The sequence below is a fragment of the Hydra viridissima genome, unplaced genomic scaffold (genome assembly GCF_058129835.1).
Source record: "Hydra viridissima isolate aposymbiotic clone 2 unplaced genomic scaffold, HvirCarnegie_v1 scaffold_8, whole genome shotgun sequence".
Taxonomy (NCBI): Eukaryota; Metazoa; Cnidaria; class Hydrozoa; order Anthoathecata; family Hydridae; genus Hydra; species Hydra viridissima.
Genome location: NW_028324307.1, coordinates 7195867 through 7251430, shown reverse-complemented (window position 1 = coordinate 7251430; position 55564 = coordinate 7195867). Strand labels below are relative to the sequence as shown.

The 55564-nt window shown below is 28.9% G+C and overlaps 4 protein-coding genes across 10 annotated transcripts; 2 read left to right on the top strand and 2 right to left on the bottom strand.

Annotated features, from left to right (window-relative positions):
• Positions 1–17159: 17159 nt before the first annotated feature.
• Positions 17160–19732, top strand: LOC149884804 (uncharacterized). The gene is made up of 2 exons (XM_090096310.1): positions 17160–17273; positions 17527–19732. The coding sequence occupies exons 1-2, from the start codon at positions 17255–17257 to the stop codon at positions 19608–19610; spliced, it is 2103 nt and encodes a 700-aa protein (XP_089952436.1). The 5' UTR covers positions 17160–17254; the 3' UTR covers positions 19611–19732.
• A 10189-nt stretch (positions 19733–29921) lies between these two features.
• On the top strand, positions 29922–32854 carry LOC149884803 (uncharacterized). Of its 4 annotated transcripts, XM_090096332.1 has the most exons (10): positions 29922–30284; positions 30663–30827; positions 30926–30994; positions 31087–31164; positions 31318–31440; positions 31544–31696; positions 31778–31950; positions 32146–32246; positions 32408–32520; positions 32609–32854. In XM_090096332.1, exons 2-10 carry the CDS (start codon positions 30761–30763, stop codon positions 32713–32715), a joined length of 984 nt encoding a protein of 327 aa, XP_089952458.1. In that variant the 5' UTR covers positions 29922–30284; positions 30663–30760; the 3' UTR covers positions 32716–32854. The 4 variants fall into 4 exon arrangements, 2 of the variants coding, with proteins under 2 accessions (XP_089952458.1, XP_089952460.1); XR_016455091.1 differs by lacking the exon at positions 32146–32246 and having other exon boundaries at positions 32609–32741; XR_016455090.1 differs by lacking the exon at positions 32609–32854 and having other exon boundaries at positions 32126–32246; positions 32408–32455.
• Positions 32855–35932: 3078 nt separating this feature from the next.
• LOC145187077 (putative tubulin polyglutamylase ttll-15) lies at positions 35933–42411 on the bottom strand. Of its 4 annotated transcripts, XM_090096316.1 has the most exons (17): positions 41672–41919; positions 41232–41368; positions 40948–41109; positions 39530–39649; positions 39123–39198; positions 38960–39029; positions 38604–38687; positions 38445–38529; positions 38219–38297; positions 37928–37977; positions 37792–37850; positions 37571–37637; positions 37154–37216; positions 36994–37052; positions 36815–36905; positions 36358–36468; positions 35933–36245 (listed from the first exon to the last, which is right to left on the bottom strand). In XM_090096316.1, the coding sequence occupies exons 2-17, from the start codon at positions 41286–41288 to the stop codon at positions 36138–36140; spliced, it is 1341 nt and encodes a 446-aa protein (XP_089952442.1). In that variant the 5' UTR covers positions 41289–41368; positions 41672–41919; the 3' UTR covers positions 35933–36137. The 4 variants fall into 4 exon arrangements, with proteins under 4 accessions (XP_089952442.1, XP_089952440.1, XP_089952441.1 ...); XM_090096314.1 differs by lacking the exon at positions 41232–41368 and having other exon boundaries at positions 41672–42411; XM_090096315.1 differs by having other exon boundaries at positions 41232–41921.
• A 114-nt stretch (positions 42412–42525) lies between these two features.
• On the bottom strand, positions 42526–52652 carry LOC149884802 (uncharacterized). Its single transcript, XM_090096338.1, has 9 exons — positions 52194–52652; positions 51637–51726; positions 50623–50677; positions 50368–50513; positions 46078–46114; positions 45842–45934; positions 45187–45276; positions 44177–44293; positions 42526–43778 (listed from the first exon to the last, which is right to left on the bottom strand). Exons 1-9 carry the CDS (start codon positions 52230–52232, stop codon positions 43711–43713), a joined length of 735 nt encoding a protein of 244 aa, XP_089952464.1. The 5' UTR covers positions 52233–52652; the 3' UTR covers positions 42526–43710.
• Between the last annotated feature and the right edge of the window lie 2912 nt (positions 52653–55564).

Below are 55564 nucleotides of genomic sequence, written 5' to 3'. Positions count from 1 at the left end.
TTTTAAGGTGACATGATTACTCAATGCATCCAAAATATTAATCTGCATCCAGGGTATTAAATTTAGTTCATTTTTGATATTGAAGTTATAGTAAACTTAATTAAAAGTAGATTAAAATTAAATTAAATTTGAGTTATCTTTATCTTGAATTTTATAAAAAGCTGAATTGAATCAGTTGGTGATTAACTCTCTAATCCATAACAGATATTTTAAAAAAACATTTTAAGATGAAAAGAGGTATTAAAAGAAGATTTAATTAAACATTATAGATACTATATACTTCTAAGAGATACTTACAACTCGCAACTTTGTAATCAGTCATCAAGATCATCCGCATCAATTTAAAAAATTGTTATTGGAAAATACTAAGAGCTCCATGGCTTCTGACTTCTGCTTCCCACCAAGAACCACCTTATTTTGAAGTTTTTTTAGGTTGGTTTTCAAATGCCTAAAAAATTCAGAATGAGAAAAAATCTTAATTTGAAAAATTTGTATCTTCCACTGAATCATCATCATCGCTAAAAGATTTTAATACAAGAAATGGCAATGATAAAAAGCCATAAAACATCTTTTAAAAATCTCTAAAGTAGAAATTTCTTAAAGTAGTACTTATTCTAAAAAACAAATCTTTGGCTTTTTTAGCATGATTTTTTTTTTTTTTAATGCTGATTTTTTTTTTGAGAATTCAAAAAAAGTCTATAATTTAAATAATGAATGCAACAGCCATAATACTTAAAGAAAAACCTTACCACCACACCTACTGCTATGTTAACTTAATAAATTTATAAACCCAGTTGCTTTGTTTTGGTTTAAGATCCTAAAAGACCCCAAATAAATGATGTGTATTATAAACTGGTCATTAAATTTGTGATTAGGAAACTTTAAAACAATTCTTTTCATTTTTTTTAAATTTTGTTACCAAATAGTTTTTTCTGAGGAGATTAAAACAGATTTTTCAGATTCTTTACATCTATTCAATTGTTTATCTCACTCAACAAATTCTCGAAGAGCTATTAACAAGGTGTGCTGCTTCTCAACACTTGAGTTACACTTACTCTTTTCAGAATATTCCTTCTTTTAAAGTAATATCGCTGCTAACCATATCTACTGAAGAAATCTTTTAGCTATTTCACATAAAACTCAAAAATCTGGATCTTAGAAAAGTTATTTAACTGAACAGAAAGATTTTATTACTATTCCCGAGCCACAATGCTTCTATATTTCAAAAAGATTTTGCTTATGACAAAAATTTAAAACTTTTATTTTGAAAAGGTGGGTCTCATTTATTGCAACATCGAAAATATTTGGACTGCGCTTATGATGGATATTTAACATCACAATGTTTGAATATGCTCATAAATGGTCATTTATTTCTGCAAACTATTGAGAATCTACGTATCACTTTTTTGATAACTAATTTTTGAAAACTAATGACAAAAACAAGTTTTTATATAAATATGATATGCAAAAATATATATAATCTGATTAGTAAAATGTCATACCTTGGCGTTAAAATATTTTTTCATAGTTCAAAGCAACGACCAGTTTACACCGTTTTTTTTTTATAGATATGCATGCGGTGTTAATTTTTAAGTTTATGAAAAATAATATAACGTTTTCTTTGTCACCTTTTATCTGCTAATAGCTGATTTTAATACTTTTTTTCTGAAAAAAGACTAGCATTATAAATACGAAAAGCCTAGGAAACATTGGTGCATAGTAGGTCCACATTCTAGTATAAAAGACCTCAGCTAAAAAATTTCCTTACAGAAATGGCTCATGTTTTTGAAAACCTAAGAACATCTAATCTCAGAACCTCAGAAGTAGAAACCGTTCTGATTCAAAAATTGTATTTGAAATATTTGATAACTAAACGATCGAAGTTACGTAATTTAAAAAAAAAGGTATTTAAGCTTAAAACTTTTTCTAAAATTAACCAAACTTCATTTTCTACTCTGTTTTTATTTAGACAACGTGGTTTACTCATAAATATTAGGCATTTTTTTAACAAAAGATGCTTAGTCAATCTTCTGTAATATCAAGACAACTAAATTCTATGTTTGCTGTATATTTTCTCATAATGTCCATACGCTTTTACAATTTAAATATCATTTCTAAATTCATTGTGCACAATGAATTATGCACAACGAGCCATATATAGTCATTGAACTACATATTCATTGTGCACAATGAATTACACAATGACGCAACTACAACACCCCTTGATCTCTAGATCACAAAGTCTGCATATCTATTCGGAAACTTCCGCATTCGCGTCGATTTTCGGTGATTCAGGTTGTCCGCAATGGGTTCTTCCGATCCTCTGGTAGGCAAATCGGCTGCGATGGGAACAGGACGGACGTCCGATATGTGTCTCGGCAATCCATTGATCTCTACCGAAACTCCTCGTCCTTCATTTGTAACTTTTCCTCTGTTCCATTCGTTCGTACATTTCGAGTCAGGTGGTTTTACAAATACTTCTTGTCCTTGAAAATAATTGTGGAGAACTTCTTCGTTGGTTTTGGCAGAAATTGTGTGTGGTTTCCACTCATAAGAAAATATAGCTTTGTAGGGGAGCGATGTTTCCTCGCCATTTTTCCTGGGAGCCCGGTTATACCAATATACCATTTTTAGCGGATCTTTGCCACTGGCTGCCATTCGCTTGATAGTGCGGTGATGACGTTCAACAATTCCGTTCCCTGATGGCCTGTAAGCGCAACGAAACAGGAATGACACTCCCCATTCTGCGCATAATTCACTAACGAGTTTTGAGCGAAAGGTCTTGCTGTTGTCAAATAGAACTTGCCATGGTGGTCCTCTTTCTCGAAATATTTCTTCCAAATGGAAACACACTGTTGTTTCTTTCTCGTTCTGTAGCTTTCTCCAAATTGCAAACTTGCTTCTTTTTCCACAGTCAATAATAGACAAATAATTCTCTGATTTATAGTGGGTTACATCGATAGCTAAACGGTGCCAACTCTTTCCAACTTCAAGATTTCCTTCTTCCCACTTTATTGGCGCAGGATCCACCGATAAACATCTTTCGCAACTTTTCACGACTGATTCAACGTCTTTTCTACTAACCTTCTCCTTCGGATATGTCTGTTTCATCAGATAAAGGGTTCGATTGACTCCAAAGTGATGAAGATTATGAAATGACTTCACATCAGGCGGTACAACATTTGCTGTCATTGCAGAATGGTTTAAATGCAGCCAGTTCTGCGGTACTCTCGTAATAGCATCGGCTTTATTTTCTGCCGACTTTACCAGAAAAAGTTTTAATTTTATACCGCACTCCTTCACAAGGTCTTCAATTAACGACAACCGGCGACGGACAAGTGGTTCTCCAAGACCGTGTACTCGAACGGGTTTGTCACCGATAATTAAGGAGTTCAACCAGCCGGCAACAGTAACCGAATCACACTTTATGGTAATACATTCGAATCCCCATTTTGTTGCTAGATTTATTCCTTTTATCACGGCTTCTAACTCTGCAAGGTTATTGTGAGCCGTATCATCTTGTTTCCTCAACCACGAACAGTCTTCTACTATTTCCCCAGCCACTTCCAACACTATGCCAACGGCTAAGCTGCTTGCACCACACCACACTGTTGCTTCGGAAGTGTTTTTGACGTTCCATGACCCATGAACGGGATCTTCTTTTGTAAGTCTTTCATTTAAACTGTTTACTAATTTGACAATACGTTTGTCCACAAAAGAGTCCCATCCACAACTACTCGAAACCCTTTTTAGATAGCTGCACGAAGGGCGCAACCAATTTGCTATTGGAAAATGTCCGGTCAGCTGTCCGCACCTAGAAAAGATTTGCCGACGTGTCATTTTTCCTTCAGGAACTTTAGGTATGTTGTCACATTTCCAACGGACTTGGTTGCATTGTTTGTACACTCGCAATCCAAGCACACGACCGCCGACAAGTTTTTCTGGCAACTTAGAATCCAAGCCATATTTTTTCAAGAGTTCTCGAACTCTGCAACTTGACACTATGTTATTATTGACAATGATATCATCAATAAATGAGTCCGTCCCAGCCTCGACAACTTTGTCTACGGATAATATCTTTTTAAAAATTTTAGTCATTATTCTGGGCGCCACATTCAAACCAAAACCCAATCTTGTTAGACAGTAACGCTGCCCTTCATATTCCACGACTTGATATTTCCACAGTGCTTCGTCGACACGAATCTGCAGATACGCTTTCTTTAAATCGATTATTTCAAGATTTTCTCCCAACTTTCTCCAGTTGCGAAGTTTGGTACTGCTAACGTCGCCATCTGCAGTATGACTGGACACAAATTGATTCAGCTCCCGGTAGTCCATCACCGGACGTACTTTTAATTTGTTTCGTTGAATTACTGCCATCAACGGAATGATGCCATTACATCTCCCTTCAAATGGTTTCAGCCATCCCTGTGCTATCCATTCACTTATTTCCTTTGCATAATCACTTTTAACGTCATCAGAGATATGATAGTTTGGAATTTTGTTTGTCAAAGTTGGTGGTTCTATCAGCCACTTCCAAGACACGCTCCAGCTACCATTTTTGAATTCTGCTTCGAAGTCTTTATCAATCAGCTTTTGAATAGTAGGCGAGGATACTTCATTCGTTTTTTCTTGAGAGACTGCAGTAGCACTGATAGATAGTTTTTCCACATTGAAGTTTATGGTTTCGCCGTCTCTCCCAACTTGGACACCTCCAAGCCGTCGTATTGCGTCCATACCAAGTAGCATTTGATATTCGGGGACAATGTTGGCAACCAGGCATTCCAAATCGATGGTAGTGTTATTTATAGAAAGATTAACAACAATCTGGTGTTTTACTTCAATTGACTTTCCATTCATCATCACGACCTTTTGTCTTGCGTGTTTGACATTTTTTGCGTTTACGATATCCCGACTTAAAATTGATTTCGAGCATCCAGTATCCAACAATGCTTTTATTTTTCTTCCATTGACATAAACACAGAGAGTTGGTGGTTTTATATTTCGTAGGAAGCCGCTCGCGCATAGACGGGTGGCTTCCCTTCCATGTTTTTTGAGTTCGTACACTTTTTGTAACAGTTCAGGGCCAGGTGGTTGTCCATTCCATACACAAAACACTTCTTCTTCTCAATTCCTTCGCTGCAATTTCGACTGATATGTCCCTCCTCACCGCATCGGTAGCAAGTCATGGTCTTTTTTCCGTTTCCTTGAGGAACCTTTCTTGGACCAATAGCACCAAGATTCACGCGACTAACAAAACACGATTCTTTACAACGCAAGATTACCAAACTTCTTGCTTTTTCAGCGATCTGGTGCAGCGACATTGTTGATATCGAGAGTGCTGTTTGGAGTTGTTTTCTTGCTTCGTCAGTTAATCCGAGAATAAATGCGCACCTTATCCACTCTTCGCTTACGTGAGACGATATTAGCTTGCTCAGCCTTGTTAATTCTGCGAGATATACGTCAACGGACTCGTTTTCCTTAAGACGACGATTTACGAACTCTTCGTATGCTGTTAGCGGAGAAGCAGAGAAGGCAGTAGTCAGTGCATTTTTCACTTCATTGTAGTCTTCTTTTATCTCATCACTGAGTCCTTGATAAACGGCAAACGCCCCGCCAGAAAGAAATAAGGGGAGCACCACATTCAGCTCCTCAACTTTTTGAAGTTTTGCTACCAGTTCCAACTTCTGTATCCATTCTGAAAATTCACCCGAACCATCGTACTGCGACACCAAATCCGCGAACTTTATAACAATACTCATTGCCGAAATAGCTTGTAATATCAAGACAACTAAATTCTATGTTTGCTGTATATTTTCTCATAATGTTCATCCGCTTTTACAATTTAAATATCATTTCTAAATTCATTGTGCACAATGAATTATGCACAACGAGCCATATATAGTCATTGAACTACATATTCATTGTGCACAATGAATTACACAATGACGCAACTACATCTTCCTTAAAAAAGTATCCCTTAAGTTGTAAGTCATTATGGGCCTCAGTAGATTTCTGGAGTAATCTGTCATTCAATTTCAGTTCACTTTAGAAATCCAATCCCTTATTCCAGAATTTTTCTGAAATTAGTTTTAGGAAATGAATTGGTATGTTCGAATAGAGCATATACTGTTGATGAGATTCTCTAACCCAGTTTGCTTTAGACTTCCTGAATAGTTTTGAATAAGATGGAAACTTTTCATCTCTTCCTGAAAAGCTGTACACCAAGAGCAAATATGTAAAAGGAAACAGCAAATTTCCTGTTCCAAAACATATATTTTCTAACTTCAGATCTAATTCACAATTACTATTCATACCTAGAAATTCTTTTTTAATCAAGTGCAGCTTAAATTTGTTTATTTCCTCCATCATCCTTGTTTTGAACAGTGGACGAACTTTTGATCAGATTCTATAAAACTTTTATTTAAAAAGATTTTTTTCTTTTTTTATTATTTTGATTAAACTTTTATCTTTTTATCTATTTCATCAAACTTTTACCCAAATTTTATTTTAGGTTTTTCATTAGGAATTTCAAATTGAGATCAGTTGAGCTTTTTTTTTTATATTTTACATTTATATTTTAGCCATTAAATTAGGTTTTAAAAAGTCAAAGATATTATACGTAAGAGCGAACAAGTAAATTCAAACATTTACAAGGTTTGAATTAGCCAACTACATTTAAAGGGCTTTATACAGTGATTTAAAAAAAAAAGCCATATGATGATAGCTTGTTTTTTTTTCTTTCAAAAACTACAAAGAAGTAAGCATATTTGAAAAACATTTTTGTTTGCATAACCGGAAAAATATTTCACTTCAACTGTCACTAACAAGTTCACTAGTTCATAACTTTTTTATTAGCTCAGTTTTATCAACTGAAGTTTAAAAAAGAAAAAGGCCTACAAAGTTTAAAATTGATCTATTTTCTTTTCAAACCCACTGTTTTATTCACAACCTGTTTATTTACTAATTTTGGTTCGATCATTTTCTATGAAAGCTTTTTTAAAATTGCTAATAGCGATCTGTTTAGTCACATGTTGTGAACTTGACAAATCCTTCTTCAAAAACCGTGAAAAAAGTCTTTCTGTATAAAATGGTGTATAAGTCGAGATTTTAAACCGCTTAGAATGGATAAAAAATGAAAAGGTACCATAAGTAGTTTAAAACAAGAAATTTTGGAGAAGACTTTTAACTAAAACTTGTAACATCAATGTAAATCTTGTGAAATCAATGCAAAAGAGATACATAACTTGCAAAAAAAGCACGTTGAGGATAATTTAAATACTAATTTTTATGTTTATCGTTGTTTTGCTAACTTTGATGTATTGCAGCTGTTTTGTTTTTTTTTATCATTTTATTAATTTGTTCAATAATATTTTAAAGTATAAGTGTATGTTTTATTATGACACCCTGGAGCAAGATTTATTTAAGAAAAATTTTTCTTGGAAAAAAAAGAAAAAAAATTATGTTAATACCTTTTTCAGTTTTATGGTTCTCTAAGTTTTAAACAAATATATATATATATATATATATATATATATATATATATATATATATATATATATATATATATATATATATATATATATATATATATATATATATATATATATATATATATATATATGCGCCTTTTGTTTTTTTTGAAATATGTTGAAAAGTAAAGTTGTTAGGAGATTATATCTTAGACTATCTTTAAGATATTTTATATTTATATATTTTGGAATTTAATAATCATTTGAAGAAAGTTTTGAAGCAGCAAATTAACAAAATTATTTTAAATGTTGTAAAATTCAAATATTTAAAAGTTTTATTTATATTTGATTAAGAAGAAGAACCCATAAAAGTAAGAAAAGTTTCGTTCTAAAAAAAACGAAAATGAATCGGATGATGCTAAAATAATGACGATATTTTAGATTTACATTTACTTTAATCTTGGATTTATTTTGCTGGTATCTTTGTGTTGTTGGGGATCTTTTTGTGTGATCTTTCTACTTGTATTTTTAATCGTTCATTTTTCTTGTGATTGAGATTTTGGACAGTAAAGCTTCTGGCAATAAATTTTCAGACAATTACGCTTTATCAACCCTGTCAATTTGGTACAATTTTGTTGAAAGATGCTTATTTTTTAAAGCAAAATATATTAAACATAAAGAAAAACGCTGGATAGAAAAGCAAGAATAACAAAACGGTTACCTTTAAGCAATTACTTTGTTTGGGTGGGTGGGTGTTTAGCATACTTTTATCTGCTACTTGATATCGAGCTGAAGCATAGTAAAATCTTACCATAAATGCAAACTTCTGGATTTACTAAGAAATAATGAATTAAAAAGTTAACGAGACAATGACGAGTAGAATTAAGAACTAATTGCTAATTCAAAATCCCTTCTGTTTTTTGTACTTGTCAGCCTTTTAGAAGAAAAAATATTTTTTTAGAGTACTGAACAGGTGTTTCATGCGATCAGATGTTAGATGGAGAATGAACATACGTTAGATGGAATGTTGAACAATTATTATATGAAGTATTGAACAGGTGTTAGATGGAATGTTGAACAGTCAATCTTTACATTTTACTTAACCTGGGAGGAGTTAAAGAATATATAAAATGTCTCAAATAAAAGTGCCTTATTTCTCTCTCCATACTCGGTTTTGTAAAAGAACTGCAAAATAAACAAAAAAAAACATATGGTTTAAACCAGTTATTTAAATCAATTTATTTATGGTCTCCCAGTAACCACACAACGTTGAAACAACGTTGTTTCAACGTTGTGCGCTTGCTGGACTGGAAAGACAAAGCTATCAGAATAAAGAACACAGAAATTTTTTAGAGATTAGATACTCACCGTTTAGGATGGATACATCTTGTGGGGGATAGTTGGACAACTACATAAGTAAATTATAAAATGTTGCATTTGTATAAATTTCATCAATTTCCAACATAAGTAGAAACTTAAATTAGTAAAACTGATGTTCGCAAGAAAGTTTTACTTAATTACAATAGTTTATTTTTTTTCTCGCCTATGATTGGTTATTATTTGTCAACAAAAATTTTCTCGTTTTAACTTCGAAGAAATCTGCATTTCAGACTTCGCTGTTTAACAGAGAGACATTATGGGGCAATACACTCCTTAAAAAGCAATATCAGTTTTGGACAAATATTTCAAATAAAACATGCTAAAAAGAAGCCAGGAATACAGAAACTGGATCACAAGCTGCTGGATTAGAAAAGTATTTCACTGATTTAGTCCAGTTAGACAAGAATAAAAATATTTCAATCTTTATATGTTTTTATCCCTTTATTACAAATTTTGTTAAAAACATTTTTCTTTACAAAATTTTTTCAGGGTTTGTTTAAGGGTTTTATCAAGAACAACCAATTTCTTTGTTTTTGTCATATTTATGTGGCTAATAATAAGTTAAATAAAAAGTTATGTTTAACATAGCACATTTTTGTGCACTACAAAAAATTTTATGATTTTCTTTGTAAGGCTGGTGGTATGGTTTTAAGCAGATGCATGACATCGAACCTTGTTTGTGCAAGCTGTGGGGCTCTAATAAAAATTTCTTTTTGTACTTTAGGTTGACTTTTATGAACATATGAACCTGCCAAAAACGTATGCAACCGTTCGAGTAAGAAAAAAGAAAGTTTTCACATTGAGGACTTTTTGATATTTTGAGAAAGTTCATAGCGTAATGCAGTGAAAATAGAAATAATAGAAAACCTTCTTTGCATTATTGTACCTTAGAGTAGCTTTCACTATGACTGAAGCCTCACCATACCTTAGAGTACCTTTTACTATGACTGAAGCCTCACAATCCATAATTGCAACCCTCCTGGTCATGACCTCAGAAATTTAAAAGAAAATTTAATTAAGGAGTAAATTAGTTTCATAAATCATTTAAAGCTAAAATCAAAAGGTATAATACGTCATCAAAGTATTTACTTCAAATGTAAAACAGTTTTTAGCAGGCTATGTTTAATAAACACAAAAGATACACAACATTTAATAGAGGGAAAAAAACTGTGAAATTGCCCACAATTATTTAAGCTTTCAACAATTATTTTACATTTATTAATTATATCTGAGCGTATAAATGAACTTGGTTTTTCGTATTCTCGTTTCGGAAACAAATCATTTTAGATTAAAACCTTGGGAATTTTTGATGAAGAGTTTTAGTTTAAGAAGTAATCCAAAAACAACTCAACGAATTTAAATACAGTTTAATGACCACGTATATCTGATGATGACATCACAAAACAAATATAAGAGCTATAAAAACAATTTATGGTTTCAACAAAATTGCATCATGTCTAAAGACATCAATGCAGAAACGAAACCAATTTTAAGTAAATAACTAAATCTCTGTTTTAGATTTCATTTTTTATTTATTACTAATATAAACCATAAAATGGACATATTTACTTACCACCCAGCTGGCACATCTAGTTTCACTTTCGCAATTAAAACCCTTAGAGACACGTGTTCGTCACGATCCTGGCGTTTGATTTCAAAAACACTTTGATTTCACGGGAAGATTTACTGGAGCACACTTCGTTTTTTATGAAGTTTCAAACACGTGTTTGAGGTTTTAAATACGTGTCTTACAATGTTTCAAGCACGAATTAAATGAGGTTTCAGTAATGGATCTTAAATCATTAAACAAACACAAGTACGAGACGGTCCAAGCGTAAACCAAAAAAACGTAGATTTTACGAATGTTTTGTTAAATTCTGACACGTGTTTATACTTAAGTTTCAACACGCATTAAAGTCGAATACTTAAAAAACTGTAATTATTTAACATATAAATATATTTCTTTGACAAATATTTTGCTTAATGTACTCTAAGTATACTGTTGAACCTTTGAGAAAATATAAAATGAAGCAGCTGTAGCTTTCTCGCAGAGAACACAACTTTGCAATTTTAAATTTTCTTTACTCATTAAAAACTCTGCACTAAAAAAATTTCGCCTTCCATTTATACTTTTAAAAAAATGCCCTAAATATGTTCATAAAAAAAAACCGCTCAAACTATATTTACAAGATTTTAAGGAACCGACGTCAATTTCCATTTATGTAGGTTTTAATTTTTAAAGTTGAATTGCCGCAGTGGCTACGTGCGTAATTGCTTACGCACTAGCCACTGCGGCAATTCAACTTTAAAAATTCGCTTGTTTTAATAAGTGGTTTCACAACCGTTACGAAAACCTATTATAATGTTGTACAACGATTCTGCAATGTTGTTACCATCCATAAAAACCGAATATTCTGTAAAATATATATCACAAGTTTTTAATTGGTGTTTTAGTAAATAATGTTAGTTAATTTCTCGGATTGAATACCGGTTCTTGAAACGTGATATTCTTTTTGTTTTAGCGGATTTTAAACACGTAATAGAAACCGCGTATAACATGTCACGGTGTTGTGCCGCACAGTGAGTCAAAATCCAAAAAAATTGTCAAAAAAAAAAAAAAAAATTACTAGGAACTAATAAATTGAGTTATGATGTAACTAATGCCGCCAGAAAACTGGGATTAGTTGTTTTTGAGCTAATTTTTAAGGATTCCAACTTTTGGTTTTTGAGGTTTGAAATTTAGCATGATTTGTTTGATCATGAGTTTTTGAATGTTGGCGTTTGTGTTATTACATCTTACCTCTGTAGTGATAATGTAGTGTGAAAAATAATTAACATGAAATTTTACATTTGACGTTTTTTAAAAGATTGTATATTGAATTGGGGCAAGTTCGGACAACTGACTTTTTTTTTCTGCTTTGGTATCTTCCTATCAATGGAAAATTGTTAAAATTACCATGGGATCTAGTGGAATCTCTTAGTTTTTCAACCTAACTCATGATTAACCCTTTTTTGGCCGAATTAAAAAAAAAAACACTTTTTAAAAAAAAATTGTTGATATTTTCAGAAAACTGAAGGGTCTAAGAAAAAAAGTTCAAACTTGAAAAAAAGTTCAAACTCCTGAAATCAAGTATTTCCTGAAAATAATTGTTGTCATGGCAGCGTTGATCTTACACGGGAAATTATTAAAAACCAGGTTTTGAGGTACACTTTCATCTCTCTGTTATTGTCATATGGTAGCAAGGGCCCATAAAGGGTTAAACAAATAAAAAAATCTAAAATCAAAATGTAGTGTCAAAAATATTATTTATAGTTAAAAAATATCTTAAACATATGAATTCAAATTAAATTTAAACTGTTTTTACCCGTATCAACCTTAAAAGAGTGACACTAAAGCAAGCATTTTGTACGAGAGTTTCGCAATATAAAGTAAAATAATATTTCAAGAAAATGTGCAAAAATTGGTGATGATTTGACTGCCTACTGCCTAAATTAAACGTTTAAAAATAAAAATTTCATACAAAATAACGAATAATATTTTATTGCTTACATTCATCATGAAAATAATTTTAGTTTCTATCACTCAAGAGTTTGGAATTAATCAATAATTTACTTGAGTTTCGTAGATTGGAGGGATTTTCAGACAGCTATTGTTCCACTTAATTAACCACCACGAAGGAGACAGTTGAACAAGAAGCCCTAAATACCCATCATCGTAGATCCCTCCATCTCCGATATCAGAAGGAAACGAAAGATCAGAAATGAAGATGAACATCTAAAAGCTGAAATGAACTGACTGGTCAAGTTTGAGGTAAAATTGGAAGTAGTAGAAGGTAACCCCTGAAAATATTAGTTTCATTAACCGCATCAAAAACCACAAATCTGAAAATGGAAACTACTTCCTGATGTTTCGTCTTTTTTTAATGACGTAATAACAAAATAATGCTGTTTTTGCTAATAATAGTTTCTTCTTTATTGTTTTGGTCAAAGAATTGTAAAATAAGATAATGCGATGATTTGATTTTTTGAATCCAAATTTTTTATTTTAATTTAGTATACATACGCGTTTTGGTTTGAGGAACCCAATTTTTTCTATTTAAATTATTCTTTGTGCGCGTAAATGACTCTAACAAGCATAAGTGTGTAGTGCACTTAGATACACGTAAAATTTACTTAAAAAATATGTAGTATATATTTTATACGTGGTATTATATGATATTTGGGATCGAGGATTCCAAATTTTTTTATTTAATCATAACTTGCGCATACAAATGATACTGAGACACGTACGCGCGCGTTATACGCGTCTGACTTTACAATTATAATTTACGAACAAGCTTTAACAACTGTTAATAACTATTATAAGTACTATTATAAGTAACTATTATAAGTAAATATAAGTTAGTTAAAATTCTTATGAAATTCAATAAAATAATTTTCTCTGATTAGCTTGTCTATCTCTACCTCAATACTCTTAAAAATTATTGGTTCAAAATAAGTTACAGTATTATTTTTACTTCTAAAGATATGAAGGTCTCGATGGATTATGAGGCCTTTTAGCTGTATTTGAACTGTTGTCTTCTTTAATGACGAAATACATGAACAAACAAACCATATAAAATATTAAATCGTGTAACTTGGTGGGAATCAAAAATTGTACTTTGGACATTTCATTTATAAAATATTTTTCATAAGACTTCAAAATTCTTTTGAAGAGCAACTGAAAGGTTAGCTATATATATATATATATATATATATATATATATATATATATATATATATATATATATATATATATATGTACATACATACATACATACATACATACATACATACATACATACATACATACATACATACATACATACATACATACATACATACATACATACATACATACATACATACATACATACATACATACATAAATGCACATACACATATGTATATATGCACAAACACACATGCATTTACACACACACACACACACTCACACACACACACAAACACACACAATTTTTTATTTTTTACTTCTCTTATTGTGTTAAAAAGATATATAAAAACGATATTTGTATCGGACATCTTTATTTATCACGAATTCCTAATAAAATCTGATAACGAAAAAACAAACTTACATTTTGACGTTTGGAAATCTCAGAGATTGTTGGACGTTCAAAAATCAATGTGATTTCTGTAAAAAATATTTATTTCTATTTAATGTCACAATGTATGTTTGATATTTCTACTAAACGTGAAAAATCTTTGTTCGAGAAAAGTTTGCAATAAGTAAAGTTGACCAAAAAGGTGTTTAAAAAAAATATCTATAAAATATTTTAAAAAGTAATGATAATAGCAAAAACAATTTGACTAAATTTTATTTTCGCTTTTGGAGATTTACAAATTTCAATTTTTTAATTTGATTTTTTTAACGATCTGCTTTCATTTTTTACTCTAAAAGTTTTTTTTACATCCTGACTTTTACCATACTTTTTTAAAAAAGAAATCAAAATAAAAAAGAAGTTTGCAAAAAGTTGAATTAAAAGAATAAACACAACGAAGAGTGGACAGATGATACACATTTATTGACAAAAAATTTATTTAATGTTGATTTTTAGATACGTTTACTTGAACGTTTGATTAAAAGACGATGGTAAAATAATATTGATAACATTAGATGATGAAATGGCAGAATAATTTCTAAATAAACAGTAGCATTCAATGAATAAATAGCAATTATAATAATTTAAAAACCAACATTTTTTTAATTAAAAATTATGAATACTCACAAAATGTGTTATTTTTTTACTTGAGTTCAAATATTTTATTCGCTTATTTTTTATTTTTACTGAAAATTAGGATCTTGAAAGATTGAATATTAAGGAAATCAACAAATAATGATGAAACAAACGTTTTATATGTTTGAAACGTTGCAACGTTGTTGACATTGTCACACATTTCTAATGGAATGTTGTTTGCAACGAAGTGCCGAATCCAATAAAAGAAATAAATGACCATTAAAGAGCTGTCAGAAGTTAATATATTTGTAAAGTATAAATAAAACAAATTTCATCTGGAAAGATTTTTTAAGAATCATTTGACTATCTTTTAAGGTCTCATTTTATCTCTCAAATCTCAAACCAAAGTAAAAGAGTTTCATTTTGAATTCTTCAACAACTATAGAAATGAGGCTTATCTTCAGTTTAAACTCAATCTCAGTTAAAGAGAAGGAAACTCTGTTGACAAAAATAGTTGTGTTAACATCAACTTGGGTTTAACACCAATTTGGGTCTTTGTATCAAGTTGGGCCTAACAGTTTTTCAAACCACTGGCTTTAATTACAGTTTATGAGCGTTTCCAGAGCTCATTGTGGCACCTGGATGGATCTTATATGAAAAATTTCATTAGGGATTAAAACGCACTTGTAGAAACACTAAGTTCTTCGAAAACACTAAACATAGTTATGCTAATATAATTCAAAATTTGACACAGATTTTCTAGGTTGTTATGGTCACACATCACCAGAGACGCTGGAATAAAGATTTTTGTTGGTGATTGAAAAGTAATTTTCTGTTCTTTACAAAAGAAAGCTTATGGAACGAAATTAAGATTTTGCTACATCTTTTCTGTTGGACCACCTTTTTTTCACCCAGTATTTTTGCTTTTACCATGATTTTTTTTAAATGGTCTTTTATCGGGTTCTTTAACTTCCCAGGGTCGCACATGTTTTAAACTTTCTTCGATCGGAAGCCCTAAGGGCTTGTTTAAACTTTCTTCGATCGAAAGCATGATGGGCTTGTTTAGCAGGATTTGCAGCCTCCTGTAAAGAGTTGAACACTGTAGAAATCGCTTATGGAGCAATTGATGAGGTATACTATCATATAAAGTGCTTAAAAATTTTTTACGCTATTGGATTTTTTTACTTATAGGGTAGGGCGGGGCTAGTTGAGCAAATTTTTACTAAATCTAATAGATCTCTTGAACGATGCGTCGGATTTACATTATTTTTTCATTACTAGAAAGAAAATTTTATCTGCTAAAAATTGCTTAAGAAAAAAAAACGTTTTTAGATTTGTTTGAGAAAATATTCCCTAAAATTTACCAAGCTGCTCAACCTGCCCCAGTGGGTCAACCTACCCTAGCGGGGGGGGGGGGGGGGGGTAAGTTGAGCAGCTGTGTGGGGTAACTTAAAAGTAAAGTTAGTTAAAATTTTTATTTCTTAACTTTTAACTTATATATTTTATTGACTAAGTAATATTTAAGTAAAAATATTTTTAAAAGAAGCAAAAATTAAATAGTTTTAAACCATATTAACATATTTAAAAAAAAAAGAATTTCAGATTTTATTTTTTAAACTTTTATGTATTTAATAATGATTAATTAATGCCGTTTTATTTTATTTTATTTTTCAAACCTGCTCAATTTATCCCGACTAGACTAGGTGACACAAAAAGCCAGTTTATAAAAAGAGCTGTAATACTTAGGGAAAAATGGCTAAGTATAATCGAAAGTCAAATAAATGGATAAAATATCAACACTTAAGTGATGCCAGATGTTTGTTTTTAAGAATCTAAAACAAAAGTAGCAAAAAAATTTTTTTTTACTTTTTTGGTCCGAAATTGAAAAAATGCCCGTGCATCTCACTTGACCGCATTCTAACAAATGCGCATTGTATTACCAATATATATACCCATCTTTCATCCATTAGATGTTTTGTCATTTAATGAGTTTTTGATATATTTTAGTTGTCCAACTTGCCCCTATGCTCAACTAGCCCTGCCTTACTAGCCCTAGATATATTTTCATAAATACGAAAATATATTTAATTTTTACTGTAAGTTTTTACGGTTAACGGTTCTTTGATGCTAATGTTGCGAAAATCTCAATAATTTTTATCATGAGCAACAAATCATCTCAACAAATTGTTCATGATAAACGTTTGTTGAGATTTTCTTTTATTTAAGTTTTCGCAACCTTAGAAAGTCTTTTGCAAAATCTTTCATAGAAAAAAAATCATAAACCTTGAGTTCTAAGTCCTCGAAAGATTAAAAGATCCTGAATCCAAATGATGGAAGAAATCCAACCAACGAGTAATAATATAAAGTGTAATTTTCGTAAATATTTAACGTTGGTCACATCGCCGCACAGTGTATCGCTTCATTCAAGCTAGGTGGACAAAAGTCATATCAAGAAATCAACTAATTGATAATATTTTCACAATAACAGTCCTATATTAGTAATAACTTGCGATGTTAATTATGAAAAACATTACAGAGCAATGAGTCATAAGCAATTAAAGAGGCGTTAAAATGTAATTTCATTTTTGAAAAAAATTAAATAAAAATTTACAATCGTTGCATTAACATTTAGCAAGAATTAAAGAAAGCAATCATTTTAATGCAGCGATGGATTTTACTTTTGAGGGTAAGTACTATTTACTTACATTAAATATTTTATTTAAAAGTTAAGCAATATGTGTTAAAGTATGGTTTAAAAAACTGGGTTAAAATTGTAAAATATTTTTTGGTTTTTAATTTTTAAACTTATACAACTTTTTGTATCCACATGTATCCAAGCTAATTTATTAACAGTGTATAGCTAAAGTCCTAAGGTGTACAACAAAGAAAAAATTTTCACCACATAAATCCACAATTTTTTGTTATTAAATTTCATTTAGATCATGTGCGCTCTTTTTCAAAAATGGAGTTATTTGAAGAATGGCGAAGACATAATCAAGAAGAAAGAAATTCTCGTTTAATGGATTTTATTTTGCAAAGATTTTGTGTTACTGATGTAACTGATGTGACTAAAGATTCTGAGAGGTCTTTGCAGTTAAAAATTTCATGTATGGCTTCAAAATTCGCAAAAAAATGGTCTGCAGCACATATGATGATGGACCGTTTTTTAAACAAAAATAAAATTTGGTTAGAGGGGGCAAATGTAGAATTTAAAATAAGTATATACCAGCAATGTACTTTTTCATCATCTGGAGAAATTCAAGGACGACCAAAAAAGAACTTTGAAGACTCGTCCTTTAAAACCAAAAAACGAAGAGTTGAAAACTTAGTAAAATTGCAAAGTGCAACTGAGTTGACCACAGCTGCTGAAGTAGCATGCCGTGCGTTGGGGCACAGAAACCAAGCTACTTTAATCAGAAAAAGTCTGGAATCATCAGAAAAAATTAAATCAAAAGACTTTATTTGTGGGGGCAGGCAGTTAAATCGTGACGAGGCATTAGCTTATTATATTGACTCTAAATGTACAAGTCATTCTTATAAACAGACGAGAAAGTGGTCTTTAAAGGCAGGGCATATATTATTTCCATCTTATTATAGTCTATGCAAGTCGAAAAAGTTATGTTATCCATTAGATGAACATATTTCTGTTACAGAAACACGTGCCGAAATTAGCCTACAAGCTATACTTGATAAAACTACTGAACGCTTAATTGAAGCCCAATGCGAAGTTCTTAAAAGTATTACTTTTACTACGCCATTCACACTAATTAGCAAATGGGGATGTGATGGGAGCTCCGGTCACAGCACATACAAACAGAAATTTAAAAACTCTGATGCTACTGATGAGTTTCTGTTTGTATTTTCATTTGTTCCGTTGAGACTGAGTGACGGTCAAAATATTATTTGGCAAAATCCACGACCTTCATCCACGCTTTATTGCCGACCAATTAAATTTATTTTTTCAAAAGAAACAAATCTTTTAACTACAACAGAAACTAACCAAGTTTTAACAGAAGTTTCTCAACTTGTTCCAACATCTATAAGACTCAACGAATCTCAAATTACTGTTAAACACGACCTAATACTATCAATGGTAGATGGAAAAGTTTGCAATGCCTTGACTGACACAAGTTCCCAACAAAAATGTTACATATGTGGTGCGACTCTTAAAATGATGAACGGTGAACTAAAAGACTTAGTTGTTAAAAAAGAACATTATGGTTTTGGTCTGTCTACTTTGCATGCGTGGATTCGTTTTTTTGAGTGCATGCTACACATTAGCTATCGTTTAGATATAAAAAAGTGGCAAGTTAGAAGCGATGAAGATAAATCTAGTGTCCAAAAACGTTCAGAAGATATCAAACAAAAATTTAAAAAGCATATGGGTCTTATTGTAGATAAACCAAAACCTGGCTTTGGGAATACAAATGATGGGAACACTGCTCGCAGGTTTTTTATGAAGCCAGAGTTAAGCGGCGAGATTACGGGTTTAGACATCAATCTCATTAAAAATTTTAGTATTTTATTAAGAACACTTTCCTCTGGCTATGATATTAACTATTATGAATTTGAAAAGTTTTGTTCTGAAACCAAAACTCTTTATATTAATCTGTATCCGTGGTACTATATGCCTGTTACTGTGCACAAAATACTTGTACATAGCACGGAAGTTATAAAAACATGCCTTCTTCCAATAGGACAACTGTCGGAAGAGTCTCAAGAAGTCCGCAATAAAGATTTTCGTCGATTCCGCGAACACCATACAAGAAAAAATTCACGTATTTGCACAAATATAGATTTGCTCAATATGCTTTTGGTAACATCAGATCCTGTCATCAACTCACACAGAGAAGTGTCAAGTAAGAAAACTGGCAAACTACCGTTAGAAGTTTTGAATTTAATTATCCCACCTATTATACCACCACAGCTTGTTGAAAATAGAATTATGTGTGACGATGAAGATTATTTAGAGTCCGATTCATCGGCTACTGAAGATAACAATGATTCATCCGATAATGATTAATTATTAATAAAATATTTTTTTATTTTACGTAGTGTAGTGAGTTTATTATTATATTTTGTATATTTGTAGTGAGTATATTTTTATTTTAGGCAAAATTTTATTACATTATTAATGTGTTGAAATTTAGTATTTATTTTTATTACTTTTTTAAAGTTATTTTTATAACTTTTTCAAGATAAAAACTTTTAAAATCTTAAAAGTAATTAAAATATCTCCTTTTTTACAATAAAATTAAAAAAAAAAAAAACTTTTTATAGTAAAATTGACTTTTAGGCGCCCCCTAAAGCTTAAACGCGCGGGGTAATTGCCCCCCTGCCTCCCCCAGGCTACCCTACTGCATAACTAATCAATAAAACACCAAAATATTGTTAACTACATTCTTAGGAATGAAATTACTAAACAAAATATTTTTGTCCACCTAGCTTGTATGAAGCGATACACTGTGCGCCGTCAAATAAAAAATAAAACTAAAACGGATTTTATTAACAGCGCTAACAATTCTTGTTAAAAGGAAATAGTGAAGAGAGAAAATTTGTAAAATGAGGAAAATTCTGTTACCTGTTATAGAAAGATGAAAATAATCTAGTTGGATTTGCTCCAATTTCTTTGTATTTGTTTGTATCATTTCGGATTCTCAATAATTAATACCCATTGCATTTATGATCACGAAAAAAAAAGATACTATATATAATTTGATTGCTTTCTGATAATATTTCGTAGATTCTACAAATATCACATGAGAAAGTAATTGCCTGAAAAAACATCGTAAATCGTGAGGGCCATTCATTTACTTGATCACGTGAGGTTGATCGGTTTAAATTTTGTGCACGTGTCATTACGTACTTGTTTACTCTTTTTACTTTAAGTTACTTTATTTACTTTTAGCGGTTTCCACTAAAGCTTTAAGCTGCAGATTATTTTAGCACACCTTAAACACGTCCTTTAAAATAAGTTTATAAAGCTCTTTGTTCATTAAAACATTGTTGACAAAACTTAAATAATTCTTAGTAACACCCGGCAAAATCAAACGCAATAAAAGAGCTTTTTTTAAATTGAAAGTGATTTAAAACTTCGAAGAGGTGGTGGTGGTGGTGGTGGAGGGAGGGGAATGGAAAAAGGGAGTGGGAGTGAAACACTCGACAAGGTCCTATAACATTTACTCTGTATTAAATGAAAGTAGTCATTTAATACAGAGTAAATGTTGTTGTTTTTTTGTTAAAAGTAAGTTAAGCAGTTAAAAGTAATGAAGATTAAAATGCGACAAGAAAAAAAAAAAAAAAAAAGTAAAAAAAATACCTGCTCATTAAAACTTGATTTCGTTTTGTTGAGCGAACGTTTGTACTTTACGAACTTATTTTACGAACAGGTTTGTTTTATTATGAGCATCCTGTTTCTTTCCCATAATTTAATATTCAACATTCTTCAGAGCTCTATTAAGACGACTCGCATGGCTTATAATTATGCTTTATATTCACGCGTTTCGGACGAAGACGGAATTTCATAAAACGTGTCACTTTTTAGTACCGCTTCATACAGTTTACGTTATATAACACATACTAAAAAAACAAATTAAGTAATTTAAACGACCATTATACCAATCGAAGCTAAGGCGTCTTGATTTCTTCCTTTTTGTGTTGCAATTGTGAACTCATAGGCGCAAATCTTATAAATTGTAATTGTGAAAAGCCAGAATTTTAACAGTGATTTTCAAAGTTGCAATCTTCGATTTGTAATATTTGAATGTAGACAACAATAAATGTGTAAATCCATAATAATTTTTAAAATCCATTGAAATATCTTACGAACTTAAACTTTAATATTCATGAATAAAAAGTTAAACAGCGTTTTCATAATTTGCTTCAAATGTTCAACGTTTTTTAGCCTCGATTAAATTAAAAACTGTAAACCTCGATTAAATTAAAAACTGTACGTTTTTTTATTCGAAAAATTTTATTCCAATATTTGCCATAGATTTTTTTAGTTTTTTTTAGAGAGTACCAAATAAGGAATGGCGTAGTTTTCTTGTACATTTCTAAGACGCGTGTGATCTTACAGTTGTCTTTCTAAAAAAAACTTATTACATAACTTTCCATCTAAGAAGCGTTCGTTGACTTGGTTACTTAGATATTCTTTTATTTAGATTAGTGTTCTTTTATTTAGATTAGTGTTCTTTTCAGTCTTATCAAAAAATTGTCTACAAATGAAAGCAATAGCTTATAATTAAAAAAAATAAGTTTTACTTTCATGAAAACCTAACGACATCAGATCATATAGGATGCATATATTGCTGATTGACAACTTATTCCAATTATCTTTTAGTCTGATTTCTATTAATCCAATTACCTAGTAATAAAAATATCTATTGATCCAATTATCGATTAGTTCAACTATCTGTTAATTTTATTTTCAATTAATTCAGTTATCTATCAGTGCAGTAATCTACAAATCCAATTACCTAGTAATCAAATTATCTATTGGTCCAATTATCTATATCCAAATTAAACTATTTTCTTTACAGTCCTAATTACAACAAAGTTGACGTTATTGAAGAGCACTGGGCCTAGAGATATGCTCTATGGATACAGTTAGCAATATTTAGACATGAAACATGAAGTCGGAAAATTCTTTGTTACACGTTTTTTTTTAACAAGAAACTTGTACAAGAAGCCCCCAAAAAAGTTACTTTTCGATAAGAAATTTATTTCATGAAGATTTCAAGGAATATTTCATAATTTGTGTTCTGTTCAGAGACAAATTGAGGATTATATTACATTGAATGATGTTGATGGAGTTCAAATAATTTTACTCAGGGACTGTAAGCAATGAATATAGTGAAAAATTTCACCAGGAATTCATTACTGTAGGAGCACTCTGGAGGAGAGATATGGAGAGAGATACGAAGGAGTGATACCAGGAGCGTTTTAGGGTGGAATGCAAGAACCGAACTTGAGTCAAGTTCGACTTGAAATCTCAAGTTCGACTTTGTCAAGTCAGACTTGAAAAATTGACTTGAGCGAATGCGTAAACGACTCTTGAAAATTTCAAGTTCGTGCTTGAGAAAGTCGAACTTAAAAAATAGTCGAGGCGTTGAATTTAGGGCGTTTATCGGAAAATGCACTTCGCAACCAATAGCGGTAATGGATTTTTTTTACGGGAAAAACCTTTTACTGAAACAAATTCCGTGTAATGATATTTGTATAGTATACGATTAAATAAAAAGTTAATTACAGTAAAAAAAAAAAAAGTTCTTGCTATGTATTTTTCATCAGAAAAACAAATTCATCTTGGCACTTTCAGTTCCAAATCCTAAGTTGTTGGTAAACAACGGTTGGTCATATGTACCACTTAAGTGATCAAGACAATTTCTCTTGATTTCTCCATTTTAACAGATTCCATTTGAATTAAAATACATGGAAATGTTCTAGAAAATGCAGAATCTTATTTTGACGCTTTTTGGGGATGATACTATACTACAATGTATTTTTATTTATCTATTTACTAATACTTTAATGAAAATAATGGTTTTTTTTTTAAAAATACTGAGAAAATTACTTTAAACAAAATTAGTTTTCTCAATACTAATACTACATAATACTATGTGTGTGTGTGTGTGTGTGTGTATATATATATATATATATATATATATATATATATATATATATATATATATATATATATATATATATATATATATATATATATATATATATATATATACCTACACATATATATACCATTAACATATGTAAGTATACCATTTACATATGTAAGTCAATAGAGATCACATATGGAGACAGGTCTTCTGAAATTATTGGGCCACTTATAGAAACAGAAAAGAAAACTTTTAAAAACCATTGATAGCATCTTGCTCATTAACACATGAAAAAGAACAAAGTTTAACGTTAAACAAAAATCTCTTAATAAAAAAAAATACAAAAAAGCAATATAATGAATCATGATCTTGATAAAGAACTAATGCAAAAACAAATAGAAATAGATGATATAAAAAAAAAACTCTCTCCAGAAAAAGCAACAATACAAACAAAACTTTGTGAAAATTTTCACAGTTAAAATTTTCACAAAGTTTTAAAAAAGCAATACAACAGAATTATTCTATGTGAGGATTATTTTTTTCTAACAATATCAGATCCAAATTGCTTTTGGAATGTTTTAATTTATCACTTTATTTTTTAGTGAAATTGTTTTTTTCATATATAATACTATTTTGAAATATAAAATGTAATTCTTTTGAAATAATATGTAGTATAAATATTTGAAAATAATGTTTTTGTTATTACACCCTTTATCCATTATCAGACACAAATTTTTTTTTAAAAAAATAAGTCTGAAATTTGACTTTTGCTTTGTTTCTGCAAAAATATCTTTAGTGAATGCTTTAGCACCACATTCTTCATTGCTATTTTGTATTTCATTGCCTCCACAATAATCATTTTGTAGAAGGGCAATGTTGTGAAGCACAAAACAGGATATTATTATAGCTATGGAATTTTGCAGTTTTGTTCCTAAGGGAATGTTAAGACAAGGGTATTGTTTTTTTTTGATATACCAAAACAATATTCAACAACAACATTCAACATGTGTGTACTTCTCAAGTTGTAATTGTATCTGATTTCATTTTCATTTTTGGGTTAGAAAAAGGTGTCATTAAATATTGTTTATAAGGATAGCCAGAATCACCTGAAACATGAACAACATTCAAAAAAAAATCCCTTTTTGTTTCGGTAAAAAAAGGGATTTTTTGAATTTGGTAAAATCTAAATAATGGTTGATAAATATAAATATTTTCTTTATCTAAGAAAAGTTTGAAGTTTGTATGAAATAGGAAAATCAGATATCCATGAAAACTTATAATCACTTTTGCTGAATTATCAAAGAATCAGCTTCTGTTGGAAACTTTATGTACTGATATCTTTTGTTAGCCATTTGAATTGAAATGTTCTAAACCACTGGACAAACAGTTGAGTTTCAGCTCTTCCAAATCTCCTGTTATTCTCTAAGAGAGTTTATTTATTGTTACTTAAGTATATTATCATTTGTTGGTATAAAATGTTGTTATTTAAAAACGTAATGTAAAATCTACAATAAGAAGGTGCCATTTTCTGATACCATTTCTTGAATATCTACTCACTTGGAATGAACCAGTAGCATAAAACCGAAATGCAATAGCCAGTTGTTGTACAGTTGAAAGAGGGCACCCTCGATTGTTAACATTGTTGTTAATAATGTCATTAGCTAATATTAAAAAGGTTTTTATTGGAAAATCTGTAGCACCTTTTAAATTCTATACCGTGGTAAACTTCTAAAGGATTAGCTCTGTCAATAATAAACCTTGGTATGTGACTTGGCTTATTTTTTCTTCTTCTTCTTCTAAAATTCAGCTCATACCGATTCATTTTTGAACATTTAAAAAAAAGTTTTTTTTAATACTTCATGTAATTGTAACTACTTCTCATGAACTCTCTTTTACTCCTTTTACACGTATCACCTCTTTGTATAACTGCAACTATTTATTACTAAATGGAATTTACTTTTATACTGTATCACAAAAATGTGCCTTAATCAACAGCCTTTTATAATGCTAGGATGTTCGACATTTCAAAAAGCTAATAAACATTTCTAATGGCATCAAAATATGACATGTTGAATCATTACATACGAGTTACAGGATGTTTTAAAAGACACACGTTTTCGCAATGTTAATATTTAGTTTTCTGTAATGAATTCATTTAAAAATATACTTTCACAATGTAACCTTCTAAATTAATTAGGTGAATATGCCCAAGTAACTACTTTTGCTTGTTAAAAACTCATTTTCATACTTGCAAAGGTTGTAATAAGTTATATAGTAATAGTAAAGTTTTGTTACGCATCAGCAAAATGATAATGGCGGTCTGTTTTTTTTTTCAAGTTTGGTTTCAAGATTGGTCTGGAGCAGACTTGAAAAAATGACTTGAAAATTCAAAAATTCTCGTTTTTCAAGTCTGACTTCAGTTCAAGTTCGCTTCTTGCATTCCGTTCAAGTCAGACTTGAGATTTGAAGTCTGACTTGAAATTTCAAGTCGGGTTCTTGCATTCGGAAGGAATTTTTGCTCTCTCAAGTCTGGTTTGAAGTCAGACTTGAAAACGGTCTATTTTTAGCGGTTTTCAAGTCTGACTTGAGTTGAAGTTCGCTTTGTGCATTCGCTCAAGTCGCACTTTAGGTTTGAAGTTCGACTTCAAATTTGAAGTTCGGTTCTTGCATTCCACCCTTAATCCTATTATGATGGGTAATTGTTGTTGTTTTTAACCCTTTATTGTTCACTATGTGAAGACATTGAGTAAAAAAATACTCTTTTGGCAAAAAACATAGTTTTATATCATTAGTTGCAAATCAGAAAATTTTTTTTGCTACCATTAGCAGTTTTCAAATGGCAAATGACCGCCGTTTGGCGTTTATGAACCTTTAAGGAAAAATTACAAAAATATTATGTTTGAATAAACAAACCTTAAACAAATCAATATATTTTTTTAGATGAAAAGAATAAAAACAATTCTATTTTTTATTTAAACATAAACAAATGTTGCATTTTTTGCAAAAAATTCTGCTATTTCCAACCTTACAAAAGCGACAATTAAGTTTTTTCTCACGATGTTGAGGCTAATGGTTTAAACAATCAAGCTCTTTATTTGGTAAAGGAATTGATATCTTTCGCTTTTGTGGTGTCACATCTATACACAATTTTCTTTTAGATTGCTTGCCAACTGCAACTACCCAGCAGGCACAATACGTAAAAAAGACGTTTTATTTCTATCTTCAACATGTCTTGTCTAGCGCAGATGCGAAAAAAACATATTTTTAACGTCTTTCGAAGTCGGTATATTATGTCATCTTTACATTACGTATAAAATACGTTTTATTCCTAGCTGAGCTAGACAGGACGTTTTTTGCAAGGAGGTTTTAATACAAAGGAGACGGTGTTACGTTAAAAAAGTTAGTCGTTAAAAAAGTCAAAGGAGCGTTCGTTAGGGAATGAAATTAGACGTTAAAAAAGTTGCATCGTTTCATTAGGGTATGTAAAATAATAAAAATTAGTGTATACTTTATATTAAAAATGGCTGTCCATGTTTACTCAGTTGATGAAATTATTTTATACTTTATGTTAAAAATGGCTGTCCATGTTTACTCAGTTGCTGAATTTATAAGCTTTACTGCTGATATATGGACCAGTAGTTCAAATGAAAGCTTCATGAGTCTGACAGGTCACTGTTTAGACAATACATTTAATCAGAAAACTGTTGTACTTAGAGTAGCTCCATTTCCTGAGCGGCATACAGCAGCAAATATTGCTGAATTGATTGAAGATATGGCTGAATTTAAAATATCACCTTCAAAAATTCATTTAATAGCTAGAGATAATGGTAGAAATATCGTCAAGGCTATTAAAGATAGCCCATATGATAGTATGGCTTGTTTTTACACACACTGCAACTAGTAATTAATGAGTGTATTTTTGAACAAACAGTTGTCAAGAATGTCATTGCAAACTGTCATTAAATTGTTGGGCATTTCAGCCATTCTCCCCAAGTCTGCCCTAAACTTAAAGCTCTTCAAGAAGCAAACAATGTTCCTAAGCACAAACATATTCAAAATGTTCCAAAAAGGTGGAATAGTACCTGTCATATGTTAGAACTAATTTATGATCAAAGGAAACCTCTAACCATATATGCACTTGAAAATGGTAAGCTTCCTTTATTAAATGCAAACAAATGGATGATTATTGGACAGTTTTGTGTTTTGCTAAAAGATTTCCACAAAACAAGAGTTCGCTTGAGTGAAAGAAATTCTATTGTCTCAGATATTATACCACAGATACAGTTTTTGAAACATTTCATTAATAAACCTTTAATTGATGACAGCTACTTCAATGGAGAATAGTTTCAAACAATATACTGATAACTATAACATCATCTTGTCAATATTTCTTGATCCCAGATTCAAATTAAAAATGTTCAAAAATGAAAACACCTTTTCAGCTGCTAAAACAAGTACTGAGAACATAACCATTCAGCTTATTAAAACCCATAAAAATATAAAAAACATCAAAGTTACTGAAAATGATCGGTCTGCAGCTTGTGACATTGAAAATATTGACTCAGAATATGAAAATAATGGTACAGTACTAAATGAATAGAAAGATATAGTAGAAATGAGTTTTGACAATTGCTTCAAAGAACTTGTAGGATTTAATTCTAAATAAATTGGTCAACCACAAACTTTAATTTCAAATGAAACTTTATTAAACAAAATTCAACACTACTCAAATGAAGACCTTATTGACAAAGAAAGCAATCATTTGTTGTGGTGGAAATCACAGAAAACCAAAATGCGACTATTAGCAAAGCTTGCTTTAAAGTATTAAAGCTGCCCACCGTCTTCTGTGAAGAGTGAAAGACTTTTTAGTATAGGTGGAAATGTATATACTGCAAAGAGATATAGCTTAACAGGAGCTCATGGTGAAATGTTAATATTTCTGAACTATAATATGAGAATTTAAAAATATTTGATTTTGTATATATTAATATAATTAGTATAGTATAATTCTTTTAGAAGTGAGTATCTATGTTCTATTTTTTCATGAAATATAATTTATTTAGGAGTTTAAAAGCTTTGATACTATGAGGAGGTCAAATGAAAAAGAAAATGTCATGAGAATTGTATAACTTTGTAGAATTAGAAAATTACAGGGAAAAAAAATTTGGAAAAAATAATTGAAACTCTCTTTGAGAGCTTTTGCTCAAAAACAAAAAAAGAATGCTTCCCAATGCCTTAATCAAATATCAAAGCATATTCTGTTGTGGATTTGAGGGTTGCGCAAATTAAAGAGTATCGTTAGCCAGGGTAACTTTGGTCAGTTTTGGCAGTTTTTCTTAAACATCTCTGAATCTTATTAACTTTTTACAGTTTTCTCTTGTGGTAATAACATTATAGGTCTTGGCTATAGGCCTCTATATTTATTTTTTTAATTTTTTTATTACAAATATTTATTTTTAAACGCCGAAAAGTGACCAATGTTACCCCAGGTTTTTATCATGTTTGATCAATAATTCCCCTGCTATGGGGTAACATTGGTCACTTTTTGGAGTTTTAAAAAATCATCAGCCCTTAAACATTTAGAGAAACATGAAAAGAACATTTAAATGGACAAAAAATTTTGCAACTAGCTCCCTGTTATTGTGCAAAAGTCATTAACAGTCATTTTCTAGTAGGTCATTATCGTCATCTGAGGATGATGACACTTGTTCAACTCTTGCCCTTTTCTTGTTATTCTTGGTGTTACTGTTATTCTTGGTGTTATTGTTATTCTTTGATGTGGTAGGAGTTGTGTTATTCACCAGATCTTGCGGTGTTATCGCTTTGCCAGGTGTGATCTTTTTCCCTCTGGTGCGATTTGTTTTCCCATCCTGTCCACAATGTTTCACTAATAGACCTTCTATATCTTCATTGAATGCTTCCTTAACAGTACTACCGGTACCTCCTCCAATGTCTTTGTTAACCTGTGGCAAACGCTTCATGACCATTTCTTTATCGAAGGGAAATATTCCACTAGCCTTGAAGTCAGATCTCAAATTATCGCTTTTCAATTGACGTTGCAGTAGAGCAAGAAGACCGAGGAACTGATTTTTTGGTATTGATTCTTTGATGCGCGTTTCTATTTTTAGCGGACGGAAAACAGCAACGTCCAGCGGTTAAAGCAAATGGGAAGCGTACATTCCGAACTTTCGACTAGCCTTTCTCACGCTTACTCTTCCAGTTAAACATTCTTTTATAGCATTGGACGTTTCTTGACTGTATGAAGTTGCATATGCTTTTGAACCACGCTTTTGCTTATATTTCCTCGGCATTTTCACCGGCTAAGAATTCAAATGGTTCAATAAATGTATCAGAAGTGTCAAAACATGCCAAAATAAACTCAATGTAGTCTACGAAGTAACTGTGCTATATTCACAAAAACTGTTGATATACCAAATTTGTTGATATAATAGTCGATATATATTGTTGGTATCTCTAACAAAATTAAAACATGTTATCTTTGTTAAATTTTAGGAATTTAAAAAAAAATCAACAATTGACCCCGGTCAACAAAGTCACCCCGGCGACCAAAGTTACCCCGGTTGACGGTACCATTTTGAATACTTTTTTAACGGGCAAACTTTTATAACGACGTAAGGCGTTAAAAAAGTTGTAATTATTTTGCGCATGCGCAGATTTCACATTTAACAAACTTTTTTAACGACTAACTTTTTTAACGCAACAACGGCACAACGTGACTTTCTTGAAGCCAGTTTTGAAATTTGGCCGCCATCTTGGTTAACCCAAAAGAATTTCGCGGAACTTAGGATTTTATTTAAAACTTTGTTAAACCAAATCAAAAAATTGCAATGATTGCAATCAAATGATTGAATAATTGGTCAGTTTATGCTTGGTAACTTATGCTATTATGTAAAGAATTATTTGCTAACTGAAAGTCTTCTTCAGTTCATTTCAATAACATTCGGAATACTGAAAAAGACATTCAGATAGCTGTATTTCAACATGCTACCAACAGAGACTGTATTTCAGATACACGAAAGATTCTTGTGAAAAGAAAACCATATGTTTGTGAGTTGAAACAAGTATGTATTTACATGTGTATAAGATAATAAGCTATAACTTAAGTGTATGTATATAGATGCATATATATATACATGACACTATCATAACATATACAAACATATATATATATATATAAATATATTATATATATATATTATATATATAAATATATTATATATATATATATATATAAATATATATATATATATATGTGTGTGTATATATATATATATATATATATATATATATATATATATATGATATATATATATATATATATATATATATATTCACAGTTTACCCAACTTCTGGGGATAACATCTTCAAAAATCCACGGACCTATCTCTTTCCAGATAACACGTGCCCACAACATTATAATATTTAAACTGTATACGTAGGTCCATGGATCTTTGAAGATGTTATCCCCAGAAGTTGGGTAAACTGTGAAAAAAGTATAATTTATTGGCCTGTTGGAATAAAAGATGAGAGGAAAGCAATGGAAGGCAAATTGGAGATAAAAATGTGGAAAGAATTTACTATGATCAAGTTTATAATTGAAAGCGGTAATACTTTTTCTATTCAAACATATTTTTCATTTGAAAGGTATATATGAAATACTTTGTAAATTTAAAAATTTCATCGTTTTTTTGTATCTAATAAGATGATGAGCAATTGTGTAAAGATTATGCATTTTCATCAGAAAGTGAAAGTGAAAAGATCACTATAAGTGGTGAGTGACCAAGTGGAAATATTGTTACTATATTTAATAAATTGCTATACTTTAAATGCTGTACATAAGTTTGTAATATGATATTTTTGTAGATAATGTATCAAATAAAATTATTGACTTGAATGTTGTACCAAATTTGCCGGCTCCCCCTTCACCACTTAGAGGAAGAGGTTATGTTTAAAATAAGAAATTGTTTAAATTATATTTAAGAAATATATGATGATTGTAAGAGATTTATCTTGAAAAACAATGAATATTAATTGAAATTTTAAATGGTATGTTAGATTGAAAATCTTATTTTATAGGCATTTTGTTTTTTGTAGGCATTTATTCGTCAAGCTCATCATCATGTCAGGTAGATCCACTAACTCAACTTCTTCAATCAAATTCTTCTTGTCAATCAAAACCCTCACTAGATTTGTTTACAATGTTTTCTCCTGAATCAGGTGCACTGAAATTCTATTTTTATTGAAATTGAATGAGAAATAGTATAAATTAATGAGTTAATGAACTTAAAAAATGAATAATTGATTATATAATTATATTAAGGGTTGCATATTCCAAATCAAGGAATTATAAATAAAAGTATTAAATCACAGAAATTTGAAAATCTGGAAAATACCTCATCTAAGCGATGTCTACAATCAGATGCTGAATCAGGTGGGAGTACTCACTTAGAAGAGTGTCTCATGTCAACAGCTAGTATGTTTTATATTTTATTGAGTGTATTTTATATCTAAATATATTGTTTTCAATTATATTTGGCTATAAGATTTATTTTAGAATATCAAAAAAAAAGCCTTTCATTATTAATTGAGATTCGAGATGGAATAAATACATTATTAAAAGTTAATAACAACAATGGGACTCCAAATGAAATAAATATGATAATGGATGTTGAAACATTGGAAAAAGAAAATAAATCACTAAAGGACATGGATCAAAAGAAGATTTTGGTATTTTACATGATTTTATCATCTATAAATATACTTTTAAATTTTAAATCAATGGCGCACTGATTTAAGTTTGCACACACAAAAATGAGGAGCATTTAGCAACATGCTATTTTTATATATATGCTTTTAAATCATGTTGCAGATTTTTCTAGAACTAAAATGGAAATTTATTTAGGTTTACTCTGGGTCATGAAGTTTATATTTAAGTATTTTTTTAAAAAATACTTGCAATTGGAAAAGCTAAAAGGTATTGGTGGCGATAATTTTGAACAACTTACATGCAACATAATAACAAAGTATATTTATCACTAATACACTTTTTAAATAATTATACTTTATTCTGGTAACAATTTAAAAACATTTCGGTTTTAGTTGTGAATATGATTTAAACGTATATTTTTTAATAGTTAATTATCTGGTTATATATATAATTTTTTCATATCATTTTATTTTTCAGATTATTCATTGTTAAGCTACGATCAAAAATGAATTTGAAGGGAAAAGAACGTAAAGGTACTTCAAAAACAAAGATTTCCTTTGACAAATTAGAGTACAGTAGTGCAATTTACGGTGAGATCAGTTATAATTATCTGTACTAACGGTTTTATATAATATATACATATATCTAATGTATTTAATAATATTAATAAAATTATAGGCGCAGTTATGGCCAAATGGTCAAATGCTGATCAAAGATCTATACGAAAAATTGTAGGAAACAAGTTGAAAAATGCACCCGCTGAGTTAAAGCTTTCGCCAAAATAGAATTGATTAATTTCATTTTATATTCATTATGTAATGAATATAAAATGAAATTACATATGTAATACATGTAAGTTATTATAAAATGTATACAATTTACTGTATATATTGTTTTATCAGAATTTTAAATTCAAACTAAAAATTTATTTGTCGTTTTTTATGGTTTAAATTTGTTAAAAAGATGCAATGTTTATAAACATTGCTAAACCGTTAAATTTAGCGGTTTTAAAGACATCTTTAAAACACGTATTTTTAGATTTGCGTTCTACACTAAAAAATAACGCATTTTAGACATCTTATGTTAGTTCTGAAAAACGTTTAAAATACGTTTTTTTACTTGGGATAACACACGTATTTTCAAGACTCATTATTAACGACTTTTCGATGCGTGTTCTCAGATTTGCGTTCTATACTATAAAAAGACGTATTAGGAGCGATTTCAAAATGCGTAATTGAAACGTTTTAAAAACGTTTTTTTGTCTGCTGGGTAGGGGTTTCTCTGCATAAAACAAGCTAGATGCAATTTTTGTTGTAAACTGAAGTAATGTCAGCTGTTTTTTTTAGCAATATTTAATTGATTGCAATGACGCCTGTAAATCAACCAACCATTAACTTTACAAATGTCAATGCAGTGAAACAATTCTTTAATGTACTACTGCTTGGTTTTAATATTAGTGCGATAAAGTGAAATAAACATGTCACATAAATCTACACCTCGCATTCATTGGTTATATTCTTTTACTATTGATGGACAATTTATGTTGACAAAGTTTTTTTCAGTGCGATTCCATCTTTTAACATCTGATATTAAATCTGGATCACAATATGTTGAGCATAAATTGACACATTTAATTATCGTACCATCTGGTGATTATTAGTCCTGAATTAATATCACATTTACATGCATGGCTTCCTCTTCCTTTTTATCTCATTTCACTTTCAGTTGGTAAACAACACCCTTGCATTCTATCATTTCTAATTGTTGCTGTTGCAAGAATGCCTAATTTGTTCAAATGTAAACATAAATCAAGACTACAAAACCAATTATCAAAGCAGAGCTTAAAGTTCTGATTTTTTGGTAAGGATTCTATTAATCGTTTCACAACATATGAGCCGTTACATTTTTCAGAGCTAATTTCTGCAGCACCAATATATAAGAAAAAGTCATATATAATTCATGAAATTCCACAACGAACAAAATTTTTTGAAACCCCACTTCACTGGCTTTTTAGGATTGTATTGCCTTATTCCACTGTAACAAGTTTTGGCGGGAATTATTTGCTCGTCAATGGAGTGCCCAGTTTCTGGTTTTATAGCAAGACAATTTTGACGAACATGATTTAGTACAGGTACAATTTTATAAATTTTGTTATGTTTATCAACTGGATCACTAAGTCTTGAGTTATCAGCTGCATGTAAAAGTTTTCTTTATTTTTCATATCGAGACAAAGACATGAGATCAGCTATTTTAGGATATCGCATCTCCGTTGATCAATACATTTAATAGGCTGGCAATTTGAAAATAGACATGTACATTTGTATTGCAATAAACTGCTTCAATTCAGTTTCTGTTACATTAACAGATTTAGAAGATATTCTGTTACATTAACAGATTTAGAAGATATTCTGTTACATTAACAGATTTAGAAGATATTCTGTTACATTAACAGATTTAGAAATAAATCAATGAGGTAAAAGTATCAGCATTGTGTCTCTTATGGGTAGTCTTTTATTACACTATCTATAATTATGAGTTATTGGTTTAGGTGATGTAAATGAAGAAGTTTGCTCATTTGTATTTGACTTATCTGGAGTTGTAAATTCAATCTCATCTTCCAAAAGGATATCTGCAGTCATACATTGCTCTTTTTCACATATACTTATCTCATCATTTATACGGGTAAACACAAATAGATTATTATCGTCCTCTTCATCACTACTAAGTTCCAAATCTGAAAGCTCAGACTCTGAACCTGGCTCCAAAATATATTGAATAGCTTCATTTAAGTCATAGCATGTTTTGCTTTGTTTATTCATTTTATTATCTAAATAAAACTGTGATTTATAGATGAGAAAACAACATGTATGTAATTATTTATATGGTTTGTTTACTCTATGTAAGTTATTATTTTCTTAATAAATTTTTTTTTCTAAATTGATCATAAAATAGTTGTTAAAAATATGTAAATAACATGATAGAGAAATTTTAACTTTAAAATTATTTGTTAGTAATACATTTTGTAAAAATTATTTTATTATATTTTGTTGTAACTGTGTTTTTGAGAGGTTTTACCATAAAACATACAAACTAATGAAGAATAAAGTGTTTCTAACATTTGATAATAACTGTGTTTTTTTAACATTAGTTAGATGTGTCTAAAATAATAGTAATGTGTTTCTAATATTTAATATCTGTAAGAGTTAAACCATAACAGTTTTATGTTTTGAACCAAAAATGAATCACCGTAGTTCATAACAGCCAATTGGCGGAATCAAAATAACTGATGAGATATTGATCACATAAATAAATATTACAAACTTAGTTGCATACAGGAAATTAAATTCTAGGCTTCAACCAATAAATTAACTAAAAACATTATTAAATTCAGTAAATCCAAGTATACAGGTCATTCAAAAACATGTAACTTTTGAATGTAAAAACCTCATAACTTTATCGACCTATTTCATAATATCATATTGTTTAGTTTCGCATAACTTTATTGCAAAAAGATCTTAGTAGGCTAGGATTTTATGAAAATATTTTCCAAATCTATCAAAATTCAAAGTACTCGTCTGATTTGGATTTAAAAAAGAATGCCGCCATTTGGCGATCCTATCCAATAAAAGGATGTATGAAGCATTTCTAAGTGTTTCTAAGTGCGCATCTTCATAATTTTATACTACATCATACATGTGATACTAAATTGTGATATCTAAACGATGGATAGAGTACACACGACAACTTGGTTCAATTAATTTAGTCGAAATACGCATGAAAATTTGTTTTTGCAATAGTGTGCTATCTCTAGTAAAACTTCATCTTAAAACTTTAGATTCTGGTGTGCTAGCACAATTCTGAGTTAACATTTCTAGAGCATTTCTAGAGCATTGTTAAAAAAGATGTCGCATCAGACATATAGTTTCAAAGCTGATAAAAAGGACAATTTTTATCAACTTTGAAACTATATGTCTGATGTGACCAAAAAAAAACTAAGAACAACTACAAAAATCTTTTTTTGAAATATATACTACTATTATATATACTACTGTAATAGTTACTCTTAAATATAAATTTTAAATAACTTTAAAAAAGTAACGCACAATAAAAACGTTTTTTTAAATAAAATAAATACGAAGTTAAAATATATAACTTTAAACAAGACTAAATTTTTTCAAAATACCGGATATCTAAGTGTTCTGATCCATCAAACACACCAAAAAGCGTTGCGCGCACATTTTTCTCGAAACCATTGAAGTAAGATTTCATTGGACTCGCTTAATGTTTTAATATTATTGACAGATATGCTTGCATTCTAAAAAAAAAAAAAAAAAAAAAAAAACTTTGAGGTCTAAGAGTTCATTTGTTCACCTAAATATTATAACGACTCTTTTTTTTTACAAAAACGTCACATTAAAGCAGCATACCAAGCTAGGCGGCCAAACACGAGTAAAACCACCTTTATTATTGTGCTCTCGGAACGCCTTCTTCAAAAACATGCGCATGTCGTCAGATAAACAATGATGGCACAAGCGACACTAAACACACTCAGATAAGTTCATTAACATGTAATAACAAACAAAAAGGTTAGATAACTTTAAATCTCCTGACATAAAGGAAATGTAACAATGCTTAAAACAACTGACATGAAAGGAACGTAATAACTTTAAGAAGGGTTATAAACAAAAGGTTAAAAAAGGTAACTGGGGTTTAAAAGGAAACTAAGGTTTTGTCGACAATTTGAAAATTAATCTTTTGCGTTTTATAGTCTGCGAGATTCAATGACATCGCACAGATTAAAAAAAAAAAATTCAACTGCAAGTTTGTTGATTATTTGTCATTTTAAAGACTTATTAAAAAGATACTTGAAATAAAAATCTAAACCTTATTAGGACACTTGTTGTGACATTCTTTAGATGTGCACTGGTCGGTTGCAAACATGATGTCTCTATCGCTTGATGTTGTATCTGATTCGCTGAAAAATTAAGAAAACAGAAATAAGTTCTCTAAGTGCATACTAAGTTCAACAAGCTTTATAAATTGTTCATACAAACTAGTTCTACCTATATTGGCCTTTTAAATGTGTAGCGATCCCAACTAGTGATAGGGTGTTATATATCACCTGTAACAAAAAAAGGTGTCTTATGTAATCGACAAACTTATCTTAAGTAAAGTTCATAATATTTTTATTGCTTTAATTTTGAATATGAAAGGAAAACTTACTTGTTCATACATGAGAGCATTCACTTTGTGAGCTTCAGATGACAGGTTGGGAGACATATTAACCTATCAACAGAAGATAATAAAAATAAAAAATTATTAAAAAGTTTCTAAAAAAAGATGAAAATCTTGTGTGATTATTAAACAGGAAAAATCGTATTTTAAAAAATTATTTTGTGATTTTATTAAAAAAAATTTTTCATTTAACTTAGTACTTAGTCTCTAAGACCAGAGGACAATTTAACTTAGTACTTAGTCTCTTACTCCAGAGGACAATTTAACTTAGTGTTTAGTCTCAAAATTTAACATAAACTTTGTAATTCATATATTTAGTTTTTTAATCCTTAAAGTAATTGCTTAATTTTACAGGTATTTAATTCATGCAATGCTATTTATATAAATAACTAAGAGAACAATTACCTCCATTAACCAAACATTTGCTTGTTGATCAATAATGAAATCCATTCGAACTAACTCAAAGAAGTTTCTATAACAACATTTTTTCAAAAAATATTAAAGAAAAATTATATTCTAGGAGTTCTAAGCATTAATAAAACATTTGAATATATTTTAGAACTTGAGTATATCTTTTAACATAAAATTTAGAATTCAAAATAAAGGGAGTAGTTGCATCAACATACTGTTTATTTGCAAATCCAGTGAAAGATTTTTGTATAAAATGTTGCTTTTCAATTAAAACCTAAAACAAAATATTTTAACTTTGAATTTCACAGAATATTTTGAATTAGTCAACAATTTTAAGAGTTTTTAAGATACCTCAGCAATACATCTCATAACTTCATTCCATATTTTTTTTGAATCATAACCTGAAATGTTAGTTAAAAAAGAAGTTTATTTCTAAAATTTACAGGAAACCGATTATGAAAATATTTTGATAAAAATAATTTTGATGAACTTTAAATTTAGCAGTAACATTCTTTATTTGCTGCTCTAAAGTCAATAAAGAATGACTTTTATGACTGTTACAACCAATAAAGAATGTGCAGTGACAATCATTTTTAAATCTATGAAGTCCCTAGACTTTTTACCTTTTCCATGTTTTCTTACCTTTACTCTGAAAATAGGTAAATAGAGCATCACGTGCTGTCATTCGATATTGATTATAGTAGACTTTTAATGAAGGCATCTAAAAAAACCTTTCTTATAGGTTCTACACATAAAAGAAATTATAGTTTTTCATTAACATTTAAGATAACAGAAAACATTTATGCATAAACATCTTATGTCTAACGTTCAGTGCAAAGTGCTTTTTACATCAGAAAAAGAGACTCACATCTGAAATTGGTATGTAATCATCTCCAACAACATATTTTTCAATATCTTCAACATTAAAAGGATAATAATCGTGAGTACAAAACCTAAATATGGAAATCACCATTACATAAATACATCAGTGCCAAACAAAAAATCAATATTTTGTCATTGAACAAACCTGACAAGTATTTCAGAAGTATAAGCATAGACAAGAAGTGGTTCCACTGATGTTATTACAACATACACACCGACATCAAACTTTCTAAATGAAAAACCAATTTCACAAAAAGAGTCAAAAATATAAAGCTGCAATTTAAGTTCACCATTTTTATCTTATCAGCAAAAATCATATTTATCTTGTCAGTGATTTCTGTCATTATTAATATATTACACCATGAAGTTGACTATTATCATGGTTACTTTCAAATTTATAAGACTTATGTAAAATAAATTTATTTGAAAAAATTTCTTATACAAATAGTTAGTGAAAAAGAAAATATTTCGAACATTAAAGAACACTATATTTTAACATACTTTCCATCCACAAGAAGAGGTGGCTCAACAAATGCTTGAATAAATGAGTTTTTTGCTTGATAATCTATATCTAAAGGAAAACAATTACTTATCATCCTCTTTAAACAAATAATAACACTTCAATATGAAATTTAAAGTCAATTACAAAAATTTAAACAAATACCTTTAGCTTGAAGAATTTTGATACCTCTATGATTATTGCTCTTTTGCACCCAAAGTTTATTAGGATCCCTTTTAAACTGAAGTCAACAAAGGTATAAACTTAAAAAACTAATGTTACAAAAACTAAGATTTAGGATTAGAAATACAAAATTTTGTTTGTTTAGTTGTTTTTTTTTACAATAAATAAAAGAGAGGTTGATAAAGAAAAAAATTTATAAAAAAAAAATAGAAAATTATAAAAGAAGCAATTTTTTGAAAAACTAAACATGATTGTAAAATTTGGCTTGAGTAAGACTAAACATAATTGTTTAAGAATTCTTGAGTAGAACTAAATATACTAAAATAATAATAAAAAGTAATGACCATTGTGTAAATTATTATTTAAAATTCAATTTTAACTAATTTTACCGCTAACTCAAACTTTTCTTTTTCTGCTGGTATGGAGAATGCTTCAGGAACCCATTGAATCTTTAATGAAGCTAAATGAACTTTTAAGGTCAGATACCCCGTACCTGGCATGTGATTAACCTAAATAAATAGTTTCTCATAAAAAAAAAGCAACCACTTAAAAATGAAATAGAGTACACAAACTGATTTTCAGGTATGCATATGTATGCATATGTATGCATATGTATGTATGTATGTATGTATGTATGTATGTATGTATGTATGTATGTATGTATGTATGTATGTATGTATGTATGTATGCAATAAAAAAAATTGCATCAGACTATATATTTTTTTAATGTTGTTTCCTTCCATGTTTTTCTAATGATTTAGATATTTTATGACTACAGGGATATATTAAAAAAGTAAGTAAAACAAAGATAGATTAATTAACTTTAATTAATGTTAAAATTGCTTGAATTTTTTGATAAATCTTAACACCAAATAGCCACATTAGGTAAAGTGAATTAATCTACAGCTAGCCAGGTTAGGAAGCAATAAATTGTAATTGATAGCTTATCACCATTAAAAAAAGGAAAATGTGGTCAAAACAAAAGAAAAACCATAGAGAGGTATGATCCATAACTGACGCAGAAGAGTATCAAAAATTAAAAAAAGACAAGTGAACCACTGATTAATAATTTATTTACACATGGTATACATCTATGTTCTAGTATTGTGCAGAGGTTGTTAGCTACTGAAAGACCTACCCAAAAATCTTTTTTTTAGTAAACAAAAAATAACATGATGAATTCTGATACTTACATAAAGGTTCTATTAATTTGATTGAAAAATTCTCTGGGGAATGTTGAAGAACTGCAAAAAATTTTTTGCAAAAATGTGTTTAATTAAAAATATGCTTATTACAGATATCCTTACGATTATGTACAGATATCCTTTAAACTTGGTTTCAGGATCCAGAAATCTGTAAAATTTATCAAACCTTGATTGATCTCATGCTGAATTGTGTGCTGAGTGTCATTGCAGTACAAGGATAAAAAAAAAGGATAAAATAATTAACTTAATTTTTTAATGTTTCTGAATTTGATGCAATTAGTTTGCACGAGACTCTCTCTCTCTCTCTCTCTCTCTCTCTCTCTCTCTCTCTCTCTCTCTCTCTCTCTCTCTCTCTCTCTCTCTCTCTCTCTCTCTCTCTCTCTCTCTCTCTCTCTCTCTCTCTCTCTCTCTCTCTGTGTGTGTGTGTGTGTGTGTGTGTGTGTGTGTGTGTGTGTGTGTGTGTGTGTGTGTGTGTGTGTTTGTGTGTGTGTGAAACAATTCAAGACAACAAAAATGTAATCAACAAGTTTTATATAGTTTTCTTTCTAAATCAATCTTAAACTTTAATGATTGATTGAGAAAATTATTTCGGTAAAAACCACCTTCTGATGCAGTTTAAGCCTTTGAAGTAAGTCATTAAGATTATCCAGAAAAGGAAATCGGTATGACCACATAACATCCCACTTTTTTGGTGGTACCAGTGCTGTTATTACTATGTAGCCAGCTTGTTCAAAAATGTTGATTACATGCTGTAGATGGGATGACTAAAAAGACAATCAGTTTAAACACTTTTGGCGACTCTTTGTGTAATAATGATAATTTTATGCATTGAAAACCAAGGAAACAACAAAAAATTACTGATTAAAATAAGACTACACGATCATACTTGTAAACCATATTGCAACAGCGTAATATTGTTAAAAAAATACTTGGTCACTGTCATTGCAACTTATCGATTGTAATTCATATGCAACAAAAATTTGTGGACCAAAAACCAAATACCTTCATTCAGTGTGAATATTTCTGTTTTTCATCAAGCGCACATTCAAAAAAAAAAGATCAATAAAATATTTCTTCCATTTGTTCCGTTTGTTATAACTGTTAATTTTGTAATGTCATTTATAAGTTTGATTTTGTAACAAATTGGAAATGCTTTATGTCTGGATTCTGTCATTCATTTTGTGCAACATTCAGAGTATGTCTTTTATTTTAAAAATTGTCATTTACAGTTACTTCTTTCCAAAATGTTAGGATATTTTAAATGCAACTGATTTTAAATGAATTATAAATGTACTACATGATTATCTAAATTTTCCAACGTCAAACCTTTTCAGCATGAACCCAAACAACACCTGAGTCCTGGTTACCAACTTTAAACGGTGAAGCACTTACCCAGGATAAAAGATAGAACTGGTATACATTGTAACAGAAAAAGCATATAATACAAACAGCAGCTAATAATGAAAGATATTTTGAAAATACACGACCATGATATGCATTCACTGAAGGTTTCTTAAATTGTGCGTAGTCATACAATGTAGGATTTTCTGTTTTTTTAAACATTCTCTACAATCCTAAAGAGAAAAATTTTAATTAGAAATGATTTGAACAGAAAAAATTTGAATGGAAAGGTTTTGAATATAAAATTTGATTGAAGATGAGCTAAAATTTTTTAAGTGATCAAAAACTTGGGGAAAGCAAAGAATAAGTTATTAGCAATTTTAATAATTTTAGCAATATTAACACTGGCTAACACGTATTTTAGTACAGGCAATTATGGAACTATTTCTATATAACTTGGGGTGCAAAATCCAAGATGTCCATTTTTCTTGCCTAGCTCTTGTTTTCCTCCTATTGAATGACTACTTATAATAAAAGTCAAATGTTTTGGCCTGTTTTGACAGTATTGGAAATCTATGGGAATGATATGGGTATATTAAGCATACAGAATGATTACCTTTAAATGCATGGGTCATTCTAAGCATTTATAAGAGCTTGTGTTAGTAATTGTTTGAACATAATGTTATAAAACATTTAGTCTCAAATTAAAAAAACAAGTGTCAGCCAATAAAAGATTTCTTTTTAGATTTTTGAGTTATTGTATTTTCAGGTTAATTTTATGACTTTGAGAACAAAAAGTTTTCATACAGTGTATAGATTCATAGTATAAATTTATGTTGTTTCTTTTTTGGTTTCAGTATATAGTAAAAAAAGAAAAGAAAACTACAACAAACTATTTTAAAGAGTATTCAAGATTCTGAACATAACTAGTTGATGTGTACACTTAAAAAATTTAACAGCAAATAACAGTTGACAATTAAAAACTGATTTTTAATGGAATGTTAGAAAAAACAATTTTTTTTTATGTAAGAATGAACATCAAATTCCATATTCTACACAATCATTTAAACAGGTTTTCAGAAATTTTCATTTTTTTAATGACTAAAATGTAGATTTCAATAGGACATTAAGGTAACAGGAAAGATCAAAGGAGACAGGATTTTAAAAGAATAGAAATCTGTTGTTGGAGCTTAAAGCAACTTTGGCAAAATGCACTCAAGACAATAAAAGAATCAACATTTTCTTATGAAATTATAGCTTTCTTGTAACAATTTAAAAATTTTCACAATCATGGATATTAGAGCTATTAATTAAAACCGGATACAATTTTCAGTATTGCAGAATCAATTGAAATGAGCTGGATTTTTTTTGTACCACTTCATAATAATTTTTTTGTTGGTTGGTGTAATAGGATCCAAAAATATAACCAAGTAATAAGGTCAATAAATAGGCAATAACCACTGAAAATAAAAGTTTCAAATTAGTTTTAAAAATGCTATTGTTGGTGATTATTATTATCAATTTGAGGGTTTAAGCTTTCTTAAGGCAAATATTATTTTTTTAGCTAAATAATTTTGCAAGGAAACTAATTAAAACGTGTAGTAGCAATGACATTTCTAGGTGATTAAAAGAAACTCATAATTTAATCCTTGTGTGTAATAATATTTCTACAAAAATTTTTTAGTAAGAAGAAACTCATTATATATTTCTTATTGTAGTAAGAAGAAACTCATTATATATTTCTTATTGTAACAAAATTTCTACAAAAACTTCTTAAAAAAGTTCTACATGAGCTTGCACTTTAACACTTTAAAAATACATGAGTATAAGCATACACATGAGAAATTGTGCATAAAAATTTAAAGGACAGTCACAATACAAACACGTTCACTCATTTAAATATTTTATAACTTAAATGCTAAAAATTAAATGCTAGAAAAAACATTTTATTGCACATTTTCTACAAAAATCTTAAACGATAAATCCATTATTACAAAATGTTTATAAAAAAACTTTCTGATGATTCATATCCCATCCATGCGTTGACCCAATTGACTAGGACCACATTTTATATTCCAAGGAACAGCTACATCTATAAAACAGTACAACAAACACAATATTTAAATGCATAAAAACAACAAATATTTCTGCATTTTAATATTGCAAATAAAGAAATACAAATTATTGATTTTTTAGTGAACTTTAAACTATTCAATTTTACTTAATTTTGAAACATTTATTTGGAGAAACTTATTAATGTTTTTTTTTTTTTTTTTTGTTTTTTTTTAATTAAACTATTTTTTTCTCTGGGAAAAAAAAATGCTAGGAAATTTCGGAGCAAACAAACCAATAGATTAACATTTTAACAATTTTTCATTTGTTGACTTTATGCATATTGATTTAAAACAAATATTTAAATAAAACTCTTTTTGAAAAAATATGCCATCATTTGTTACACATTTTAAAAATAAATCAAAAAGGGTTTCTCACCTATTTGTTTTGGATAAGCAAGTCCTAAACTTTTCATGATTTCAATGTACTCTTCCTTGCTTTTTGTTAATCTAGGATTATGCACTTTTTCTTCTGCCACACTTGTAACCATATGTCCTTAAAAATAAATTATTATATTTTGTAGCATGTTATTTGTTACATTTAACAAGTGTCAAAAGTAAGAAATGCTATAACACACACAACAAAGTATAATTTGACAAAACCCTATGTAGAAAAAATTTGATGAGGCTAAAACTTCTAAGCTTTTTTATAGAAACTGTGTGTAAAATGTTTGTCATAAATATTAACTTTTCAAAGGATAAGCCAGATAAGCTAATGTTGCTGTCATATACGAATTGGGAAAAATATGATGGAAATCGATACATGTTTCATTGTTTTTTCCCTTTCCCTCTAGTTTCATAACCATGTTTTTAACAAAAGCAAAACTTAATGCATCTCATAAAGCTAAAATGAACACTATTTTGATATTTCAGTTTTAAATTAAAAAATTTCTTCATGTAAGCAACAACTACAATAAAAAAATTATCAAATTAATATAAATTTAATTTTAAATTAATAAGTTCTAAATCCAATTATAAATTACTGAATAAAAATGTAATGATCAAATAACTTATAAGCAAGAAGCCAAACAAACATAACCTAAAGATTTCCCTACAGTAATGAGGATAAAATAATTTACTTGATTTTACAGTATTTTAAACTCTTCAAGTTTTTTATTTAAAATGAATTTAAGAGAAATAGCTTATAAATAAGATATATATATATATATATATATATATATATATATATATATATATATATATATATATATATATATATATATATATATATATATATATATATATATATACTACGCTAATATAATGTGTAATATTCTATTAAATTAAGGCATCAGTAACATCAATTCATACATCTCAGCATTGTTTTCTAAAAAATCCTTCACAAAAAGAAAAATATATCCATAAAGAAAAAAAATTTGAAAAAACTACCTTTGTAATCATGAGCAGGGAACAGCAAAAAATCATCTGGCAAACTAAAAATCTTCGAATGAATTGAGTCATAGAGTAAACTTGGATCACCTAAAAAGTTAAAAAATATAAAAGTTTAAGTCAAACTTTTTTAGGGAGAAAACAGTTTTTTTTCCTAAATTCATGAAAAAATAATAACATAAATGTTTTGCCACCTCTTTTTTACATACAATGTTTTGTACACACATATAAAAATGAAGGCCCTGAAATAATTATAATAAAAAATCAGGTTATTTTGATTTTAATTTTTAAACATGGTTTCTTAAATTAGTTTTATTTTTAAAATCACTAATTTAACAAAAATTGGTAACAAATATTTTTTGTTTATTTAAAGTATTTAAACCAAAAATATTGTTTTATTACCAAAACATTAGTTTTGGTATAAAAACAATATTTTTGCTTAATTAACAATACCATGTCACAACTGCTTAATTACCGATGCCATATCACAACTTCTCAAAAATAATAGTAATAAAAAAGAAACTTTATTTTAAATCTAATCAGTTGCTTTCTTTTTCTAAACATTTTCCAACTTTTTTAAAAAACTACTTTTATAATAACGCTGGACTTGCAGTAAAAAAAATCAAATTTTCACTTTAGTAACAAAAGTTGACACCTTGCTGAAAGTCAGTTCTGCCACAAGCGCGAATTAGCAGTGCATCACCAGTGAGAGCAAAACGCTCTGCATGGCTCACAAATGTTAGACATCCTAGATTTAAGTTATCAAAAAATATTAGTAGTTTGAACATGATAATTCAATGATTATCTACCATCAATAATAAAGTTAAGCAGCTTAGCAAAATACTTAACAATATCTTTTTCATTCTGGTTATTATAATAAAAATGTATTACCAGATGTGTGACCAGGAGTTGAAACAGCTTGTAATGACTAGAGGAAAAGAAAGATTGGTTTTATAAATTAAGCTTTGAAAGAATAAAAATTCAACTCAAAACATTTCAGGTCTCCCACTTTCAGTTGAATAAGTTCTTTAATGATTTTCTTACTTTTAAGCTTATTTTTAAAACTTTAGGAGTTTCTTATGATTTTCATGTGTATTTTAAGGATTAGTTTATAAAGTAATTAATTAATAAAAGAAAAACACTTATATAAAAAAGTACACACCTACGAAAAACTTAGCAACTTAACATTCAGTTTTAGCTGCTTTTCATTTTTCGTTTCATTTTTTCTTTTACCAGTGAGTCCTATACATGCATAGAGTTTGTTTTTTTTAATGATTGCATGAAGCTTTTATGTCAATCCCTGTTTAAGGTTTTGATAACCTTCTGACATCCTTCCATTAGCTATTTCAATTTCCCTTTAACTTTTTTTTACAGTTTTGAATTTGAAAAAGTTGAACCTTTGAAAAAGTCTGAACATTTTCAACAGTTTAAGTTCCAATTTTTGAAAAAAGTTTAGTTTTTTCAAATATTTGTTGTTTTTTTTTAAAAAAAAAAAACTTTTTTAAAAAGTCCAATTGCTATCTTTTGAATAAGTTTGATTTAAAACTTTGTTTCTAGAAAATCAAATTATTGGAAAACTTTTAGATTCATGAGTATATATATTTTTAGCTATGAGATTCCAGAAAAAAAAATTGCAATACTTTGCAAACCTTATGTACTTTGTTTCAACCTTTCGAGGCATCATGTAGAGTTGCTATTCAATTAAAACCAAATAAAATTATTTTTATAAGTTTTAAGTAACAAATTTATACACAATCAAAATGAACTTGTCTCACCAAATGTTTTGCTGTTTTAAACACATGACTTCTATTCTAATAAACTTCAAGAAAATTTAACTTATTTTAAGACTGGTATAGAAGTTTGTTATTACTTGCTATTATTTTTTGAAAAATATAAATAAGAGCTATATGTCAATCCTAATTATATACAAAAAATTTTGAGTTTTTTTTTTTCTATTTAGCAGGTAATAAAACAGTTAAAAAATTTTTTCTTTGAATTAGCATTTGATAAAAATGTTTTGAAAATTGAAGCTATGATAAAGTTAATTTTTTTTCAAAAGACAAGATACAAGCTTAAAAAACAACTTTTCAAAATAAAGTAATTTCTACTTTATTTCGAAAAGTTGTTTATTCTAAAGTTCTGTACTCAGAAAGGAGCCTTTGTTAGGGACGTTGTTGTCATGACTGATACTTAGAACACACTGAGGATATTCTTTAATTATTCAAAAAGTGGAAGTTTTTTCATAATATTTTTCAATAACATTCTTTTCATTCTTTTAGAAAACCAGCCTCACTTTGGACTTCTTTTTAAGTTGAACATACAAGTTATGTTCATCTCACTAAGCTACTTGTTTAATATGAACTATCTTTAAATTGATGTAATCAAATGGAAAAAGTTGCAAAAGAGTTAGAATTATCATTTACAGTAAATGATGGAGTACCTTTCCTGGCTATTTATAATATATAAAATTTTTAACATATAAAATTTAATGGAAACATGTTTTCAGGAATTTCAAGGAATCATCCTTGAAGTACCACAAGTATAGTGTACAGCATAAAATTCTTTTTAAAACTGTTTTTATTTTATATTTCATAGAGAGGGGAGGGGGGCATTTATATTAAGTTTGATATCCAAGTAAATTAGCAGTAAATCATAAGCCAGATTTCCAATCATAAGCTAGATTTTTTCTCCTGTTTACAATCATAAATAATTGATTTAACTTGACAACAGGTTTTGTAAACAGATACTTGTTAGATAGATTTATTGAATAAATTCCCTGAATGCGACCCATACAAATTAACATTCGATTGAAATTTAACATTTAAACACTTCATCAAACTTTCTAATTTGCTTTGCACCAGTTTGATATTTTTTTCTAATGGATATTCTTTTTCTGTTGTCTATAAAACTCCTTTCAATATCTTTTTATCAATTTATGTACTGAGACAGTGTCATAAAAAAGTTATTCTATAATTATATAACTATATTATTTATTTTAATTAAAATTGCCTAACAATATTATTTTTATAGGCAAAAAGGACAATTGTTAAAATGTGATATTAAAACAGATCTTAGAATGTGATATTAAAATAGATCTTAGAATATTTACTTTGAATTGAAGAGAAAATTGCACAAAATGAGCTTAATGCTTAAAAAGACTCATCTTTACTTAACAATCAAATCTTATAACAAAAAAGGTTTGTTTTTGTTCTTGTTTACTTGTTCTTGACAAAACTGTCAAATTACACCCTTTTTTTCTTGTTTAATTTATCAAAACATCTGTTTTTAAGCACTAAATTTAAGTAGATTTGATCATGTTTTTATTTCTGTTTTAGAAAAGACCACTCTCCAATTCTTTGTAATAAATATAACTTAACTATTCAGGACAAATTCTAAAAAAAGTTTAAAAAAAAAAAAATTGAGCTACAGCATTTTTGTGGTTGGACTCGCCCCAGTAAAATTGTGGTAAACATTTAAATTTTAGGTGTTATGTTCATTTTTAAATATTTTAAGTTGTTTCATTGGATTCGTGGGCCCAAAATATGTAAAGGTACAAATTTTCAGCTTTCCAACACACATATAACAGACACTAGGACCAAAACTATTTTTAAAAATGGTGGTTTTTTGTTGGTTGGAGGCAAACTTAAAATAGCTATATCTTAGGAAACGATTGAAATTAGATGATAAAATTTTCAGGATGTTCATAATTTACTAAAATCTTTAAGTGGTTTAAAAATCAGCAAAATCTGAGACCTAGGGTTGCATGCCCTGGATGTTTTCACACGGAATCGCCCTTTTATGATTCTCTCTCAGCTTAGTTTATGCAGTCAAGTTTTTTAAAAGAATTTTTATATGTAGAAAAATCTGACATCTCTTACTGATTTTACATCTCAATGCCAGAGTGAGGCCCAGAAAAGATACAATAGGTATTTGAGCTGATTAGAATCATTTGCTGGGATGTTAACAACAGCAAATTCCTTTGCTAATGTTTGAAAGAAACGTTTATGTTCCAACTCAATGACCTCAAATAAAATCAACTGAGTTGTTAGATTTTTACTTCCTTAGAAAGAATTTACTGGCTGTAATTTAAGTCTTAGAATACAAGTTTAAATGTTTTTAAAAAGTGTTATATATTAGTATTTTTTAAAACAACTTTATATGTTAGATGGTATGGCTCCTAAAATGGGTATATTAAATTGGTGAAATCTACAGGTACCATTTAAAGCTCAGCAAATAAATCTTACTTAAAAATGCAAATTAGCATGTATTTAAGTCTCAAAAACAAAATTTTAAGAAAACTGATTCTGATTTATCAAGTAATATTTTATCAAAAATGAAACTAAAAAAGAGGTTTCTTATTTTTCCTTAATACAATATATAAACAGAAGGTATGCTTTTTCAAAGACAAGCTCTCTGTTGCCACAAAACTCATTACATATCTCTTTTACAGAATGGAATACAATATATAAACAGAAGGTATGCTTTTTCAAAGACAAGCTCTCTGTTGCCACAAAACTCATTACATATCTCTTTTACAGAATGGAATTTAAATCAATCAAAAAGATTTTTTCTACCATATTCTTTTAAACTTAGTCTTAAGACCAAGATTAAAAACTTCACTGGTAGAATTTCTTTTTTATGCAAACTCTGTAGATTCTTCTGGATCCAAACTTATCAATGAAACTTTAAAAGGAAGGTTTCCCTACAAATAATTTATCAATTTTGAATAAGCATAGAATAAGCAATTTTTTATGAATCAAAAAGTGACAACAGAGTTTGTTTTAATCAATTACTGATGGCTTCAGAAGTTTTCCCATTTTCTGCGTGAACAAATTTCAAACTTTTTAAGCTAACTAATTTATCTTAACTGACACTATAAATTTATTGTTTGAATTTTCCAGATGTATTTTTAATTGCTTTGATGTTTCACTGATGTGATTTGAGTTTCACAATAATTGAATTATATTTCAGATTAATTTTTATATAAAATGCACTTTATTTTCTTCCTATTTAATCTAAAATTTAAAGCACAGAACATGCAGCAACCCTATCTCTAAGATTTACACACCTGTATTGCAGAATCATCAAATAAATTTTAAAAGGTCATATAACTAATATTAGCTGCTTCAATATGTGGAATTTGCTTTAATAATAGCAAGAAGAAAGTCAAATGCTTCAAACCTGATCACCAAATGTTATGTTGTCACCATCACTCAAGAGAATGTCAGCTATAGCACCACTATCTTTTGAAATCACACTTTTGCACTTTGTTCTATTCTTTAAGATCCCACTTCCTGTTACATGATCAGCATGACAGTGAGTGTTAACTTAAAAAAAAAGGCTAAAATTTTAGTAACTGATCTCCAAAATAACAATTTTACATTTGAAACTAATAAGCCTTAGGCTAAAAAATCAAAAAATCACAATCAATTTTACCAGCATAAGCAAGATCTAAGTTCAGCTCTTCTAAAAGTTTGAGGTCTCGTTCAGCCTAAATATAAAAATATACCTTTTATACAATATTATATACCAACAATTGAATTGTTAATATATATATATATATATTGAAATATTAATATATATATATATATATATATATATATATATATATATATATATATATATATATATATATATATATATATATATATATATATACATATATATATATATACTATATATATATATATATATATATATATATATATATATATATATATATGTATGTATGTATGTATGTATGTATGTATGTATGTATGTATGTATGTATGTATGTATGTATGTATGTATGTATGTATGTATGTATGTATGTATGTATGTATGTATGTATGTATGTATGTATGTATGTATGTATGTATGTATATATATATATATATATATTAACAATTCAATTGTTGGTATATAATATTGTTTGTAGAATGAAAATCATGTTAAGGACTCAAAAATGACTCAAACACATAACAGTAAAAATCTATAGGAGCAGATGGATAATTTTAAAAGCAAGTTACATTACACTAAAACTAGCTATGTTAACAAATATAAGAAATACTGTTCTACATTAATACAATAATCCAGAAATTATTGTATTAATGTAGAACAGTATTAAAATAATGTAAGGGGTTCATTAAACATTTCTAAAGTTTGTTTTTAATTTACATGAAAGAAATGGTGATAGTGAAAATAAACTGTTTAAATTACAGAGAAATATTTCTTTGCACAAAAACTCTTTTATTTTTGAAAGAAAATGGTGGTTTAATAATAAAACAACCTATATTTATTTAAAATCATAAATTTTAATTTATATCTGCAAGTTAACAAAGTTGCTTCCAAAACAAGATACAACTAATATATTTAAACTTTGTATGTAAACTTTGTAAACTATGTACTTTTGTAAACTTTGTAAACTATGTACTTTTGTAAGTCTTATCAAACTAATTATATATTGTATACCTGTATATCAACAGGATCCACAATAACTGCTTTATTCTTTGCTTTGCATCCTATTATGTATGTGAATGTCCATGACTCACTATCAAACAGCTATAAAAAAAATTACACAAATCACATATTCATAAATAGCAAAATATTGTGTCTCTGAAAAAATAGTTTTTTTATGTTTAATTAAATACTTTATAAAAGAAATGAAAATGGCAGTACAGTCACAAATAATTATTTCTATAAATAATACTTACTATAACAAGTAATAATTATCTGTACAAATAAATATGCTACAAATGATTATTATATACAAAAGTTCTCACTTTTTTATATAACAATTATTTTATTATTATTATTATTATTTTTTTTTGTGAAATATTTTTTGAACAGAAAAAAGAATTTTTTTGTTTATCTCAGAACTCTAGATACAATGTTTTTCTGCCTCATTTTCAAGATACAATGTTTTACTGCTTCATTGAAGGTATAAAATCATATTAGTTGTTCATTAGTATGCTAAGTGAATATTACAGATAAGCTCAAGATTTCAAAAATTAAAAGAAAAAATTTACCTGTCTGAAAATAATTCGACTATTACGAAGGACATTCATACTTATATTTTTAGTAGTGTTTAAAAAATCTAAATTTAATAGATATAGCAAGGCATTAACTGAAATTAAAAATTATAGATATAGATAAAAGTTTGTTAACATTGTATTATATATGATCAAATGACACTAGAGATTTAATAATACTAGATTATATGACAACTAAAGAAGAATAAGTAATAAAGTTTAAACACAGAAAAATTTAATACTAAAAAATATTTTATACACATTCGTTCTGACTCGTGTCATTTAACAACATTCAAGGAAAAATATTAATAAATCAGGAACTAAATTTATAAAATTATACTTATACTTAGTACATACCACTTAACATTATACATACTATTTAGTTATAATTTGGTCTTCTTCAATATTCCTGTCTTAACAGCTTAGATTTTTATTTTCTTTTTTTAGCTGAATTTTTTTGGATAAAATTTAGGTGGTAAAAAGATTTTAAATACTATTTTATATGCCTTATTGTTAGCCTTTTTTTTTTCGTTTATTTGTTGATAGAAGCTGTTTGCACAAACCGACGGGTTTTTTTTTTTAATGTGTTAAACCATGGATAACGTGAGATGAAACGAAACGAAATAAAATCCTAATTTAAATAAGTATTGCTAGAAAATATTTATACCTACCTTCTATTGATACATTTCTCAAAAAAACATTTAGCCAACATGAAAAAAAATTATCCATAAAAGTTAGAAAAACTTAATATAAAAAAACCAACACTCCCACTGAACTGCACAAGATGTCTATTTAATTTTATCTAATTCGTCGTTTTATTGAGAATTAGTTTATGAGTAAGAGTTGTTAGCCGTCATAACAAGTAGAGAGCACTTGCTATACTTAGTTTTTTGCCATTTTGATTTAAATACCGTTCATTTTAACAATAAAATACGGTTCAACTTATTTTATTTTAAGCAAAAATGCAATGGTTAAACCGTGTTCTGAAGTCAGTATGAACGGGGTTATAAATCTAAAATAAACTGTAAAGCTCATAACGAATGTGCTAATCACACAAATATAAAAAGTTGACACAGCAACAGTTGAGATGTTAATGAACTGTGATAAGTCTATAATTATTTTAGTCGCCCACGTAATTATGAATCAATACCCTTAACAAAGCCTGATGTCCGATGAGAACCGTTTCCGTCCAATTTTAAGTAGATGGAATTTATATTGAAGGTGTGTTAAATTGTTTGTACGTAATATAATACACAGTAGTAGCGTCTATATACTGCGCTCTTTTACGTGCTCAATTCCATACTTTTTATTATACTCTTTTATTTTTCGTCGGGAAAAAACAACAAAATTAGTTTTCATAAAAGAAAAAAATTGATTTGGGTTTTCTGCAATGAAAACGTTTTTTTAAAAAGATTTTTTAAATTTATTTTAGATAGAAATTTAGGTTCTTTTTAAGAAAAATTCATTTTGGGTTGGGATTTGTGTTCATTTTAAAAAAATATTTTGTCTCAGATTTTGTCTCAGCAAGAAAAAAAATTCTTAACTTATTTTGGTTCCTATTTTTTGTTATTACAGAAAAAAATTCGAGTATTTTTTCTAGATTGAAATTTTTACTGTGATGGCGTTTTTATGATTTCCAAAACGACTGGTACAATAAGCCATAGTATACCCCAGTCTAGACAACACCTGAGGTTAATTGGGCCTAGCTTGGATTATATCTTAAATATATTATGGTAAAGACCAATTTATACTCCAGTGTATAAATTTGTCAAAGTGTTTTCTAAGAAAGCTAACTGGTTTCAAATTTTAAACTCTAAAACAAAGATTTTCATTTCTTCTTTAACCAGAAAAAACAATTAAAGTTTTACAATTCCACAAAAATTCAAATCTTAAATCTTAGTCGTGTTTCATCAAAACTCCATTCGTTTGTAATACAAAAACAGCCTCAACGACTTGAAACTTCGAACACTCATAATAATTTCAAGTTATATTTTCAATCAATTTGTATTTTCATGTTTAAAAAAATGTATTATATTTGTTCAAAGATTGAAAATTATATTATATAATGAAAAAATGTTATATAATACATTTTATGTAATAAAAATATATTATACCGTATAAAACGTTTTTAACTTACGCTAACATACTCAGTATTTTTTAAATTGTTGTGGTGATAGAGTTATCTGTGGGTAATTATGTCCGTACTACGCAAACTTTCCCTGGAAAATTTCAGCCCCTGAAACCTGCCTTTGGAAAAATGCAAACCCTGGAACCTGCCCCTAGAAAACTGCAACCCGTTAGCTAACCCAATTAACTTTAGTGGAACCTGAAGCTGGTCTTTAGAATCTCTCCAATTACAAGAGAAAAGAGAATGTGGGAAAATTTTAGGAGACTAAATATCTATCAAACATAACACTCTGAGAAAAGATTCTGAGAGGTAATATAATTTGGCATTGTAAGAAAATTAGGATTAAGAATCACTGATAATTATCAGTACTGATAATTCTCAGACTAATTATAACAAAAAAAAACCCAGTGGGGATTTGGACGTCCAATGACGTTCAGCGGACGTCCTGATTGGACCCAGGACATTTGTTTTGGACGTCCAATGGACGTCCAGTAGATGTCCGAATGAAACACTTTTCGTCCGTCCATATTAGCCGTCCACGGACGTCCTTTTTAGACACTTTTTGGACAAATTACGACGTCTGGCGGATGTCCAATTTAAACTTATGGTCGTTGCATTCGGGCATTAATGAAACTAAAATTTAGGAATAATTAAGGTTATGGATGAAAAAAAATAAATATTACGGATATGGTTGATTGTAAGTAAAAGCTTACTTTATGATGACATCATTCCTTTTAACTTAAATGTCATTTCACAGGCTAAAAAGTAGGTATTAAACTTTGCATACGTAACCAATCAAAACCTTAGAAATATTTAATTCATGAATGTGTTGTCATGAATGTTTACTGCAAAATGTTTTAAATTTGATAATCATTATGTAAAAGGAAAACCATGTTTCTTAATAAAAAACTTTTTTTCTGATTTTTTTCTTTTTCTTAAGTTTTCAGTATTCAAAAATTATTACTGGGTATTATTTGCATTTTTTTTTTTAAAGCTGCATACATCATTATAGCTGCATATATTGCTATAGTTGCATACATTGCTATCAAACCTGTCTTAAAGCTATGTATACTGTTAAAAGACTCAACCACTTTAAATTAATCAATATTACAAGATAATGCAGTAGTAAACAATACAACTGCCCATTTTCATTAAGAAACTTTTGGTTATAGCAACAGTTTGCCAAATAAACTTTCGATAAATCAGTTTTTTTGTGAGAAAAAAATAGCTGCAAAACTAG

Coding starts and splice junctions, on each gene's coding strand:
- LOC149884803 (XM_090096332.1), top strand. CDS start 30,761: ATGGAAGGCAAATTGGAGATAAAAATGTGGAAAGAATTTACTATGATC. Junction 31,165..31,317: donor TTCACCACTTAGAGGAAGAG/GTTATGTTTAAA, acceptor TGTTTTTTGTAG/GCATTTATTCGTCAAGCTCA. Junction 32,521..32,608: donor GTACAGTAGTGCAATTTACG/GTGAGATCAGTT, acceptor ATAAAATTATAG/GCGCAGTTATGGCCAAATGG.
- LOC145187077 (XM_090096314.1), bottom strand. CDS start 41,908: ATGTTTAAAAAAACAGAAAATCCTACATTGTATGACTACGCACAATTT. Junction 37,638..37,791: donor ACTGGATTTGCAAATAAACA/GTATGTTGATGC, acceptor ATGTTGTTATAG/AAACTTCTTTGAGTTAGTTC. Junction 37,053..37,153: donor ATGCTCTCATGTATGAACAA/GTAAGTTTTCCT, acceptor TTTTTGTTACAG/GTGATATATAACACCCTATC.
- LOC149884802 (XM_090096338.1), bottom strand. CDS start 52,232: ATGAATGTCCTTCGTAATAGTCGAATTATTTTCAGACAG. Junction 46,115..50,367: donor ACATAACATTTGGTGATCAG/GTTTGAAGCATT, acceptor CTTTTCCTCTAG/TCATTACAAGCTGTTTCAAC. Junction 44,294..45,186: donor CCCTGCTCATGATTACAAAG/GTAGTTTTTTCA, acceptor TTTATTTTTAAG/GACATATGGTTACAAGTGTG.